The sequence below is a fragment of the Amblyomma americanum genome, chromosome 2, assembly GCF_052857255.1.
Source record: "Amblyomma americanum isolate KBUSLIRL-KWMA chromosome 2, ASM5285725v1, whole genome shotgun sequence".
NCBI lineage: Eukaryota > Metazoa > Arthropoda > Arachnida > Ixodida > Ixodidae > Amblyomma > Amblyomma americanum.
Genome location: NC_135498.1, coordinates 54,121,469 through 54,192,429, shown reverse-complemented (window position 1 = coordinate 54,192,429; position 70,961 = coordinate 54,121,469). Strand labels below are relative to the sequence as shown.

The following is a 70,961-nucleotide window of genomic DNA, read 5'->3' as shown; positions in this document are numbered from 1 at the left end:
AGTGAGTGAGTGAGTTAGTGAGTGAGTGAGCGAGCCAGCGAGCGAGCGAGCGAGCGCTCGTGCGCGTGAGTGCGTGTGTGTGCGCGTGTGTGAGGAGGCGGTGATAGGCGTCTAGCCTAGGGTGGGTGTTTTATGATGCATAAGTGCATGTTGCCTCTTAGCTTGACCTTTCGGTTCAGTGTGGCGGCTAGGAAGGCTCATATTACAGGGATCTAGGGGCTTGCGCGAACGACGTTGACACAACCTCACATAACGACACCTATACCTTGTCGCGGGAAAATGTAAGTTATAAGACACGAAAGTAAATGGAAGTCCGCTGCAGCGGGCTTACACCGCAGTAAAAAATATCATAATGAAATGAAGCAATAGATCAAAGGTAGTTTTTAGGAAAGCAAAACAAAAGTGAGAGATAATGTGTGAAAAAAACGCACTCAAGAACGGGAAAGTTGAGGCCTCGATCCTGGCGAGCCAGCTTCATGGGGGAGGCAGCCTCGAGGAGACGAAGGCACGGCAGCAGCCTGCAAAAAGAAACAGAAAAAAAACAACAAAACATGCAAGACCAACAAAACTGAACAGCAGAGTGAAAACTACCTACAATATGAAAAGCGAACAAGTGTTACAAAGAAGGTTTCAAACATTTTATACAACTTAGAATACATGAAAGATTCATGGCAAAACAGAACGGAGGATGAGTCCAATCAATAGCTAATCAGTTTGGCCTAACACAGAAAACCAAAGACCAAAAGCCGTTTGCTCACTTGAGGCATACACTCAAGTTTCCGACGCGCAGCCTGGCGTCGTTGATGGCCGGGAACAGCTGATGGTGGCAGCTCCATACGCCGCGTCGGCAGAAGCTCGGAGCTGGCACACTGGAGCCTTGGCAGCGGCGGCGACGGTCCGGGAGCAGCAGGTCTCCGGGTTGACGCACCAGACGCGCCGACTGGGGCCCTCGTGTTGATAGGAAGGAGCAGCATGGGAACCGTTGGTGTCCACGTCCAGGCGGTGGGTACCGGGAAAGAGACAACGAAGCTTGCTTGCAGCGTTGCGCTGCCGACGATTAGAACATTGCGCACTAATGCCAAGTCGTTGTGCAACGTCGGGTTGATTGGCCTCAAATAAAGATGCCATATACCCGCTACGGGTGATTGTCTGAAAACAGGAGAGTTTTAGAGGAGGAAAAGTAGTAGTAATATTGTACATGCTGACAGATTGGACGACGGAACGACAGCGGTCCTGGTAAATGGGAGATCAAAGACGGGACAGTGGTTTTCATGTGCATATTCGTATACAACGCATGTAATGTTTCAATTTCGCACTGACTGAGAGCGGGAAGGAAAACAAAAGTCAGAATGAGAGTCGCTGCGTTTCTAGAAGGAAATTTTGCACAGCAGAGCGCGCACTCCCTTTGCTTCGTCCAAGCCAAGAAGCGCCATTGGAAAGAACAACCGCAGAGGACGACTGGCAGACCCAACTGGAGAAATGAAACTTGTAATAGGCGCCTCCTCAAAGAAGAGAAGTGGCAGCAGAACAGCAGGAAGTGATCTATTGTCTCAGGTTCCGCACAAAAAGGGCACAATGGGGAAACCGCCAGACCAGTTCTGTGAAGGCAGAAATTTAGCAGAGGAACCCGGCAACACAAACGCGTGAAAGAGACGTCCAGTCTGTGCGACCGCCATTTTTTGCTACTACAAGGACGCAGAAGATGCTGATATTCGGGAGATGATTCAAAAGCCGTAACAGCAAATTCTTGAAATATTGTGTAGCTGCTAAGCCTCACCGCAGCTGTATATGCACAGGTTGGCAGGACAGCAAAAATTGGGCCGCAGAGAGTGGCCCTTGCTAAGGAATCTGCAGCCTCATTTAAGTGAAAGCCCATGTGACCTGGTACCCAAAGCAACCTTACCGGATTTAGATGGACCGAGATCAAGAACTTAAAGAGGAGTAATGCCTGAGACTCAGTGGGTGAGGATAATGAAGAGCAAATGGACAGAGAATCCGTCATAACCATGACTTGAGAAACGGTAATTTATAATTTACGTAAGGCTGAGATGACTGCTAATATTTCTGCCAATAAACTGAAGTAAAGTCAGGAAGACAGAGAAAAGGAACAACCCAATGAAGGTGAAAAAAATGCCCACAGCTGCCTCTTCGCGATCTTGCGAGGAATCAGTAGCAATAAGAATATGAGAGGGAAAGGGCCTTAAGTTGCTCTGCAACAAACCGTGAAGGAGAGGAAAGGGCTGCAGCTTTTCATTCGATGGGAAGATGTCATCATATGCAATCTGGACAGGAGAGATGTACATTAGGCGAACGTCTGTGAAATAATTGGTTGGTTGGTTTGGTTTGGTTGATAGGGGTTTAACGTCCCAAAGCAACTCAGGCTATGAGAGACGCCGTAGTGAAGGGCTCCGGAAGATTCGACCACCTGGGGTTCTTTAACGTGCACTGACATCGCATAGTACACGGGCCTCCAGAATTTCGCCTCCATCGAAACCCGGGAGGGACGTGTGAAATAATTGATTACCGGATCAAGGAAAGACTGCAAGAAACATATCTGCGTAGTATACAAATGAGACCTGGCGGCGTTAAAAAAGACTGCAGATTGACCAAGAAATACCACACTGGAGGAGTCGCAAACGTCGTGTTTTTGGTTGGTTGGCCTCAAATAAAGATGGCACATACCCACTACGGGGGAGTGGGCAAGACACAGGTGGTGTTTTTGCAATCATTGCGTCGTCTTTCTCCTTTGAGCTCATTCCAAGCATCCTTGGTTCCTTTTTCTAGTCCTTCCTATTTCATCCGACCTTCTGCACTAACTCATGACACTAAGAAGCACAACGACCATTTGTATACACTTCAATAGAAAAATGGAAGGGCTAAATTGTAAATGTACTGGTGAAATGTGAGTGGAAAGAAGAAAGGCAAGGAAAGAAGATGCGAAGTGTACAAACAGAGGATGATGTATTTTAAATAAGGAATAACCTTGCACACCGCAAAAGAGCCGGACTGGCGTCCACCTTGCCTGGTCGAGAGGCCCCTTTGAAAGTATGCAAAGGTAGCTAATTAGCAAACACAGGTTATCAGGAATGACTCCACCAATGCGGAGGCTCGTTTGTTTTTGAATTGCAGGAACCGGTAAAACAATTTGCAATGAATGACTGAGAATGAGCCATTTGGATAAAATTGATGATCAGTTTATAAAACAACGACAAGTATCTGGGCATTTGACCATACGTGTACAAATTAAGATGAAAGGCAAAATATACAAAATAAAGAGGGAACCGCCTTTAACCCGTGAAGGTGTTAACGACAGGTTTGCAGGGAGGAAAGTATTTACGGATATCAAGAATATTACGAACAAAAGAACAATGTTTGGTGTCTGAATTATGCGAACATAACTGACTGCAATGCAGGTGCAATACATGTAAGACGTGTACGAATTTAGTGAGGTGTAAAACTCTAGAGTGTGTTCCCATAAATAAATGCACTAGCTGCAGCTGGATTGGGCGAAATTAGTCAGTGAAACATAGGCAACTGGTAGCAACATGACTAAGCAAGACCAGTGTGAAACAACCAATATTTATTTGAATGAAGTGCGAGCGCTACAAGTATTATGTGGGCCGTCAAGTGTTGTAGACTCATAACACAGATTTGTATTGTTAGATAAAGCTCTTGTGGAGCCAGGCGGCATCACACGCGAGGCAAGTAGAGAATATCTGGCATGATGCACGGATGCCGGACTGTGCCGGAGATCCGAGCTCGTACTTAATGAGCGAGCTGCGAGAATCCAAGCCGTCGTATCTGCATAGACAAGTGGAAACAATGGAGGTCGTGCGCATGCTAAAGAGGCATCCGACGGACACGCTGTACACTTCGTGTACTGTCGGGAATGAAAGTGACGCACGCCATGCGAGCTTCGACTCACCACCACATTGCTGTGTCAAGACAGCTCAGGGGGGAAACGGTGACGACGGTCGACGCTTTCATCTGGAGCCATGTCACTTTGGACGCCGTAGTGGAGGGCTGGGGTTGCGATGACACTGCACAAAACATGGGAGGTTTTGTATTTCACCTCCATCTAAATACGGGCGCCATGATCAGGATCGAACCCGCAACCTTAGGATCAGCAGCTGAACACCGAAACCACTAAGCCACCCCGGCGGGTATGTCTCGTTTCGTACGCCACAGTTCTCCGTATAGAAAACACAAAAAACTTACAGTTGAAGTTCCCGGAAGCACAGAGCACTATATGCGAGGCAAGAAGCATATACGAAGCCTCTTGCGCGGTGCATGGATGCCGGACCAAAACCAGAGATCCGAGCTTGCACTTGCTGAGTCAGCTCCGTGCTTTCCGTGTGCAAGGGAGACCCTGAGCGGGCATGTCTGCAAAGACAAAAAACAAGCTTCACCAAAGGCGACCGTGGATGTCGTGAACATTCAGAGGCGTCCCAGGGTCGCGATGCACACTGGCTGCACTGTCGAGGGCAAATGTGGCGTATACCACGTTAACTTGGAAAGCTGCATCCTTCGCCCCCTTACATCGGCACTTGGTGCCGATACAGCCATGTGGGTTGCCGATTTCATCTGCAACCATGTTAGTTTTCTCGTTTCAATAAGTCGCGGTCCGGATTATCGAAAACGCAGAAAACCTTACGATGCGATGCAGTGTAGGGCAGTCGAAGCTTTCGACAGTACAGCATTTTTGGCAGGAGGCAGCAGCATGTGCAAGCCAAAGAGGCAGTATCTTGGTTCGGCATCCATGTACCGCTCAAATCCAGAGATCCGAGCTTGCACTTGCTGAGTCGGCTCGGTCGTGCTTTCCGTGTTCAAAGGAGACCCCGAGTGGGCATATCTGCAAAGATAACAAACAAGCTTCACCAAAGGCAACCGTGGATGTCGTGAACATTCAGAGCCGTCCGAGGGTCGCGATGCACACTGGCTGCACTGTCGAGGGCAAATGTGGCGTATACCACGTTAACTTCGAAAGCTGCATCCTTCGCCCCCTTACATCGGCACTTGGTGCCGATACAGCCTTGGGGGTTGCCGATTTCATCTGCAACCATGTTAGTTTTCTCGTTTCAATAAGTCGCGGTCCTGCTTATCGAAAACGCAGAAAACCTTACGATGCAATGCAGTGTAGGGCAGTCGAAGCTTTCGACAGTACAGCATTTTTGGCAGGAGGCAGCAGCATGTGCAAGCCAAGGAGGCAATATCTTGGTTCGGCATCCATGTACCGCTCAAATCCAGAGATCCGAGCTTGCACTTGCTGAGTCGGCTCCGTCGTGCTTTCCGTGTGCAAAGGAGACCCCGAGTGGGCATATCTGCAAAGATAACAAACAAGCTTCACCAAAGGCAACCGTGGATGTCGTGAACATTCAGAGCCGTCCGAGGGTCGCGATGCACACTGGCTGCACTGTCGAGGGCAAATGTGGCGTATACCACGTTAACTTCGAAAGCTGCATCCTTCGCCCCCTTACATCGGCACTTGGTGCCGATACAGCCTTGGGGGTTGCCGATTTCATCTGCAACCATGTTAGTTTTCTCGTTTCAATAAGTCGCGGTCCTGCTTATCGAAAACGCAGAAAACCTTACGATGCGATGCAGTGTAGGGCAGTCGAAGCTTTCGACAGTACAACATTTTTGGCAGGAGGCAGCAGCATGTGCAAGCCAAGGAGGCAATATCTTGGTTCGGCATCCATGTACCGCTCAAATCCAGAGATCCGAGCTTGCACTTGCTGAGTCGGCTCCGTCGTGCTTTCCGTGTGCAAAGGAGACCCCGAGTGGGCATATCTGCAAAGATAACAAACAAGCTTCACCAAAGGCAACCGTGGATGTCGTGAACATTCAGAGCCGTCCGAGGGTCTCGATGCACACTGGCTGCACTGTCGAGGGCAAATGTGGCGTATACCACGTTAACTTCGAAAGCTGCATCCTTCGCCCCCTTACATCGGCACTTGGTGCCGATACAGCCATGGGGGTTGCCGATTTCATCTGCAACCATGTTAGTTTTCTCGTTTCAATAAGTCGCGGTCCTGCTTATCGAAAACGCAGAAAACCTTACGATGCGATGCAGTGTAGGGCAGTCGAAGCTTTCGACAGTACAGCATTTTTGGCAGGAGGCAGCAGCATGTGCAAGGCAAGGAGGGAATATCTTGGTTCAGCATCCATGTAATTACCGCTCAAGACCAGAGATCCGAGCTTGCACTTGCTGAGTCGGCTCCGTGCTCTCTGTGTGCAACGGAGACCCTAAGTGGGTATATCTGCAAAGATAAAAAAAAGGTGGCAGACACGCTAGCAAGGCGCATGACAAGGATACTCACCGTTGACAGCAAAGTGAGCTCGACTGATGCCAGAAGCCGCGGCGTTGAAACACGTATATGGAAAGCGAACTACCTACCTTGGCTGCAGCGGAAACACGATGTGCCGCAGACCGCAGGCAGCGTCCGTTCTTCGGAGTTGCTGGACGAGGCTGGCGAGAATTTCCGAGCGCCGTGTACGGCCACAAACCACATGTTGCTCAAGGGCGCATAGTGGCTGTGTCGCAACGCCGTTCGGAACGGGTTTTTGTTCAGTGACGCAAACGGCAGTGGGCTCGCATATCTAAATCCTCTACAGCTGACCTGTCTAACGTGAGCTAAGCCTAAAGCTATACGCACCGCGAGTCCTAGCTCACCGCGCTTCCGTCACTGACAAAAAACCCGATGGCGACGGAACATAAAACCTCTCAAATACTGCGTGTTGCTTGTCATTAGCCAATGCTTGCGGAAACAGCGCAAGTGAACTTTAAACTTTCTCTAACAGCACAGAGCAGGTTTCACGGACACATGTCGCCCTCACCGCGAGGCTTTGCCTCGCACTCACCTTCGATGCCGGCGGCCTGGCTCGAAGGTATATTCCTTGGCAGTGGTTTGTCAGTCGAGAGTCCAACGGCTTCCAGACATCTCCGTGGGACGGTGAAGACAACGACACACCACTGGCAACGGGCACGAAGTCACGTCCAGAAGCACTGCTGCTAGTACGGCGAAAGTAACTTGTCGTGGCTTGTCGCCCAGCCACCCAAACTAGGAGCAGCGGGGTCTGACTGGACTGGCGACTTGGCTGTTGCGGTGAAGTGGTGTGGGGAAAGGACTGAGCTAAACAAAGCCGCGTGCAAGAGCGGCCAAGCGTGCAGAAGGGCGACGAAGCATGGCAAGGTAGTCCAACGGTAATCCAATGTGACGGATGCACCGAACAGCACAAATACCACGGCCAGCCATATGCGGCGGTGACCACACAGCACAAGCACAAGGAAGGGAGTTCGTCGGTGCCCGCGGTCACGGAGATCCACTGTTTAAGGAAACGAAGCTGGCCGCCCCCAACAGCCCGCCACGACAGAACAGACTGACGCGACAATCGCAGTCACAGGAGCCGCTGGAACAACGCAATCCAAAAGCAGACTCTCCAAAGCCAAAGCTGTCCAGGGAGGCCGTATAGAGTCCCGTTGCTGCTCTTGGTAGGGGGCACGACGACCGCGGCTACAGCAACTCCGATAGGAGGCGAATAACTCGCAGGGACGTGGTAGGAACAAATCCGAGTGGCAGGAAAGTCCATGGGAATGCGGGCAATGTTCCAGGAAGGCAATATCAGTGAGGTTAAACCCCGGCAGACGCCCTAGACAGCGGCGCGACCGGCGGCCCTGTAGCAGGGGCTAGCGCCGGAGAGCAGGAGCACGGACATGCTCACTTCACGGAGGCTCAGACGAGAACGACCGTCTTGCGAGGCGTGCGATTTGCGGAGCGCACGAAGAGCGCGGCCGCACTATCTGAAGACTGACTGGAGACTGACTGGAATCGTCACTTACGTGGTCACTTTTGGACGCTTGCGCATGCGCGTTATTGTCGCCGACAGAGCTTTTTTCTAAGGCGTTCTGCGGTGGCGGACTTATCAGCGATAGAAAACTTCCCTTGGCTGCGGACACGGGGTGACAGAGCACTTCACCGCGCCGCTGCTTCCATGGGCAGACGGTAGTCGTGGCGTTTCCTGCGGCCAGACTTTTTTTGTTTTCGTTGTCTGCCTCTCGCCCGTCTAGATGAAATGGTATCAAGATCTTGATTTGGACGCGCAGGTTTCGCCATGCGCGCGTGTGCTAGAGGTTTGGGCGACGTTTTTTGCTCCCCTTATTTCCTGCTCTTCTAACCAGCGGACTGAAGGCATGGGGATCATTTTCGCGTCCCTGCGTGTTATTTCAGAAACTTGATGGGTTCTAACTTCCGCGGCGTGAATGAAACGTCTTCAAGGACAAAGGAGACAGTTGTGTATAATGCATCCAAACAGCGAAGCACTTATAGGTCTCTACGCTCGATTATTTCCGATTTCTTCTTTAGCTGCTGTAGAGTGGGCGTGCCGGTAGACCTTCACGCGTTCCTCTTATTTCCTTGGCTGATTGCTTCTGATAACGTCTGTGCTACGGATTCACCGTCAAAAACAATGGCGGATTGCTCTTAGCCTCGGCGGTCTGCAGTGGTTAGTGTCTCACCTAGGAGCTCCCGGATGGTGGATACGATGGTGGATACAGCGAGGTCGTGAACCGACGCTCCAAAAATGAGATTTAGAGGGCGTGCGGTCCTGAAGTCGCCAAGCATTCCGCGAATATACCACTTGCTGTGGGCAAGCATTTTTATACACGATACACGATGTGCCTGTCGTGGCCACAGAAGACGAATTCATGCAACCGGCAAACTCTTACAGCCTCTCGTAAACAGTTGCTCTGTTGATGTGTTAAATCGGTCAACCTTGGGCACTCTGAAGGCCGTATCGAGATTCGGCAGTATGGGGAAGCCCATTTTTCGATGACGTAAGCACCACAGGTCTGGTTTCCGCATTCGATCTGGACATCATTAACGGTGACTTACTGAAGTTGCTGTAATTTAGTGTCCACATAACTGTCATTCACCGCTTTGGACTATCGGTGCGTTAGGGTTGTGTTTGAAGAGAGAACAAACGTGCGAACAAAACAAAGCAAGAAAAGCATTGCGTGCGATGATGTGCTGGAGAACAGTAACGTTGTTCAGTTACAAATAATTCTTTATAAGGCACGGGCTGAAAACATAATCACGCAAAATAATTAGTGCCGTTTCTTGACATTACATTACATATCCGCCGGATGAAGCAGTGCAGCTTCAGAAATAGACTTCTGGTAGCGGTCATTTATTCTCTTATTAAACACATGCACTGTTCTTAACAACATACCACCGTATCGCCTTGTAATATTGCGCCCGTCACTGAATAAACTTGAGACGTTTAGTTATTTGCTGCCATATTTTTTGTTGTTTGCAGCTTAATTATCAACGGTTGGCCAAAACTCCTCTCTACGTGCCCAACCTTCTTGTCGACGGCATTTGCAAGAACGGGGTGTACGACGTTTAGTGATTGGCTGCCATATTTTTTTGTTGTTTGCAGCTTAATTATCAACGGTTGGCCAAAACTCCTCTCTACGTGCCCAACCTTCTTGTCGACGGCATTTACAAGAACGGAGTGTGCGACGTTTAGTGATTGGCTGCCATATTTTTTGTTGTTTGCAGCTTAATTATCAACGGTCGGTCAAAACTCCTCTCTACGTGCCCCACCTTCTTGTCGACGGCATTTGCAAGAACGAAGTGTGCGACGTTTAGTGATTGGCTGCCATATTTTTGGTTATTTGCAGCTTAATTATCAACGGTCGGCCAAAACTCCTCTCTACGTGCCCAACCTTATTGTCGACGGCATTTGCAAGAACGTAGTGTGCATCATCACCCGTGAGTGATGGTAGCTTTATCTTTGCCCAGGGACCGTGCACACAAAACTACACCAGAATCCCGAACGAGCTCTCCCAGGCGGCAGGCCGACTTTTTTCCTTATTTTAGTGCTCATGAAACAGTCCCAAGATTCCAAGGGCGCGCGCTGTTTTTTGGAAAAGTTGCCTTAAAGGCAAGTTCAAAAGAACTGCTGCAGAGACAGGTGTGCGTGAACTTTCAAGCCGTTTTTTGCACCAAGTTTTTCTTCTATTTTTATACCCCTACCGCTCCCCCTACCCTTACCTATCCTGCCTTATGCCTACCCCTACCGCCAGCACTACAATGATCAAAGCAGGTACAAAAGAAACAAGAAATAAGCAGCAAACGGCATGCTAGAAGGTTAGCCCTAACCACAGCGATACTTCAAACGCTTCGTCCCATTTTCAGTGCATCCTTTCTGACTGCACTTCCACCATCGATGTCAGCACAGAGAAAGAGTACTAACGCACTCACCGACGTGCTTATCCGCAATCGCGGATGCTTCAAAGATTAATATTGCATTCTTAAAACTGTGCTTGGGATCGCGCTAGACGAACTAGCCGAGTTCTGAACAGCCGCAACACTCAAGACCCCAACTCCTTCCTTTTTCTTTCCGTTCTTGTCCAGTGGTCCAAAATGTTACATAAAAAAGCGCATGCCTAGACTGTGACAAGGACTTGTGAATGCGCTCGAAGTGTCCAGCGGTGACGCCAGGTGGCATCATATTAGCGGAAGCCCCTGCCGTGCCCGAGACAAATTAAGATACAACAGATGAAAAATATATATCTACTGCACGTACTTAGTGCAGCATAGCGTTCCTGCGTTTACTGTAGCTGCTCTGCGCTACTAAGTAAATATATCGAAATCTATTTATAAAGAGTAGGTAGGAAAATAGGTAGCAAGAATCGGCTCTCGCCGTAAATTTGTGCGCTAAGCATAGAAGCTTAGCACTGCCTGGTTCTCTGAAAAGAGAAGCTATGGGTGGGTTAGAGGCCATAGGAGATCTTCAAAGTGCCCAACGTTTTATGGTAATTTAAACCATTGTTCAAGCTGGCCAATTTGGCTTCGCCCTGCCATCTGTTGGGTGTTCTGGCCAGCTTGTTCGGTAGAAAGACTGCTCCGGCCTGGTGGTAGTCCCTGGCTTTTGAAGCCATGTGGCTAGTCTTACGCGGATGTTAAAAAGCAATCACTCTCTCAAAAACTGTTTTCTGTCTACAGTCAACGTTCTGCTTGAACCATTTTTGCTTTCTTCTAATCCTTGTGGACTGCTTCTCAATTTCGCTGAGAACTTTTCTGGAGCTGGCTCCCTGAATGGCTATCTCACTAGCTGACTGAATCAATTTTGCATTTAAATAACAGGATGCTGGCTTTTCTTATTAGACCAGCTTCCATCCCTTCAAAGTGGAAACAGACGCGAATGATTTGCTTACACATTGAAACATATGTTCTCGGTTTTCTGGCTCGAAATCACGAGTTCGCGATAGGGAACTCGCCCATTAAAGCTGGCAGTTTTGCAGGGGAACCCTTCTGGTGAAAAGGAAGGCTCTTTTATGTTTGTCTTTTTCTTTTTGCAGTTCCTACCTTTCCCGCAATGATGGCGAACGTTCCTGAGGAGGGATGCAGTCATTTCGTTTCGTCCGTCAGTTATTCGATGAGTATGCGTCTTGAACCGGAGTCCTTTCACTTCAAATGTTTTGGAAACATCACGCATATTTAATATATATGCCAGATACAGAGTACAGCTACATGCCTCTTATTACTACGGCGAGTCGAACATGACGAATGAATCTACGTAGCCCCTTGCATTCATGTCACATTCTAGTGCGAAAGTACCTTTCAAGTTTTTGTCACCTCGTCCGGCATACTGTGCATGCTTCATTGGCATTCTACTCTATACCTTGGCCAATCCCCCCCACGTGGGTATGTGCCATATTACTTGAGGAGAAGAAGAAGAAGAAGATATGGGGTACTCTGTTCCGTGTCCTGAAAACTATTTGCAGCTAACTGTACGGAGTCAATAAGCATGTAAAATTTCTATCGCTCTCTGAAGATACACAGGTACAAATATACTACGCTTGAGTTTCGTCACCGTCTCGTCTACATTCTGTGATTTTTTTTCGCCGTTTTCTCCAATATGGTCAGGCCGAAATATTTAATGCAGTTAGAAATGACCCATAAAAGAGAGATGAGGTATATCTGATGCTATGGAAATGCGCATCGCCAAGGCGAATATCAGAAACTTATTCCGCTGGAATTGGTTTTCTGAATAAAAAGTACAGGACCAGAGGGAAACAGCGAAATGTATGCTGAATTTAAACTATTAGAATTAATAAGAAAAGTGAGCACGAAAGAAATAAATGGACTAAATGAACACCACTTCTTTCCTGAATGAATTTAAAAATAAAGCAAGCCACATGCTTCGCTAGTGAGGTGATGTGAACACTTTCTTTTCGTTCACTTTTAACAAAATGAAAATGAACAGCAACATTTTTTTTTCTGAGCACGATAACGAAGTATTTCATTGCTTTATTAGCTTTAATCACTTCGTCCCTTTTTAAGACGTATTCCACTCGAAATCCTAAAGCAGGACGCTTTTCTATAATAATTCAAAGCATTGCATATTCCTTCCGCCTGGAATGAACAGCAGGCAATACAGATGCCAGCAAGCAGGCAGTCTCACACTCACAAAGAGATGGCGTCGCCAGAAACGCAATCGGAAGCTCCAACTTCGCATTCTCGACATCAACCAGCAGGCGGCGGACTACGCTGTCCAGCTCGCCGGCTCTAACTGGGTGGGTCGCTACCATTTGGCCGCTAGGCAAACGTCTAGTCGTAGCGCATAGAGACTCTACCTTAGTCTGATCGACCCCACCCAGACACGCACAGAAACCGAAATACATCTTCAAAGAGCAATTCACAAGTTCAAGGATAGTACGGACCAGCTGACGCAGACACTACGGGATCAGTATCTATGCCAAACAAAAGACCCCCGTGGGTCGGAACATCTCTATGCAGGCAGCGAGAATCCCGATCTCGATCGGCGACTTCAACTGCACGACCTACGAGTGGCTCTTGCCAAAATGAAGCGAGGCACAACGCTTAGCCGGGACAACGTAACGGCAAAAATATTGGCCGACCTACCGGATCCGGCGTATGAAGAGCTCTCAGAATACATAAATGGCGTCTGGGAAGGAGAACGTCCTCTCCCCATAGAGTGGAAAACTGCGCTAGTCAGCTTTATCCCGATGGCCGGCAAGCCAATCAATACAGACAACCTCCGACCTATTTTGTGGACGTGTTGTGTGGGCGAACTCATAGAAACTATGGTTCGAGATTGACTCTCAAAATACTTAGAAAATCGCAACACCTTCACAGGATACTGTGTTCGGCTTTAAGCCGAATCAGTCACCTCAAGACATACTCCTCCAACTAAAACATGAAGTGCTCACTCGGTGGTTCGAGCGGTTGGCGGCGATATGCAAAAGGCATCATCGTGCTGTGTGATAACGCATGCCTTAAAGAAACCCGGGCCGTTTAAATAATTACGGAGCCTTCCCCTTCAAAAAATTATATCCTATCCGACTCGCGAGGAGCTTGTCGAAATTACGAGCTGGGTTGGGTCTCCCTCACAGGCTATAGGATACTTTCCAACGCGGCATGGAACCGAGACCCTAGGCTCCGCTCATAGTCTGGACTCCGGGCCACCAAGGCCTACCGGCAAACGAGGCTGCAGACGCAGGCGCCCGCGCACTCACTACCCGGGCCACTGGCGACGACTTTACCGATTCGGATCTGGACAACGAACCCCTTCTAAAGTTTAAAGACATCGTCAATCACTACCAAGGCTCTCACCGCAAGTACCCGACCCCTCTCAATGGGCTGGGGAAAGCAGGTGAGCGTCTTCTGCTAAGACTCTTCACCACTACACTGCTGTGGTCGGGGAGTACTGAAACACTTCGAGCCCTCCTTTTCTGGCCTCTGCTCGTACTGTACGGAGGTGGCTGACACCTACCATATGGTGTGGGTATGGCAGAGCAATCCTTCCTTCACCCCTCCCCCAACCCAACCCGAGAGGACTGGGAGTGATGTAGTAGTAGTAAGTGCTTAATGTAAAATAAAAGCAAAAAGGAAGTTAAAAGATTTTTGCTAACCCCCGGCATCTGCCATCACTACGGCGGCGGCACCCGAGCTGGGGCAGCGGAAATAAATGATAGCAGACAGTTTGAAGAAGTGAAATGAAATAGGTGAGGGGACATTAAGAAAGGACAGTACTGGGAGGCGGCCCTACTCGGCTCCCACGACCTTCCGGCCCAAGAGGCCATGGTCCGGCGTTCCCGAGCTGCGGTAGAGTCAAATGGGATGCCGGAATAGGGGCCCCACTTAGAATTGTGAAGGGGGTGGTCCACTAGTGGTCACCTCCCAAACAAACCACATCTCTGTATCATCGCAGCCGCCGCTGTGAGTGAACGAAGAGGTGCTGAAAATGTCATTCTGAGGGGACGCCTGAAATGCGGTCGGTTGTGTTAGGCACTGAACTTAAAAGGTTCAGTAACTGGGAGGTGGACACCTGAGTCCAGGAGGGCGGCTCTGTACACAGACCTGTAGGGCGGTCAGAGAACCCCCCGTGGAGCTCCACTACCTGCCTCAAACGACTCTGCAAGGTGAGAGTTCCCCGAGGAACCACTGTTTTTAAAGCGTTTCGTTACCACGCCACTAGGCTTCGATCACCGGTAATCAAAAAATTCAAACTGCTACGACACCGCGACCGCGGCCTCTACGGACTTGCTGGGTCATCTGGTTTGTGGCTCACACTGAACTTTCATTTCCTGCGTAACATATTTTTTGCAGCAAGGCGGTAATTTTTGAAATGCGCTTGAAGTTGAGGGCGCGGCGTCGAACTCTTCGAGCAAGGCGAAATGAAAATGGTTTTGGGGGAAAGGATATGATGCAGTAACTGTCTCACATCTCGGCCGACACCTGAACCGAACCGTAAAAGAAAGGATAGAGGAGGGAGTGAAAGAAGAAAGAGGTGCCGTAGTGGAGGGCTCCGGAATAATTTCGACCAGCTGGGGATCTTTAATGTGCACTGACAGCGCACAGCGCACGGGCGCCTTAGCGTCTTGCCTCCATAAAAACGCAGCCGCCGCGGACGGGTTCGAACCTGGGAACTCCGGATCAGTAGCCGAGCGCCCTGCCACTGAGCCACCGCGGCGAGTGAGCAAGGCGAAATGAAAGTGGTTTTGGGGGAAAGGAAATGACGCAGCAACTGTCTCACATCTCAGCCGACGCCTGAACCGCGCCGTAAGGGAAGGGATAGAGGAGGGAGTGAAAGAAGAAAGAGGTGCCGTAGTGGAGGGCTCCGGAATGTTTTCGACCACCTGGGAACTTTAACGTGCACTGACATCGCACAGCACACGAGCGCCTTTGCGTTTCGCCTTGATCGAAACGCTGCCGCCACGGTCGGGTTCGAACCCGGGCACTCTGGACCAGTAGCCGAGCGCTCTAACCACTGAACCACCGCGGCTGGTAGGAGTCAACGGGAACGGCGCGCGGTCGAAGCAACCCCGTTGCATGCAATTCTGCTCCGTCTACAGCATTTATTATTGATGCATCGAGTAGCGGGGACTCCGACAACGATGTTGCATCGTCAGGTTTTGCTCCCGAAGCTCAAACTGCGCAACCAAAGCCCGGAAAGTTGGTCGGTTTGTTTTTCTTGTTCCCGGTCCGTTCGCGAACCGGAGCGCTCCTATGAAGCCGCTACGGTGATGCAGCGCCATCTAGTTCGCTCTTCACAAACTACAATTTCGTTTTCTGCGTAGCTTGCATTTTTTTTTTTGGCGCGAAGTTTTGAAACGCTTTTGAAGCGGAGGCTATGGCGTAGGGCGCTCCCAGCGCGGCGACGGTGCACGCTCGCAAAAACCCTGCTGCACGCGATTCTACTGCATCGCCACCATATGTTTCCGACACATCGAGTAGCAGGGTCTCTGACGACGAAATCGCATCGTCGGATTCTGGTTCAGACGCTCAAAACTGCGGAAACAAAGATCGTAACGTTGGCCTGCTGGTTTGGTTTCGGTTTCCGGCACGCTTGCGCGAGCGGGGCTCTGCTATGAAGCGTATGAAGCCTCTACGATGATGCGCTGCCATCTGGTTTGTTGTTCAGAAAGTAGTTTCATTTTTCTGCGTGGATTGCAATTTCTCCACGAGGCGCGAATTTTTGCAATGCCCTTGAAGCGGAGGTTACGGCGTAGGCCGCTCCAAGCATGGCGTCGAGCCCAAGGGCGGTGCGCGCTCGAAAAAACACCGCCGCACGCGATTCTACTGCATCGGCAGCATATTTTTTCGATGCCTCGAGTATCAGGGCCTCTGACGACTGGATTTTGGTTCGGACGCTCAAAAAGCGCGAACGTTGGCCTGTTGTATTTGTATAATACTTGTCTTCGTATAACTTTTCTCGGTTTTTCCTTAAATGATGTTGAACCGAGGAACCTTGAACCGAGTAAAAACCACGTGACATCTATGACGTCATTCAGCCGCCGCCGCCACCGAAACCGAGCTCTCGCCTCTGTTTTGTACACACACGACACATTAGTGGGAGGAGGTCCTGACCAGCGACAACCTGAACCAGCAAGCCCGGATAATCCAGCTAGTCCGCAAGTAAAAGTCAGCCGCCGCCAGCGGAACCCTGGACGAGGGGCCCCGACCACCCGGCTCCTGCGAACTGAGCGCCTAAATAAGAGTCATCTCTCTCTCTCTCTCTCTTTTCGATAGGCCGTCGGCGTTCAATGTGTTCATTGGCGTTGGCGTTGACAACGTTCTAGACTCCAGTGATTTTAAGGAAAGGAAGACGCATAACTGGCTCCCTGGGTCAGTGGACGCCTCAATCGCGCTTTGAGGTACGTGGCACCTACGATGAAATCACGCTACACTATAGAGAGCAAAGGCTCCCATATCCGCCACCACATCACACCATCACGAAGGAACAACGTACTATATGGAGACAACTCCAGTCCAGAAAGTTTCCTTCACCGGTATATCTGGCACTAATACACCCGGGCCAATACAAACCCGAATGCACTCTTTGTGGGGCTCCAAGAGCAAACTTCGAACACATACTATTCATATGGCGAGAACTTCAACCACCATCTCGCTGGAACCTCAAAGACCGAGAAGGTTGGGAGATCGCGGTCTCTAGCTCAAAGCCGACCGCACAGAAGAGGCTGGTGGAATGTGCGGAGAAGGTTGCCAGAAGTCATGGACTGATGGCCGCTACCCGGGATTAAGAATCAAGCCAATTAAACAAACCTTCCCTAACGCCTTCCCTTGCTTGGTTCATCAATAAAGCTTTTACCTACCTACCTTGAGGTATGTGGCGGTGGTGAGAGAGGTGGCGGTGGTGGTGGAGAACATTTACGGGGCAGATAAACTTACAGGAGGTTATTCATGAGCTGACCCAGAGGAGGCCAGCCCTTACGATTTCTAGGTGGAGGTCCCTAATTCAGGACCCCAGTAGCGTCGGCCGCCGCCCAGGCTCACCCGACCAAGGCCTGTTAGGCCTGCAGGTCAGAGCCGCCGAGCAGGGTCGCCTCCCTGTCCTCCCGGGTTGAGTTGGGGTGAGGGGGCATGTCAGGGTTGGAGGTGCAGGCCCACACCATATGGTAGATGTCCGAAGACTTCTCCGCACAGTGTGGACAGCTGCCCGAGAAAAAAGGGTCGAAGTGTTTGAGAGCTGGCGGGCACAACAAAGTACAACATTTGTCCATAAAGTTTTGAGACTCATATATTTTCTTCTCTGGAAATGATTCCCCAAAACAAATGTTGGTGCGCATGTGTAGCGCCATCTTTTCGGGCTAACCTGAGTCATTTATGTTAATTGCTGTAGCAGCTGCTAGATGGCACTACATGTAGAAAAATACGTTGTCACTAGTCGTCTGCGCATTCTACTGTGAGTGAATGTGGAGAGATGGACGTCCACCTCGAACAGCGTGTAAACATAAAATTCTCTGAGAAGCTTGGCAAGACAGCCACACAGACTTATGAGCTCCTTCGTGACGCTTACGGCCACGAGACATTATCGCGGGCGCGAGTTTTCCAGCGGCACTAGAGGTTCGTTTCGGAGAGAACGTCGGTGGAAGACGACACAAGGCAGGGGCGCCCTTCAACCTCACGGAATGAAAAAGAAAACGTGGATCAGAGCAGGGAAATCGTACAGCAGGACCGCCCCATTACAGTCAGTATGCTATCAGATGCTCTTTACATTAGTAAGACAACATGCCACCAAATTTTGCGTGAGAACTTGGGGAAACGAAAGCTGAATGCCAGACTTGTGCCGCACTCCCTCACACAGGACCAGAAGGACACGCGGGCATCAGTGAGCGCAGATTTGCTCTCCTAGGCAGACAAGGATGCTACATTCGTCGACAGCATCATTTCTGAAGACGAAACATGGTGTTTTCAATACGATCCTCAAACAAAGAGGCAGATGGCCGAATGGCGGTCCACAAGCTCTCCGGCGTCAAGAAAAGTGCGGAGACAGAAGACCAAAACAAAGACGACGTTGATAGTTTTTTTTTCGATGCTAGAGGTGTCATTCACCACGAGTTCGTCCCACAAGGGCAGATGGTGAATCAGGAGTTTTATATCCGCGTGCTTCAACACATACGTGGTGCACTACGACGCCGTCGCCCTAACTTATGGGCATCTGGACAATGGAGCCTTCTCCAGGACAACTTAAGGCCGCACACTGCTCTCAGTGTGACAAAATTTCTCGCCAAGCACAGCATTACTGTACTTCCTAATCCGCCATACCCGCCTGACCTCTCCACATGCGATTTCTTTCCGTTTCCTAGTGTGAAGAGAGCCCTAAAAGGTCGCTGGATGGAGACCGTGGAGGCCAATCAAGACGCCACGACAAAGAAGCTGACAGCCCTGACAAAAGAAGCGTTTTCCAACTGCTTCCGAGACCTCAAGAAGCGTTGGAAGCTGTGAATAGACTGCAAGGGAAACTATTTCGAAGGGGTGCTGCGCAAATTATTTCAATGTTAAACGCATTATTTAATTGACTCAATCTCGGAACTTTACAGACAAGGGTTGTATTAGTATACAGGAGAAGCAGAAGCCGCTCATCCGCCTTTGAGAGAGAGATGTGGGCTGCATGCATTAGCACTGACAACGTTATGGCAGACACGCGGCACTGCAGCAATAGGCCGCCGCGTCTTGGCCGCGTTCACGGGGACGGGAGCAGGGTGACGGGAGCGGTCGCATACCGCGTCGGCTCCGTGACAGATCGCAATCAGTTGCGATACACCAACTTTTCCCCCTGCAAGCCTGGTATCATCGTCTCCAGGAACCTCAGCGGCACCCGTCTACACCACGTTTGTTAAGGTGGGGCCAATTTTGACCACTTTTCGGTCATTTGAAGCTTTCGTCACACCGCGGTGGTGCTAAGCCTAACGGCGCCGGGGCCTGCAATGGCCCCGGTCGGGGATCTCTCGGCTCTGGCGGCTCCAAATCAAGTCACCGGATACGACCCGCAGTCCTTGCAGATCGTAACAATGGATACCCATCAATCCGAGGATACGACTCAAGGCGAGGATCCTCTACCAACCGAGGACGATTACCTCCAAGATATGGTCCGCGTCTGGCGCGGAAAGAAGAACGCGGCGGCGGCATCGAGGGACGCTGGTGCTGGTGCCACCCAGCAATAGGCGCCGGCTAGCTCTGCGCATACGCAGGGCGGGAGTGCGCTGAACGCAGCCTCGAAGAGCTCCAAGCAACTCCGGTGGCGGCCGCAGAACACGCCGCGCATTGAAAAAGATGAAATCGTCGTGGTGCTGAAACCAAGAAACACGGTCGACCTCATGGCAACTTTTGGTCCTGGACGAGCCGGCGCTGCAGTCCGCAGCATCCTCGGGGACGACGCAAATGCTGGACTTGAGGTGTGGCCCGTTTGGAACCAAAACGTCCTTGTATGTGCACTGAAATCTGTCGACGCCGCGAAGAAGCTACTCCGGGATATTGTGCTGCCGGTAGGGGAACGCGAGCTACCGTTCCGGGGACACCCTAAACTCTCCGGTGCGTTCTGCCGAGGCGTCGTGACTGTTTCGCCAGACGAAACGTCTGAAAGCGTTAAACGAAAACTCAGTGCGGAACAAAATGTGGTGTCCGTGCGCAAGCTAGGGGGAACCCCGGTTGCGGTGATCACCTTCGCGGGGACCAAGGTGCCACGGACGGTGTTGTACAGCTACGAACGGCTCCCTGTTCACCTGTACAAGAAAACAGTGCCAGCATGCCACCTCTGTGGCACAGTGGGCCATCGGGCCGATGCGTGCCCGCGACCGCAGCCGGGCCGCTGCAAACGCTGCGGAGTCCAGGTTCCCGATGCCACTCCTGACGGCCCGGCAGAACATGACTGTGTTCCGAGCTGCCTCATCTGCGGAGGCGGCCACCCTACCGGAGCTCCTGGCTGTGCCGGGCGGTTCCGGAAAGCCATCAAACCGAGCTCCCCATCCGGATCCAAACCGAAGACAAAGACGGGGCCCAAGCAGGCTCCTCCGCCCAAGGCCAAGAAAGCGCCAGCAGATCAGGAAACCAAGGCCAAACCCGGCTCATCGAAACCTGTCAAGTCCGCGACCCAGGCGGTGCCCCCGGTCCTCAACGCCAGGGACTTCCCGCCCTTGGCACCCGTCCAACCACAGGTGAGCAGTTGGAGTAGGGCAGTCTCCGGGCCCCCTACCCGTCCTTCCCCTACCGAAACCGCCCTACAGCAGTAGGTAGAAGAGCTCAGGCGCCAGAACCAAATTCTAGCGCGCAAAATTCAAGAATTAGAGGCCAAACAGGCCGGGTCATCCGAACCAATGCAAGAAGCTGAGCCAGATGACGAGGATGACGGATCATCCGTAACATCTTGCCTCACTAGCGTCTCGCTGCAGTGCGGGGACACGGTAGTTGGATCTGCTGGTCGCGTCGCCGGCCTAGAGGCACTGCAGCGCCAAACCGAGCAACTGGAGGAGCAAGTGGCGGCCCTCCCGAATCAAATCATGTCAGCAGTCCGCGAGTCCTTCCAGGACATGTTCAAGGCAGCTTTAACGCAAGCACTTCCCGACCTTATGGCCCAGGTCACTGACTCGGTCCTTAAAGCCGTGCAACCCTGGGTCAGCACCCAAATTAAGAACGCCACTAGCTGCGAATCCCCTCACCTCAAACGTAAGACAGCCTCCCGCCAGGCAGCGGAGGAACATGGTTCAGGCTCTGCAGCTGGTGGGTTGGTGCGGCCAATCGCTGGGGTTGCGCTGGCTCCCGGCCAGAGCTAGTCCGCTCGCCCGTAAATAAATAGAACAAAATGGCTAGCAGATCTAATAGGAATGATAAAAACCTTGAAAAATTCCAGATCATCCAATGGAACTGCAGGGGTTTCAGAGCTTGGAAAAAACGGTCACACCTCCAGCTCTACCTGCAGTCCCTAGGAGACATGCCGGCACTCATTGCCCTGCAGGAGCCCGGCATAGACGCTAAATTATCAGGCTACAGCACCTTTCAGGGGGGCGCCTCTACGTGCATCTTGGTGAATAAAGCATACACCGTGGTTCAGGTCGACTTAGACTTGAGTACCGAGCAAGAATATACAATGGTCCGGGTACTGCCTCTCAGACGCCGCGACCCGTCAATACATATCCTCAACATATACTGCCCTCCGCATAAGCCGCGCATAACTTTTAATGAAATCTTCCTTCGCGCGATAAAAATGGCAGCCAAAGAGCCTCTAGTGATCGTTGGAGACTTCAATGCTCCCAGCCTTCATTGGGGCTACCACTTCGAACAGGCAAGAGGACGTAAGCTGGCGGAGCTCATCTCCACCCTCAACCTCACGTTGATCACGGACCCGGCGTATCCCACCCGAGTGGGGAATTCGGTAACCCGCGACACGTGTCCCAACCTTTCTCTCGTTAAAAATGCTAGAGCGGCTGCTTGGGAGAACTTGGGAGATTCTCTAGGCAGCGATTACCTCCTTCTCCGGATTACACTCATGGCGAAGGCAGCGCGCAAAAAATGGGGTCAGGCCAAGCTGACCGATTGGCACAAATTCCGAAATCACACTACCCCTCCCGTACTATTTTCCGGCGGCTACGCGGAGTGGGCTAACCACCTATACAACATTCAGAAACAACACGTCATAACACTACAAACCACCGAAGAGATCCCCGCAGTGGACACGCACCTCCTGCATTTGTGGGAGGCGCGCCGGAGCTTAACTAAACGGTGGAAAAAGCAGAAAACTAATCACAAATTACGCGACCGCATAGCTAAACTCACAGAGCAGGCTGCAACGTATGCTGCCGAACTCTCAGATTCAAATTGGATAGCACGCTGCGACGCCGCAGCTCATCAGATGAGCTCGAAGGGGACGTGGCGTCTCTTTCGCAGTCTAATCGACCCCTCCCAAACGAGAGGGGAGACGCAAAAGCAGCTCCGGCGGGATCTGCAAGGGTATCAAGGTACGACGGCGCAACTTGCGGACACTCTGTGCGACAGATATCTCTGTCGTACGGAGGACCCGCCGGGGCCTGAGTACATGTACTCTGGCAGGCCTAATGAAACACTTGGTGCCCCTTTTGAGTTGCACGACCTTACGGCGGCCTTATCAAAAATGCGCCGGGGTACGGCTCCGGGACGGGATCACATAACAGTGAACCTGTTGGCGAACCTACCGGACCCAGCCTACCTCCATTTATTAGAATACATCAACCAGATCTGGGACCGGCGTCCACTCCCTCCCGAGTGGAAAACGTCACTTGGACGTTTATCCGTGAAACAGGTAAGGCCGTGAATACGGACAACCTGAGGCCCATATCACTGACCTCATGTGCGGGCAAGCTTATGGAGACGATGGTTCGGGATCGCCTCTCTCCATACCTGGAGAGTAAGGGCGTCTTTGCAATCACCCTGTTCGGGTTTCGCCCCCACATGTCCGCACACGATGTCCTTCTCCAGCTGCACAGGGATGTAATACGACCCACAACTATGCAACACAATGACAAAGCCATCCTCGCCCTTGACCTGAAAGGGGCTTTCGACAATGTTAAACACGGAAGCATCCTGACCAACTTGAGTTCTACCGATTGTGGGGCTAGGGCCTACGCGTATGTAAGAGATTTCTTGACTAATCGCCAGGCCTTCCTTCGGATTGAGGGCGAGGAATACGGCCCTTACATGATGGCAACACGGGGTACCCCTCAGGGAGCGGTGTTATCACCGCTCCTGTTCAACATAGCTATGATGCGCCTCCCAAGCCAACTGGCCCGGGTGGAAGGCATTCAACACGCGTTATATGCAGATGACATTACAATTTGGACCACTGAGGGGAGCCTTGGGGATATGGAGGCCCGCCTTCAGCAGGCCGCTTTCATAGTCGATGCGTATGCTATGGACTGTGGGCTCCAATGTGCTCCAGCGAAATCAGAGCTTCTGCATGTCAGAGCGAACCCAAAGGATAGGACAGCAATTCACATCTCTCTGTCAGGAGGTCCTATTAGAGAGGTGGAGGAGCTCCGTATTCTGGGCCTTTTCATTCACCACAGACTCAGACCGGACTCCACCATTGTGAAACTCAAGAGAGTAGGCGAGCAGGTAGGGCGTATGATCCGCCGCGTTTCCAACAAGCGGGGCGGTCTGCGGGGCAGGGACGCGCTTCGGCTCGTCTATGCCTCCGTGACTAGCCGGATCCTCTACGCCGTGCCATATCTCCGCACTACTAAGCAAAACGAGGCGCGAATAGACGCCATCATCCGCAGGGCAACTAAGCGAGCCCTGGATCTCCCGTTGGCTATACCTCTAATGCCAAACTGAAGGCATTGGGGGTGCTAAACTCCTACCAGAAGCTGCGGGAGGCCCACCTCGTGAACCAATACACGCGGCTCATGCACACGGCCCCTGGGCGCCGCCTGCTAAACCGCTTACACATCCAACACTACTGCACTCCAGAGGAGACGGAGCGTATCCCGGTACTGTGGCGCCATATGCTCTGGGTCTCCCCGCTCCCCCGTAACATGGACACCGACATGCACGAAAACAGACGACAAGCGCAGGCTCGGGCTCTTGAGAGACAACACGGCTCCCGACCCGGTGTATATTATGTAGACGTAGCAGGGCCGTCGCCCACGGGATTTTACACGGCCGCTGTTCTTCACCAGGAAATGCACGTCGATGGACTCTCTTTTCGAGCCCCGAATTCAATGCGAGCAGAGGAAGTAGCGATAGCGCTGCTGCCACCCACGCCAATTCGAGAATCATCATTACGGACTCCCGAAAAGCATGTGATCATTACTTGGCTGGAGAGATCTCCCCCTTAGCTGCTTGCATTCTAAGACGGACTGCCACTGATCCAACACCGAAAAGAATCATTTGGGCTCCTGGCCATCAGGGCGTACGAGGTAATGAGGCCACTGACGCGGCTGCCCGAGCGCTTATTTACCGGGCTCCTCATCCCAGCGCTTCTGGCTCGGAGACTAACCAGCCGCTGCTGCGATTCAGGGAAATAATAACGCGTTATATCGACAACCACCGCCTTTTCCCGGCCCCTGCCAAGGGGCTGAGTAAGACGGAGGAGCGAACTTTAAGGCGCCTGCAGACAGGTACTCTGCTCTGTCCTGCAATCTTAAAGCATTACGATCCTAACACGGATGGGCGATGCCCGCACTGTGGGGAGACCTGTGATATCTTCCACATGGTGTGGGCATGTACTCAAGATCCCACCTCCCCCCTTCCCCTACCCCTTCCAGAGAGGCATGGGAGACTGCCCTCCTCAACTGCTCCTCGCTTGAGTCCCAAAGGGCTCTGGTGAAACGGGCGAGAGACGGGGCATTGTCATGCGATGTCCCGGACTAGGGACGCCGACCATGTAGCGGGGCCACTCTGTGGCTCCCAAACTCTATTGCAGCAATTAAAAGTTTTCACCACCACCACCCGCGTTCACTGGGTGACCAACCTCTAGTGATCAGCCATTAATTTAACTGCCACCTGCTGGGGTGGTGGGATGTGCGCGCAGCCTATACCCAGTACGCATCTTCCTGGCTACGTTTGCAGTCGAGCGACTGGCGGTTTCCATAGGTAGCCATACTGACGCACACACAGTAGTAGGAACTTTTTATTTCTTCGAAACAACATTAAATGCGCTCACACAAGACACGAAATGATAATCAGTTTTTGGGGAAAGGAAATGGCGCAGTATCTGTCTCACATCTCGACGGCCGCCTGAACCGCGCCATGAAGAAAGGGATAAAGGAGGGAGTGAAAGAAGAAAAGGAAGAAAGAGGCGCCGTAGTGGAGGGCTCCGGAATAATTTCCACCACCTGTGAGGCAGGCGTCTTTTCCTTTCCTCAAAACCAAGTTTATTTCTCTATTCTTCCCTTACAGCGTGATTCGGTTGTGCACGGAAATATGTGATACAGGCTTAATTTCCTTTCCTTAAAACCAATTTTCATTTCACTTTCCTTTCCTTGCGGGCGCAGTTCGGGCGTCCACCGAGATATGTGAGACAGGGCTTTGAACCCGACCGCGGCGGCTGCGTTTTTATGGAGGCAAAACGCTAAGGCGCCCGTGTGCTGTGCGATGTCAGTGCACGTTAAAGATACCCAGGCCGTCGAAATTTTTCCGGAGCCCTCCACTACGGCACCTCTTTATTCCTTTCTCCTTTCAGTCCCTCCTTTATCTCTTCCCTTACGGCATGGTTCAGGTGTCCAACGATATATGAGACATATACTGCGCCATTTCCTTTCCCCAAAAACCAATTATTATTATTATTATTATTATTATTATTATTATTATTATTATTATTATTATTATTATTATTATTATTATTATTATTATTTCTCATGGTTTGACCTCTACCTACATTCAAGGTGAAACTTCGGGCCCCGCTGACGGCTCGAAAAGCTGGCATAGTGAAGCTTTTCGCTTCAAAAATGTCGTTGTCTGGCTACTTTTTACAAAAACAGTACGCCTCAGGGGAGAGACAGGCAGACAGATACTTTATTTCTGCAAGTGAGTTTTAGACCCGCCTCGGGGGAGTCTCGCTTCTCTCGTTCCTACAGCGTCGTTTTCGCATCACAACGTGCAGAGAGGGGTATAAGACAATACATGCGGTCGTAGTAGTAGTAGTAGAAAACATTTATTCCAAAAAGGTAGGATAGAGAGGCGAAAATACAGATTTTTGGTGGAGTCCTTATTTCAGGACCCCAATGTCCACCGCAGTTGCTCTTGCTTGGGATATCAGCTTTCGCTGCGTCGCCAAGTCAGAGCTGAGCAGGGCAGACTCTCACTTTTCCTCGGAGTGATGTTTGTCTAGTTCGAGGGGCTTGGGACCGGAGCAGCCCCATGTTACATGATATGTTGTTGGAATTCCGCTACACCAGGGGCAGTTGCTGTCATATCTGTCGGGGAAGATGATGTGGTACTTGTGTAGGTTAGGAAAGGTGTTCGTCTGTAGTTGTCGCCATTCCCTCGCCTCTGCCGCCGTTAGCTTACGGTGTTGTGGGGGATAGACTTGTCTTTGTGTTCGGAGAAGGAGGAGGCGCTCGCCGTACCTAGAGGGGAGAGGGGTGAGGTCGGGGAGGTTAGTCGCTCGATAAGCATATCCTCGAGCTAGACTGTCCGCGGCCTCGTTTCCCTCGAGCCCCTCGTGCCCAGGAGTCCAAGTGATTTGGTGCTTGCATGTGGAATTTTGAACTTGTGGGGTAGTCAGAATGGGAGCGACGGAGTGTGGAAGTCTGCCAGAAAGGAAGAGGCGACACGCGGACTGGGAGTCGGTAATATTTTTTAGCTCATTTCCCGTAGCATCGCCGTGCTGGATTGCGATGGCAATTGCAGTAGTTTCTGCTACTGTGGGAGAGCAGTTTCGTAGGGAGGCGCTGGCGATTTCCTTGAAATTGGTGTACAAGACGACCGCCACCGCGTTTGTTGAATCGGGGTACATTGCTGCGTCGACGTATACAGAATTTTGTGCCTGTCGATGTGTGCGGCGCAGATAGTCCACTCGCGCCTTTCGTCGTCTCTTTTGTGAGTCCGTGTGCGTGTTCTTCGGGAGTGGAGCTACATACGCGCGAGTTCGCAGAGTTGAGGGTAGGTCTCGGTTGTCCTGGACGGCGCGGGCGCGTATGTCAGCCGGGTAACCCACTCTTTCCAAGATTGCGCGTCCAGCTTTTTGCGATGCTAGGACGGCTTCTCGAATTTCTTCTATTGTGTTGGTCAGTCCCAGGTCCTCGAGGTGACAGCTGGCCGTGTACATCAGGAGGCCTAACGCATGTTTGTAGGCGGTACGGATGATGGCGTCTGCTTTGTCTCGCTCATTCCCCAGAAGTGGTAGGAATGGGAGACCGTATGACAGGCTGCTCATAATTAGAGCCTGTATCAGTCCAATTGTATCCTCCTCTCTCATGCCTTTTTCGGTTGCGGGTGATGCGCCGAATCATGCGGGAGATCTGGAGGGCAGTTGTCCGGAGACGCTGTAACGTGTGGTTGGCTTTCCTGTCGCTCTCAAGCCAAAGGCCCAGGATGCGGATAAGAAGGACTTCCTTTATTCTCGTGCCTTCGAGGTAAACCTCGATGTCGCCGGGAAATTTGTAGGCATAGCCCTGAATGCGGATAATTTCGGATTTGTCGGGTGCGCAGCGGAGGCCGCAATTTGCTGCTTGTCTTTCTACGCAATTGACTGCCTCTTGTAGGGTGTTTTCTTTGTCGGCAAGAGAACCCCAAGTGGACCATATGGTAATATCATCGGCGTAGGTAGTATAACCGATGCCTTCAATAGCCTCGAGTGTTTTTGCCATGCCGATCACAGCTATATTGAAGAGGAAAGAAGAGATGATAGAGCCTTGGGGAGTGCCTTTGTTGGGTGTCTGCTCTGTGCCATAGCGGACATCTCCCATGCCAATCGTGGCCGTGCGGTTGCTGAGAAAGGTTTTGATGTAGTTGAAGGTCTTGGGTCCGCAATCGGGGGCGTTGAGCTCTTTCAAGATGGCGTCGTGAGAGACGCTGTCAAAAGCGTATTTCAGATCAAGTGCCATAATTAGGTGCTCGCCGCCTCTCAGGATGTTACTGAGTACTTCTTCCTTGAGGAGACGGAAAGCGTCTTGCGTAGAAAGACCTTTCCTGAAGCCGATCATAGTGGGTGGAAAGAGGTTGTTGTCCTTTATGTAGTTTTGGAGGCGGGTCTGGATAACGCACTCGTATAGTTTGCCCAGGCAAGAGGTGAGGGAGATGGGTCGTTATGCTTCCAGGCTTGATGGTTTGCCTGGTTTTGTGATAGTAAAGATTTCGGAGTGTTTCCACTCTGCAGGGAGTTCTCCCGCCTCCCATAGGGTGTCATTTATGTAACTAGTGAGGACCTCGATGGCAGATGCCGCGGCTAGCAACATCTTTGCCTTTCATTGTTATTTTATTAATAGCCACTAACAACAACCTTAAGGCGTTCGTCGCGTGAAATGGTTTTACTAAAAGCGAAGGACAAAACAATGCAGAATCAGCGGCGCTCTCATTCCCGCTTTTGTACGGGGAAAAATGGAACGAATCAACTTAAAAGTTTCTTGCGGTTGGAGCGTCACGCTTATTTTTTCGCCGCAAAAATGTGCACACTGAGTGCAGAGAGTCACGTAAACAGATGCAAATACCTGCATAAAAAAGGCTTAGATGTCAATGCACTCGCTCAAAAACTGCACAAACCACCACCCTACCAACACATGAATAAAGGATTATGAAATACAGGCCACAACGAAAACGAGGACCTCCTTCAGGGCATTGCTGCATAATCTGTTGGGACAGCTCTGCAAGACACTGATCATCTCCGAACACATGCCGTTAGCAGAGCGCAAAAAAAATTCAAGCGTAACTGCAAAATATACAAAGTGAAAATGACACAGAAAACAGTTCCACCCCTTAGCCAAATTCTGGGCACCCAATGATTGATTACGCTACTGTTAAAAAGCAAGTCCTGATACAGATGTCAAAATCTGCACGTAAGTCACAAGGAAGGATGTCTTAAGCGTGGCACTAAAAGATAGCTGTTCAAGCAACACCTCGCTTATGCGTCCAGCATAAGGCAAGGAATCCCTGGGATCTTCGACCAGGAGTAATAAATTCTTAATGGTAATACGTAAAGGAATAGCACAGGCTTTGCGTACTACAGACGCAATGATGCATTGAGGTCAATGAACAAAAAGTGCTTTGGCCCGGTATGCTAGAGACACGACTCTGCAAGGACACGCCTATATACAAAGAAAGCAATTACGACTGACGACACGCACAAGGTTACCGTGCAATACGGTATACGCACAACAGAATACAAAAAGTTCCTGCATCCTGCATTACCAAACATGAAGAGTAACGTCAATCTATTGAACGATCCCACAAGCGCACACGCAAAGAGGTCACGAAACGGACGCAACAGAGACGACCTTCAGGGTCCAATGTATTTTTCACTTTGTATGAACGAATCAGGTAAGTTATTAAAATATGCATGATGATCTCGCTCTTGGTAGCATACACTGAACTTATTTCGCGGTTAGGTTGGCTGGGCTTTCGAGATGCGCGCTCAGGATTCGAAGAAGGTGCACTTCTTAAGCGGGTTCATGGGTGAACCGACGGAGCAGTGGAAGGCGTCAGCGAAGGAGCGCAAGTTCTTGAGAGGCAGGTTGCACAGCTTCACCGCTTCGGGGTCTTCTTTGTGGGTGCACACCGTGTGGCAGAAGGTGAGAAAGAACACCTGGTCGGCCGTGTAGTCCTCCAGGTTAGGAAGGTGCATGACGTCGACAGAGAAGCCCTCGTTAGAGGTGGTGGCGTGCTTGTAAGCACGGTACAAGGCCTCCAGCGCAGGCACGTGAGGGAACAACTCGACACGATGGGCGGTGTCACCTGCCGAGGAAGAACCGTTGCCCTCGACCATATCGGTGGAGTCGAGGTCGCACGACAGCTTGCTCTTGAAGTCGGCCGACTCGGTCGGCCCCCACCAGGTGCGAGCCCCTCCTTGCGAGTCGACGAGTGTTCCTACGGCGTCGAACGAACGACTCAACTCGCGCGCCACGTATGTCCCCAATCCTCCGAAGTTCATGGCGAACGTGCCGTCCGGCGAGTACAGTGGCGTTTCCAGAGCAACGAGGGAGATGCGCAGGGAGTTCGGGTAGTAGAAGTACTCGACCAGCGGGGCCGTCGTGTCGAAGAGCCGCCTGCGGTACACATCTTCGTAGTGGTCACTGCCCAGATACCTCCTGAGTGTCCCTGAGTGCAGAATGAAGTAGTCGATGAAGCTCATGGCCTTCACCCCCTTCTTCAGTTTGGAGAAGGCGCCGTACAGATTATCTACGCCGTTCGGGTCGAACAGGCGTTCGGACGGAAATATGTCGAGCTTCATGCCGGACAGCTTCCGCTTGGCTTCGTGTGCCGCGCTTTGGCCGATCCAGGACAGGCCCCCGAGGCTGTCCTGGAGCATGCGCGCGATCCTTTCGACGAACGCGTGCAGGCTGGCGCGGCTGGAGGCGTTGAAGCGCTCGCGCACGTGCGTGGCCGCACTGCGGATGCCGAGGCGAGAGTCCACTTGGAGGATGCACGCGGCCGCCTTCTCTTCCCGCGTGGAGACGCCGGTCGCGAAGCGCAGGTTGGGTGCCTCGCCGGCTGTCCACAGATAGCGCTCGACGAAGACCCACGCGACGCCCTCCAGAAGCCGCTCGCTCCTCGAAGCGTATGCCACGAAGAGCTTGTCTAGTCCCGTGAGGAGGACGCTGCTGTGCGCTAGGACCGTGTCATTAGCATCCAGCACGATCTTACTACCGTTCAGGTGCTTTACGAGTAGCAGGTGCCAGAGGTCAGCGCTGACTGATGACATGTAATCTTCGAAGGCGTACAGCGGGAACCAGACCTGAGTGCTGGTCGGGGCATGTTTCGCAGCACGGGCCACGTCGTAGATGGCGTCCTCGGCTTCTCTTAGCGCTGTCATGTTCAGAGTGCTCGTCTTGGCATTCAGCAAGCTGCAAGAACCAATTAGAAAATGCTGCTTATGGCCTGCTCTGGTTGCGCTGGAGAGGAAGGGCAATACCGTCATGTGTTTCGGCGAATCCATCGAGACGCATCAGAGAAGGTAACGAAGCCTAAGGCAGACAGTTGGGAGTTTTTTTTTTCCATGCTCATATGATTATCTTATCCACTGTAATTCTTCCTGTTTTGCGTGGTTTACTGTTACCCCTTTTGCCTCTTTTATCCTGTCAGCACCTATGCCATTTTGCTTGCCTACACTGAGAAATGAAATGTTTTGCATTTCTCGCAACTAAGTGCCCAGCCCCCAAACGTGATAAGTAACAAATGACAGAGCACTTCATAACAGGGCTTCAGAGCAACCATATTAAATGCATGTCATGGCACCAATCATCAGTGAGCAGTTTTGTTTCCATCAAGGAAATCGATGCAGGCACCTTTGCAGTCTTCGGATGGAGACCATGAGCAACATTGTAGTTTGGTGCGTTCGCTGGAGCGTTGTATTAGCGCCGCAGGGTTTGGTTAGAAGGCATGACTGAGAACCTATGCATCTATGAATGCCTCTACTCCCGCTTGAAGCGCCTGCGAATGACTACTCATGCGTGTCCATTACTTCTACTTTTATTCCTTATTTTACCGACCTCCGTAGGATCAGAGATGCTTACAAAACGAACTTTTTGCCCCTTCAGATATCTAGCGACATGTAAGAATGGTTAGGAGTGGTTCGTACCGCCACTGTTTGAAATTAAAGGGGCATGAAACCACTTTTCAGACTCAAGCTGTTTATTGTATTTTGTTCGCTATGCATCTCGGAACAACTGGGCAAAATATGAGCTCATTTGGTGCAGCGAGTAATTTCTAATAGAAATTTTAAACGTTCCCATGAACTGTGCGGCAGTCGGGCAACACTGGCGCGATCGCGATCCATTACGTCATGAACTGATGGTCACGTGCTTGCTCTCGAATGAACTGCGCACTGCGCGTAGTGAGCGTAGGGGAGTTAGTTGCTCGTTCGTGCTAGGGGTGTGGAGGTGTGAAGGGGAGTTTGGTTTATGGTTTTGGTTTATGGGGGTTTAACGTCCCAAAGTGACTCATGCTATGACGGATGTCGTAGTGAAGGGCTCCAGAAATTTCGACCACCTGGGATTCTTTAACGTGCACTGACATCGCACAGCACACGGGCCTCTAGAATTTCGCCTCCACAGAAATTCGACCACCACGGCCGGGATCGAACCCGCGTCCTTCGGGTCAGCAGCCGAGCGCCGTAACCACCGAGCCACTGGGGTGGCGAAGGGCGGAAGTCACGACAGAGGGACCAAGGCAACAATCAGGCCTGTCTTCCCTTTTCTGTCTATGTGCCACGGCCGGACTCGAGTAGGCGCCCGATCTGCTCTACACCGACCACGCGCGCGGCAGTTTTGCAGAAGACGGCGGCGCTGCCGGGTAATGACGTCACTCAGGCTACTTCAATATGGCCGTTGTTACCCGGAGGAGGAGCTTACAGCCGATAAATTCTGACGGCAATTTCCAGCTCAAATGAGCACGCAGAGCTCTATTTCTTTTTTAAGTACGCATAACGTCGTGGCTAGAACCTGCAACGTAGAACCACGACAGTTTAAATGTGTTTGCTTTGTTGGAGTGCATGATTCATGATAGTGACCCGATATAAATTTTGGAAACGTTTATAGTATAAATTTTCAACAATACTACCGAGGAGCTGCATGCTACCAGAGGCAAGAAAAGATAACTATTTCATGTCTACTGTGATAACGTCCCCACAGAACATTATTGCCTGAAGACCTGACCAAAAGGCTACGCGTCTACATACCTTGCAAACAGATATGTATCCACTCTGTAAACTGCATATGTCAATGAGTCTTGATACGTTGTTCGCAGAGTTTGGGATTAGCATTCAGGTTTTTATACTGGATTTTGGAAGTATTGCCGTTGTTCCAGTTCTTGGCAAGAGTATAGTCAACGCATACGTGTTCCAACCAGTCATGTCCGACGCAGCGACCAATCCAGTTCCCTACGCAAGTTATACATATAGCCTCCATTCCCGAGGTGATAGGAAACTGCCGTTTCTCTTAGGTAACCTCCAAAGTTCCATCGGCAAAAAAATGAGCGATTTTTCCGCGTGTTTTGAGAGGAAAATGACGGCAGTAGCTGAAGTGCGCCTCATCCCCCCCCCCCCTTCCTTTCAGCGCCGAGGGACCGCAAAGCTGTCCATCAAAGCCCACCTGAGTAATTTTATAATTGGCTAGAAGTTCACCGAAGATGTCTTTCGGTTACCTCATACTATAACAGTGACGCTGACTACTGACACCGTAGAAGGCTCGACATGCTCCTAATGCCATAAAACTAAATACCAGCGACGCTAAGTGTAAAGGCGGTTATACCTTTTTCAGTGAAAGTAGCGTCTTTGTGGTTAGAATGAGGTAATCTATTCACACAACATCTTTATTTCAACATCATTTATTTGTCAAACACATTTAGGAAGGAATCATCTGGTTTGGAAAGTACTATATTCAGCGTATGATATATGTTGCTAGAATGAAGACGGAACTAAATAAAGTATTTTTTATATACCACGAACATATACCACTCGAAAGCCATGTTCAATCAGAAACCGAAACGTAGAAATCTCAAGTAGAACAAATCGAATTAGATTAATTTCACTGTGAATTCAGACGAAGGCCGATTCTCATCAGAACGGCGGTTTGGCAGACAGACATTAATAACGAGTAAGTGATCACTTGGTAATTAGTCTTGGAGCGCTATGTTCGTATGTTATGTTTTACACCGCCTCGAACGAGGATTGCCTCTCTGGTCAGACTGTCCATTATCCGAAAGAAGCGTCAAGAACACCTGCAGTGGGCGGCCACGTAGCCCTCGTAAGTGCCCCAGAGCTTGAGCTCCTTGCGTCGGCGCCTGGTGCCATCCCACAGCGTGCCCCTGTCCAGGAAGAGGGTAGCGGTCCTCGGCTCCCGGCTGCGCCAGATGCGCACCGCAAACAGCAGGTTGATGTTCCAGCGGAGCGCCAGCTTGAGCAGCACGTCCAGGGGGTGCCGCGTGGCCTCCTGGCGCTGTTCGGGCCACAGAAGACCCAGCGACCGTTTCCAGGCCGCGAAGCGCTCGACGCCGGCGCCCGGGTTGTCCGACTTTGGGTTCATGCAGCTGGCGAAAAAGGCGGCCACAGACCCGACCGCTGTGCTGGCGTTGGATTCCTGCAGAGACGGGTAAGCAGTTGGCTGGGGTTGATGACGTTCAACGTCCCTCAGCCAAAGCTCGGAGAGACAGCAACGGTGATGCGTATCCACGTTGGTTTTATCTGGCTAGCCCAGCTGTTTGCGTTCTCGCGGGCTTGAGACGAGCGCTTTCAAGGTCACTATCAAATGGCCTCTTCCAGACGATGTCACCGGTGCACATTGCGACGAGCGCGGTTTGCATCCGCAAAGCATTCGGCTACTGACAGAATGCTTCAGCAGCTAGAGCACATGCAGGAGCTGCTGTGATGGCGTGGGAAAGAAATGTGGCTGAGAGCGCCAGGAGACCAGAATGGGCAATTTTTGGTTTGACATTGTTTGCAGCTTGATTGAGGCCCACTGTAATAGGCGTTCCTCAAGGAGAGCCATTGCTGATCATCCTTGAACACAGCAAAAGCTTTTCGCCATGAAGCGGAAGTACATTGTCGCACGGCTCACAACAGTGCTGATTCCATCTTGCCATTGCTTGACTAGATTAGTTGGCACCTGGATAGCTTATTACGGGCTACCCAGTCGTTTTGTTTATTTCATCCCGAGAGCTCAAACTTTTTCATCTGAAACTTGTTAAGCTGTTTTTTTTTTTCTTTATCGCAGACATTCTGCGGGGAGCATCTCGCCCTGAAAAAAGGCTTTGAGATAAAGAAAATGGTACTGCACAGGACGACAGCTTGCGCTGAGACCTAGTCCAGAATTAAACGGTATAGGGAAAGAGGTTGCAGATACGCACCTTCTTCAGCGCGTCCAAGGTTTTGAGCATCGCGCCCAGGAGCATCTCGTAGTGGAACGGCAGCCGAAAGAGACGCTGCCACTTGCCGCATGTGTGGCCGTAGAAATTCTCGCACGGCTCGACACTCGGGTCGATGGCCAGGGCCAGCTCGTAGGCGTGTTTGCGGCAGCCCTGCGGTGATGCACCCAGCGATGAATGTCCTAAAGTTGAATGGCGAAAAGGAACAAACACAGGAAGACACAGAGACAGAAAGAGCGCCTGTGTTTGTTCCTGTGTTTGTTCCTTTGCGCCATTCAACTTTATGATGAACCAACTAGCCCAACAGCAAGTGCTTCTGCGATGAATGTCCACCGGAGAACAAATTTTACTTTCGATCGAAGTGTTTAACACATAGTTCTTGATCCAATTCCATAATGATTCCAATAATAGATTCCAAAAGAATGTTGTGCTCTTCTTTAGTAAAGAGCCTGTTAGTTGAAACACCACGCGCCTGTTAGTTTCGTGAGAAGGTTTCCGTATAAGCGTTCAGCTGGTATAAGTTGTCCGCAAGAAACGTTAGGGTGGGGACTTTCGTCACGGAAGTGCGTTCGGTATGCCGGGTGTCAAAGGGTTGAGGAAGTTAGCCTGGCTTACTTATCGACTTTCGGTTCACGCATACCGACATGAAAGCGGTCACCTTCGGTGCCGTATGTCGCTCATGTGTGATGGCAGAATCGAGTCTAATCGAGTAGTGCACGCCGCAGACACTATTTTCAACGTCGAACCTAAGCGTCTCAATATAGCCACTTCGAATTGCCAAGAACGAAGGCTTATTAGAAATCTTAAACGGCACGTACCTAAATTTGCCTTCAGACTCTGTGCACATAGCTTCTATCATATCAGGCGCCGCCATTAGCTTCAAAACTTGCAGTCATTGCATGACTTTGGTCCCCAAACACCATTGACTGACTTAAAGGGCCCCACACAATGTAGAAGAGTGTGTAAGCAAGCATTCTGATGTGCATTTTACTCTAACACTTAAGAAACATCGATGAACCGACTTTAGGAAAACAAAGAAGGTATTCAAAATGACCTTGGGCTGGAACCTCATGCCAAAGCGTCCGAAAGCAGCCGTCAGTGCGCTGTATAAAAAAGCCGTTCAGGAGCCCGATCATAGGAGACTCAACAAGTGCGGTCGTATTAGCTGCTTCTTGCGGCGCTACCGGCACACGGTTTGCCTCACATTGTAGGCAGTAACCCCTCCAGTCGTTAGCACTGCCAACTCTGCAGAAACACACTTGGCCAGAACCCTACAAAAATTTCAAAAACATGGTAATATATGCAACAACCATTACGAGCTGTATTGTAGATCCTCAGAACGATCCTTAAGATGAGCCTGCATCCTCTTCTAGGAAGGATGTGCGGAGGCTGAGCGCAGGCTACACAGCAGCAGAAAGAAGGAAGGGGGCACTAGAAGTACGAGAACTGTTGGTGGGAAGGGGAGAGTAGCATTGCCCTCACTGCCATAGTTGCGTTGGCAACGGCACCTTCAAAGCCTTTTTTCATAAACGGAGCTCTATGGTCAGTCTCATCCGACCTAAACAAAGAAGATCGCTGTGACAATCACGTTTCACGAGCACGCTCACTGAAATGCTACCGCAAGCGTTTTGCTCTTGCCTGATCGCCCTCAGCTATGGAGTCCTGTTCATACTGGCGGGTCTCGCTGGCTGCGAGGTGGGCACCCCGCGGTTGCACCGAACGACGTGTGAGTCAGGTATCACACTCAAGCAACCCTACAGGCAGACGCCTTGTGTGCGCGCCCTCAAAAATTGGTGCCTTCTAACTCGTTGCGCGGGTATACAGCTAAACATATAAAATTCAAAGCTGGCGAGTAGTTCATGCAGGGAACAGTAACGTGCAGCCATAGTTAAGCCATGATGCGAATAGCAGCGAAAAGAAACCGGATGCAGTAATGAAAAGAACTCCTCTGTGCTATACTATATATATTCTGTTCACTGCGTCCTCTGCTTCGTTGGTTTGTTCTGCGTGTGATAAGACAGCACCAGACCGCAAACCCCAAGCTAGACGGCTGTGCCGGGAGGCTCCGACTCTTTCCCGAGAAGTCACGGTACCCGGTCGTCTGCACGACCAGCGATGGGCGGCGTACCGGCGTATCGCAGATGGCCAGCGTGGGCTGCGGGTCGTCCTTGCGGGTCCTCAGGATGATGAGCACGGCCACCGCCAACAGCGTGCCCGCAGACAACACCACGCCGCTCAGGACGAAGCGTTCGAACAGCTTGCCGCGCGACTTCTTTCGCCGAGCCTGCGCGCGCTAAATGCCCCGGATGTAAATTCGGAGGGCACTCGGGAGAGAGAGAGAGAGGTGGCGTCAAATCTCAAAGCGGACCGTAATCCTGTTTACTCCATTAGTTGTCATCATTCTCCTAGGCTTGTCTTGAGTACAACGGAAAATTGAACTAGTTGGGGCACGATTATTTACCATAAATAGCAGCCGGTTCAGTGTGGCCAAGAGCAGGCGATCTTGAGTAGCATTAGTTACAGTGGGCACCTGAGGTCCTTACGTGCTAAAAGCATTTGACCTGAAGGCCCTCACCCGAAAGTAATTTGCCATGAAGGACTTCACCCTAAATGCCTTTGACACAAAGGCCTAAAAAACTAAAATAGCGCACTAAAACAGCGCAAGGACAAATGACGGTGCAAGTATAGACAGCATCGGTGCTGAGCTGTTTCTGGTAAAGAAATTTCTCTACAACCATGGCTTGAACTAATATTCCATTCCATCATCAGAGGCAGGTGACCCGTGAGGTAATGGAAGCCTGCCCCTGGGTAGCAGCAAATTTTTGTGCAACCTTTAATGATACGTGGTTGAACCTGTTTTCCACGCGGTTGTAAAGTGCTCTGATGCAGGATGCTCAATGTTGCGAGTCAGCGCGTGGTGTGTTGTATTCTTCCTTCTTTGTGTCTCTTCCAGGTTTCACTGTTTTTCATCATTAAGCTCTAGCTACTCTGATCGATCTTTCCGACAGCTGTGCTCTCTCTCTTTCACGACGTCAGTTGCCTCAGTCACCCCTCCCCCAAGATCTCGTGGCTCTTGTCCGCATGAAGTAAAAAGGTCATCAGCTCCATTTGATTGCCAACAGGACCTGAATGACGGAAATGAGCGGACTGTTTTGATGGCCATGACAAACGCGTTTAGTACGCAAATGATGAGTGAGAAATGGTGATCTCGAAACTAAAATCCTTGGCGCTAATTGTTCATGGCTGGATTCTTTATAGGTCTTAAATTATTTCTGTTGCATGGCTTACTCGCTCAGGGCCAACAGCTTTTGCGAACGCTTGCGCCCAAAACACGGCAGTACGGATAAACATTGTTGTGCCTGTATCCTATTTCCTCGCATTTTTTTTTTCGTCACTCTTTGTGGGCATCGCGCCTCAAGGTTACGTCCTACCAGCTAGGCTCCGACATTCAACCTAACTCTCTGCGTTCACCGTTTTTAATAACAAGTTTAGCGTCCTTCAAGCCGGCTGCAGTAGAAGATCAACACCATTCCCAAAAGCATTCCGAGCATCTCAGACACGTCATCAGGCTGCTATTTATGCGCGGCACACAGTGGGGAGTGCAGGGGCCGGCACTCACACTGGTGCCTGGAGTTCCGCTCCTTTGGCCCTTGCGTGCCGAGGGCCGGGGGGAGCCGCCGCCGGAACGGGGCTTTGCGATGGGGGACACCAGCTTGGAGGTGATGCTCGACAAGGCAGCCCCCGTGGAGGTGCTGTGTCCACGGACGTCCTGCAGGCGTAGGTGGTTCGCGAGAGCGACCCTTCGTGTGTGGCCACCAGCTAAGTGGCTCCAGGGGCTCACTCATTGGCATGGTATGTAGAGGAGTTGGTCGGATGGTCCTTGATGATTACGAAGTGAACAAGGGAGAGGAAAGCCTCAGGATGCTTGCCAACGTTTCGACAAGTGGACTTGTCATCGTATGGGCAAAGCGTTCATCACTGGCGGGGTTTAAATAGGGTCACTCCTCCTCCGAGGAAGGCGAGGTGAAGGGGAGGAGGGTGTGAATTGGGAATTGTGTTAGGATTGTGTTAGTACCATGAGGCTTTCCCTCTCTTGTTCACTCCTTGGCAGCGAGTTAGCGCATTTTTGAGTATGTATTCTGTACATCATACTATTTTTTTTTAATTTTCTCACGCAAGCTATCTTGTTACTGCTTGCTGCCGGGGCGGTGAAGAAAGGCATCAAATATTTGCATATTGCAGATATCCCAGGGGAGAAACTGTCCGAAGTAGGCGTTAAAATCGGCAAGGTTATAAATAAATATGACAGCCTTCCACAATACATGGCGCGAAGTGGCTTTAAATCACACCATTACATTCGGCACAGCTTCTATCTGACAATTTCAACAGCTCTAAAAGGAAATCACATCATACTGATAGGGAAGGCATCTCACCCTCGGTTGATGTCCTTGGGCGGCAGAGTTGAGATTGGACAGCACGGCAGCGTCAGGAGGGTGCGATGCGGAGATTCCGGTCGTCGAGAGGTTCGCAGACGCTGCCATGTCCGTAGACTTTGAGGCACGCGCTGACCTGCATCGGCGTGCGGAAATGAACAGGTACAGGCCCACCTATCACAATTTATCGTCGAAGTAAACGCCTGAGACGGAAACTAAGAAAAATGTTAAAGAAGAAAGGCGGGATAGTCAGTGCTTTTGATTCACTGGCTGAAACATGGTCGCTAGCGTTAAAAAACAGAAGGGACAATGAAAAGGTACCGACAGGACACACGCTTTACATTCTGTGTAAAGCGTGCTGTCACATGGAATCCTATATGATGCAATGTATTTAGCGATAAAACAGCAAAATACGTGGCGCAAGGTGTCCTTTTGCCAATTGGCAAACATGGTGTGGTTTCCTGAACTGAACAATTATGTGTATATATGAGGGACATATAAAAACGATAAACCCGAACAGAACAGCCAAATGTATATATGAGGGCCATGTATAAAAGATAAACCATAGGACAATTATTTTATCGTTACGAGATTTTTTGCTGCAGTGCAAACACTGAGTTCCTCAATGACTGCATACCGGAAGCACCCCGACGAAGTTAGGCGTTTCATTGTGGCCGAGCAGACGCATTCATTAATGAGAAGCGCTACTAAGCTAGCACACAAGCAAGCGCAAAGCTGGCTCGCTCTCGGTCACAGGCGGCTCATACGAGGCCCAATTTCAAGCCCCTCACTTCATTAGGAAAAACAAAGGAAAGAATAAAAAGTGCGCAGATTCGCAGGAAAACGCTGGATACAACTATTGCAGTCATACACTCCAACCGGTCGCCCGTGAAAGCCCTTCTGTTTTATACGCTACCTTGCCTTGCCTTCGCACTACGTTCTCTGTTCGAGTTCATTTCTACTTGATTTCGACTTCGATATCGTTAACCCGAGTTTGTTCCCTGACCCACTCCCTGACCACTCTTCCCGTCTCCTCACGTTACAGCAATCACTTTTCTTTCCATGGCTCGCTGCGTTGTCGTCAATTTAGGTTGAACCCCTTTCGTTAACCTCCACGTTTCGGCCCCATATATAGGAGAGTACCAGTAAGATGCAAATCTTGTAGATTTTCTCTTGACGGATATAAATAAGCTACTGTTCATGATCAGAGAAAACCTGCCAAATGCGCTCCACCCCATTCTTTCTTCTGGTAGAGATTTGCGGTCATTACCCGCCCTAAGTACACGTATTCTCTTACCACTTCCGGCGCCTCGCTACTAATCGTGAAAGGGCCGCCGCGGTGGCTGAGTGGTTATGGCGCTCGGTTGCTGGCCCGAAAGACGCGGGTTCGATCCCGGCCGCGGCGGTCGAATTTCGATGGAGGCGAAATTCTAGAGGCCCGTGTACTGTGCGATGTCAGTGCACGTTAAAGAACCCCAGGTGGTCGAAATCTCCGGAGTCCTTCACTACGGCGTCCCTCATAGCCTGAGTCGCTTTGGGACGTTAAACCCCCCATAAACTAACTAACCAATCGTGAACTGCTGTCCCCTTCCATGTACCCATAGTACGCCTTTAAAGACATAAATGGTTTTCCTGGCATCGAGCGCAGCTTGGACTATTACCATCGGGCCTACGCAGCGTCGTAAGCAAAAATGTCACCGTGAAGTAAGCTCTCAAGAGTGGGAGAAAATCTGGTGTTCATCACTGCAAACACCATCTGCGATTGCCCTCGCGGAACCTAAAACGTAACTGTTGAGCACTTTCTGTGCACTCAGCAGGTATACCAGGCCCATGCCTCCGGCGAACAACAGAAAACGTGAAAAATTCGGCGCATTTCAGTATTCGCCCCTTAGAACACATCGAAAGGCGTTAACACTTCTCAGAATTAGTGTAATGAGGTATCTCGTTTGTTCAAAACTGAATAGGCGTCCCTTATGTCGCTTGAATAATTACTCATTGCATTACTACGAATAAGGCACGTCATCAAACAAGGAGACGGCCCCGATTCAAATCGGGATGCATTTTTGAAAAGGACGACTCGAAATTTGAGATTGTGGAGCTCAGGGTCCCTGCTGATAAGAAGCCCGGACCCTGAGCTCCAGCGCACCGCCATCTGTCTGGCGGAAGAGGTCGCTATCAGTCAAGGAGTGCCAGCCAGCTTCTAATCGCGGACGCTTAACTCCTCGTCTCTCAGACCTGCGTGCCGGGGAGCTGGACCATCCCGCCCCCCTCCAACACGCACACACGGAAAAAAAGACGTGACAGTATACCCATATCTTGCCATACTTCAGCAGCGCACTTAGTGAACACAAAAAGCCCCGGACACTGATGGAACAGGAGTCCCAGAAAAAGACACTTGATCCCTAAAAATAGTGCAGTCCCAATTTCCCGATATATATCGATCGCTCGGTTCACTGTGACTACGGTATTAAATATACCGGACATATCGCAGGCAGAAACGCAGCGCCGAGCATATGAATGCGGATTTTGACCGTTTGAAACTAGGTATAAAGGCCTTCGCCGATTTAGACAGCGCCTTGCCGAGCGATTCTTCATTCTACAGCCCAGCGGGGAACATTTATTAGAAACACGAAGATGATGATGATGAGGTAAAGCAGTCGTCGCGTAGGTCCGACAGTGACCTTGAACGAACTTCAGCCCAACCACGTTACCTGTGTATAACCATATGGGGTAGTTATGCTGTCGAATGCTTCACCCATGACCTTTAGTTGACCTCTGACTTCTGAGATTGCGTGACCTTTGGGTTGACCTTTGAATTTAAGAATATCCGATGGGGTGATGTGGAGCCACGTGATGTCATCCGATGGGGGGTCGTAAGACCATGTGACACCACGTCAAAGCCACGTGGTCGTGTGGGTATATATAGAACGGCTGTCACGAGCGTGCAGCCGAGCAGCCATCGACGATCCTCATACGCTCACCAAGCGTCCTTGTTTTTCGCTGAAATCCAGGGTTAGCCAAGTTAAGCGACTGCCATTTTTTTTTTATGGCGCAAGGGCATCTGCGGCCAAAGAGCGCCATGGCACAGGGTTTTTTTGTTCTGCTCAAAGTGGGGTCAAGGACCCATTTCCCAAGCATTTCACCCTGAATAAGCCGAGCACCAGACCAGGGGAAGCTTGCACCCATTGTATCGCCGGTGGGTAGCCGGCGGCACTTGGGATCGAGCCCCGCACCCCCCGCATGCGAGGCGGATGCTCAGTCGACTAGGCCACCGCTGCGGTAGAAACACGAAGAGCGCAAAGAGCTCTAATATTGCTGCTGCAGGGACAGGGTGGTTTAGCATGTCCCACCCTGCTCATCAACTCTAATAGAACCGTGGGGCCTGCTGTAGCTCAAAAATTGGCGGTGGTTTAGCTCTGGTTAAACCTGGAATGACGCGATAGCTACAGCCGGCCGGGTGGAACTTGCTCAGTTGAATTGCAAAGTCAGTCTTTCGCCGCTCCGTTTCGCTGGGCGTTCCTTCACCTTCGTCCCACTTGACACGGCGCATGCGCACAGCTGTGGCAGCTCGGTATCACCGGCTACTCCGCACCACGTGGCTGGTCACGTGACCAGCCACGTGACGAACCACGTTATCAGCCACGTGACGAGCCACTTGATCAGCAACGGCGCCGCGTCGCCGGCAGCTGCTCCGCACCACGTGACAGCGTGGCGGCGGCGCCGCCACGAAATGCTCCCGTAAAGGCTCCAAATGCTACTGTAATGTAGCTATCGCTGCAAAACTTCGCTCCAACTAGACCGAGCAAAAGACAGCCCAAACAAATGGCGGCCGCAACTTCGTCGCCTGTACCTGTGGGGTGGCACCGCCGAAGCAGCGTCGACCCCCTCCTTGTTGTTCGGCGACGTGTGGGAGGCGCTCTGGCACCGGGAGCCCTGCTTCTTGGGGACGGAGGGAGAGGAGCTCCGCAGTGCCATGTCGGCGGCGGTCCTAGCGTCCTCGTCACTGCCTGCCACCACCTGCGACAGTTGGGTGCTTAAGCACAGCGCTGAAGGAGGACACATGCCGAGCTGCACTCAAACATGGCGTTGGCCTATTTGGGTATGAATTCATAGCAATGATGTACGGAGTGCAAGCCAGGACGACGAGAAAGGTAACAACATATGCGGCACCGTGTACGTCCGTTTCTGGATCGATGTGAATCAGAAGAGCACTGTACGAAGCACGCAGCGGTAACGTACTGTAATGCAGAATGTAACGTACACTCCGACCGCTCCCGCAATTAAACTTGACCACTGAAGAATCGAAATTCACTAGCAGCTTCGACTCACATTGCCCCTTGAGGGCCCGTCGAGGTTTTGTGGCTCCGTGGTGGAGGCTTGTGCGGTACAGTCGGGTGGTGTCTAATGTCACAGGAGACGCTGAAAAGACGAATAAAAAACAGGTGTCAAGAAACACGTTTTTTTTTAAGAGCAACATTTGACCATATTCTGTCACTCTAAGTATTTTAACCCGTCTATCATTATTATTACGTCAGAAAAGTTGCAGGCCTAATTTCATTTTTTTAGTGCGCTATCACTTATAGTGGCCATTCCCCGCATTTAGCCGTTGCGTTTGCCTGTCTGTCTGTGCATCTGTCTTTGTCTGAAGCTGGTTTTGAGGCAGGCTGCTCACACTGGGTGGTGAGCAACATGCCCAGGTGTGTGTGCGTGCGTGTGCGTGTGTGTGTCGACAAAATATGGCTTCTTCGACTAGTTACGCGCACTTTAGGGATTGCTTTGCCTGCATGCTTTCGATAGCACATGTATTTTCGCACGATGAAGCCATATTTTGTCCAGCCACAGCGCCAAGCGTAATCGCGTTTTCGAAATTCTAAACACTGACATGGTTATTACTAACAACCCGATACAAATCTCTAATTGCAACTAGGCGCCTAACTCTACTAGTTAATAAGTTAATTATTAAAAATTAGTTCACCATCTTACTAAAGACGATTCACCAGTTTTCTGGTGTCGGCCAACACTAAAGTAATACTATGCCGCAAAAGCGACATCTTTACCCAAAAAGCCGATTTTTGAAAAAATTTGAAAGTGTTTCCTGAAACTCCCGGTATATACCAGGTGGCCCAGCTAAAAGTAACCAAGCTTTTTACATAACACGGAATGTGCTAGCCGCGTGAGACCAACTGAGGGTTGTTCAGAGTCGCGTGACCTAGTTTGCAGTATGTTTTCGTTCTTCAAAGTTAAAGAATTAGTTAAGTCTGATGAGCTAACTTTTTAAGTAATACCCTGGGGACCAAAGTGTCAATGGAAAAATTGCAGACCGCTTTGAAGAACAGTTGACTGCAACATTTGCACCAATATACCGTTAACGTGTAGTTTTTTTTTTTTCAGTCTTAAACCCTAGCTCGCACAATTAAAAAAAGCGTCGACGTGACAATGGTGCCATTTAAACATCCCAAGACGCGTCTTAAAGAACAAATCCATTTTTACTGAAGTGCTCTCCCTGCCGATTAGCCTTTGCGTGATCATTGGGACAGAGATGTGACCCAGCAGCTGGTCACGTGACAGCTTTCTTTTAAGGCCAATAAGTAAAGCTGCGTAAATCGTACATTGATGGAAACTGCGCTGCTAGCGATTTTTTTAGACGATCTACAACTCATACATTGACACTTTGTTACTCAAATCAGTGATTAAAAAGTTAGCTAATTAGACCAAACTACTTAATTTTTAAGAACGAAAAAAATATTGCAGACTAGGTCACGCGACACTAAATAACCCTCAGTTGGTCTCACGCGGCTAGGACATACCGTTTTTTTAAAAAGCTTGATTACTTTTAGCTGGGACACCAAGTATATATATATATATATATATCTAACAATCAGCCCACCATCTCAGACGGCAGCTCATTTAATCATGAAAGGCTGCTCGGGAAGTCCAACCCGGGTCGCAACACAACCCAAGCAACCCAAGTCCGATTGGTGGCATGATGGCAGCACCTGCATTACAAGGGCAATGGCGCATCACTTGACCGCTGCACCATCGTGCCAGGAGTGGTAAGAGTACTCCCGGTGACCTATGAATGGAGAGAATGACCAATTCGGCATATGTGGATATTAATCAATTATCGCTATCCGAACAGCTGCCATCCGTGAACACTGGATTTGAACACCGGAACCGAAGGAAAGAACAAACTGCTGTACCTAATTCGCTTTTGGACTAACGCAAATCGACGGTCTTTTTTGTTTCTTTTTGCTTCGGGGAAAAGGGGCATGCTGCCTTCTGTGCTGCGCTTCTAAGGGACCTCGGGATTTCTTGAAACAGTCGTTGCTGCAATATCAGGGTGTTCCCCCAAATTCCCCACCCGGATAGAATAAATGGCTTTTTTTTTACGGATAATGCGCTTCTTGTTAGGCTGTTCTTACCATTTAACTTGGTTAGCGTATACGTTCGTGATAGGTGAAGCAAAAGCTATATATCTGCTGTCCCCTCGATGTACAGTGGGGTCAAAAGGATTCGCAGGAAGGTTCCGTGCATCAAGGGCTTGGGTCCTCGTATTGCCAACTCCAAGCACGCGGAACAATCTTCAGCTGAAAGGAGTTCACTTCAGACGAGAACGCACCACAGCATAACAGATGCGTGCACTACTTTTCAAGCAGCCGCTGTAACGAGTCCTCTCAGAAGCGTTTCGATTAGTTCACTGCAGTCGCGCTTAGCACTAAAATGGCGGCCATCAGGCCTTGCCGAAGAGTATGTTACCAAATCACATACCTCACTCTGCTGTGACTGCAGGAGGCCACTAAACCGGTATCCACTGAACTTTTCTGGATCCGGAGACGTGCACCTCTAGCCGTGGACTTGTCGGGACGGGTCGAGGCGTAGCCCTGTCAGCGCTTCGAACATCCGCGTGAGCGCGTCGTTCGCTTCTTCTGCTTCACCTTATCGAGGCACGTGGCCGGGACGAGGGGCTCGGCCAGAATCTACCACATGCCGTTTGGGTGGATGCCGCTTGCGCAGGCGAGGACGCGGTTGTAGCCATCACGAACCCCTCCCTACAACCGATTGCTACCCTTCACATATCCCCCACTGCCACTTCGGAGGAGGCGGAAGAGGCCGCTATTGCCCTAGCCATCACGCGCACGGAGGCCCGGTATATACTATCGGACTCTAGAACTGCCATACTAAATTTCGCCCGCGGCAGAGTTCACGTCCCTGCATTTCGCATATTGAACTCCCTCGCCGCACACCCGCCCCGTCACATGGAGCTCATATGGGTGCCTGCCCACTCCGGGAATCCCGGAAACGAGGCTGTTAGCCCGAGGTTCTCTCAACCGGGCACCGGCGGCCTCCGATCTGGGGCTCTCACTGGAGTGCATGCATTCCTTCAGTGAACTGACGCAGGCCTGCAAAGCCGAGCGTCGGCTGTACCCCCCCCCCCCCCACCCCATCCCTCCCTCGACAATTGTCATCAGACAGTTTGAAGGCGACTCCAAATACGCACTTTACCCTCCCCTTATATACGCTCGCGCTATCACCAGGTCCACACAAGCCCCTCCTGTACCCTCTGCCACCACCCCAAAGCCACTCTCGATCATATCATTTTCCTCTGCCCGGCGGATACTCCCCCGCGGGGCCTGGAGTACCTTACCACTTGGGAGGCTGGGGAGACCCTACTGCGCTCCGAGGACCCGGCCAAGCAAGCCATCGCCACAGGCCGGGCTGCCAGCGTCATGAGCCTCCGGGACATCAACGTTTGAGTGCAGTGGGGCCGTGCGGGGGCCCAAGGACCTGTGCGTCCTAAACTCCCCTGTATGTAATAAAGTTTACACCACCACCACCACAACGAGGCATGTGAAAATTTTGGAGGGGCAGATTTGCGCTGGGCAATTAATAATAATTGTTTTTTAAAGAAAATGGCGCAGTATCTGTCTCATATCATTGGACACCTGAACCGCGCCGTAAGGGAAGAGATAAATGAGGGAGTTAAAGAAGAAAGGAAGGAAGAGGTGCCGTAGTGGAGGGCTCCGGAATAATTTCGTCCACCTGGGGATCTTTACCGTGCACTGACATCGCACAGCACACGGGCGCCTTAGCGTTTTGCCTCCATAAAAACGCAGCCGGCGCGGTCGGGTTCGAACCCGGGAACTACGGATCAGTAGCCGAGCGCCCTAACCACTGAGCCACCGCGGCGGGTGCTCTGGGCAAGCTGTAACCAGAGGTCCAGGCTGGTGAAGAAAAAATGAAGGCAGGCGCATAAGAACGACTACACACGCGAAGTGTCTAACGCGCCCCGAAACAAAATGCACTTTCTTTGTCTGTATCAGTTCCCTTGTAATTTCTCTCGTTTCAAGCGGAAAGTGCTTTTTAGCCCCTGCTCTCGGCAAATTCAAGCAAAGATCGTCCGGAAACTACGGCGGCGGCGCACCTGGGATCGATCATGACGCTGTGCATGAAACCGAATATTAGGCTAAAAATTTGTGAAAACTCGAGAGACAGCTGTTTTTCTTTTCGTCAGGTTGTAAAAATTATTATTATTATTGTTTGGGGAATGGAAACGGTGCAGTATCTGTTTCACATATCGGCCGACACCTGAACCGCGCTGTAGGGGAAGGTATAAAGGAGGGACTGAGAGAAGAAAGGAAGAAAGAGGAGCCATAGTGGGCGACTCCGGATATTCTCTCCCGATATTTGGTTTTTCCCTTTTATTTTTTATTACTCGTAAATTTCACCTAAGGAACAATCATTAACTTGGCACCAGTTTACCCTATTCTATGGGGTCTCCCCACTGAACCCTGGCCAATCCCCCATCATTGGTATGTGCCATGTCACGAAGGCAACAACAACAACAATTTCGACCACCTGGGGATCTTTAACGTGCACTGACATCGCACAGCACACTGGCGTCTTAGTGTTTCGCCTCCATCGAAACCCGGCCGACGCGGTCGAGTTCGAACCCGGGAACTCTGGATCAGTAGCCTAGGGCTCTAACCACTGAGCCACCGCGGAAGGTTGACACTTTTATCGAAATCGGGGGGAAAATGGCTGTGCTTTAGCTCTGGTTAAACCTGGAGTGACGCGATAGCTACAGCTGACCGAGTGGAACTCGCTCAGTCGAATTAATAATAATAATAATTGGTTTTTGGGGAAAGGAAATGGCCCAGTATCTGTCTCCCATATCGTTGGACACCTGAGCCGCGCCGTAAGGGAAGGGATAAGGGAGGGAGTGAAAGACGAAAGGAAGAAAGGGGTGCCGTAGTGGAGGGCTCCGGAATAATTTCGACCACCTGGGGATCTTTAACGTGCACTGACATCGCACAGCACACTGGCGTCTTAGTGTTTCGCCTCCATCGAAACCCGGCCGACGCGGTCGAGTTCGAACCCGGGAACTCTGGATCAGTAGCCTAGGGCTCTAACCACTGAGCCACCGCGGAAGGTTAACACTTTTATCGAAATCGGGGGGAAAATGGCTGTGGTTTAGCTCTGGTTAAACCTGGAGTGACGCGATAGCTACAGCTGACCGAGTGGAACTCGCTCAGTCGAATTAATAATAATAATAATTGGTTTTTGGGGAAAGGAAATGGCGCAGTATCTGTCTCATATATCGTTGGACACCTGAACCGCGCCGTAAGGGAAGGGATGTAGGAGAGAGTGAAAGCAGAAAGAGAAATAGGTGCCGTAGTCGAATTGCAAAGTCAGTCTTTCGCCGCCGCGTTTCGTAGGGCGTTCTTTCATCTTCCAACTCTGGACGTGGGTTCCCGGGTTCGAACCCGACAGCGGCGGCTGCGTTTTTATGGAGGAAAAACGCTAAGGCGCCCGTGTGCTGTGCGATGTCAGCGCGCGTTAAAGATCCCCAGGTGGTCGAAATTATTCCGGAGCCCTCCACTACGGCACCTCTTCTTCCTTTCTTCTTTCACTCCCTCCTTTATCCCTTCCCTTACGGCGCGGTTCAGGTGTCCAACGATATACGAGACAGATACTGCGCCATTTCATTTCCCCAAAAACCAATTATTATTATTATTATTATTATTATTATTATTATTATTATTATTATTATTATTATTATTATTATTATTATTATTATTCACTCTCTCCCCTTCTCCACTCCTCCCCCACTAGGTTTCGCCGGCGCGCCGCCGGCAGCTGCACGGCGCCGCCACGCTGAAGGCTCGAAATGCTAAAGTAATGTAGGCGCATGGCGCGCATGCGCACAACTGACGAGGCGGGCGGCGTCTGCTCTACCGTCGGCGCAGTGGCGAGGCGCGCATACCAGCTGCGGGCTATTACGTCACTCAGCGCATGCGCACAGCACAGCTCAGCGCGCAGCCACGCTGACCTCGCGAAGCGGCTGTGCGTAGTGTAGCTGTCGCTACAAAGATTGGTAGTGGCTTAGCTCAGCTAGGCTAGGACATGCGTAGCGAGAGCTAGGTATGCACGCTTAGCCTTTCGAACTTTGTTCTTACGCTGACGGGACTCTTCACGCCAAGCAACAATTTCAGGGTCGCCCGAAGCAGCTTCTCGTAGCCGACGAAGATGCCGCGCGCAGTACACGCGCTCATCGTCTGCTTCTTCATTCATGGAGCACCTCACTAGCAATGTTGTGGTTGTTTGTTGTTGCCACTGCAGGAAGAATGAAAAAGAAAGTGCACGCGCTTGCCCACTGGCTCAAGCTGAGCCACAATCGATGCCACGTGCAGACAGTAGGAGAGTTGAAAGAGATGTGAGAGGATACTGAAAGAAAGGACGCGCGTCGCAACAACCACGTCATCTCAAACGACGACGACGGTTTAGCAGAAGATGCAACCGGGTGACAAGGAGCCCTCGCCACATTGGTGAGAGCCCCAAGATCCAAGCCCGTTAAGGCCAGGAAGTCACCTCATCGCACTAGCAATACGCATACCCTCAGGGTTTTTATAACGTCAAGCTCCATAACCAAGCCCAACTGCAACACCGGCGGAACGGCGCAGCTAGTTGCCATGGTAACGGCGCATGCGCTGTAAATCTCAATGTGGTTGACCACATAGAGGTCAACCAGTGACGGTGTCGCTGGGATTTCATCGGCACTTGCGACATCTGTTGCTCAAAAGGGCGTCGTCGCTTCTGCGTACGCGGTTTTGCGCCGCCTGCCTATTTCCATCATTGTTAACACTGCTAATCAACTCATTTTTTCTTTGATGAAAGGAAATGTTTTTGACGAAAGGAAATGGTGCAGAAGCTCTCAGATCTCATATCGGTGGACACTTGAACCCCGCGAAAGCGTGTGTTTTGAGGAACGGAAACGTTTGTAACGAAAGAAAAGGGCGCGGCAGCTGTCACGCATAGGCGCAGCGGTGGAGACCAGAAAATTGGTTTATATGAGGAAAGGAAATGCCGCAGTACGTGTGTCAAATCTCGGTGGACACCTAAACCGCGCCGCAAGAGAAGGGATAAAGGAGGGAGTGAAAGAAGAAAGGGAGGAAGTGGTGCCATAGTGGAGGGCTCCGGAATAATTTCGACCACCTGGGGATCTTTAACGTGCACTGACAGCGCACAGCACACGGGCACCTTTGCGTTTCGCCTCCATCAAAAGGCGGCCGCCGCGGCCGTAATCGAACCCGGGAACTCCGGCTCAGTAGCTGAGCGCCCTAACCACTTCGAAACGTTCTTTTAGCATAACCCGGTGGACTAATTACAAAGTGAGGCCCATGAGTATGTAGCTGCACTTAAATAAGCCAAGGATAACTTTCGTAATACCTTGCCATTCATGCTTAAAAACATCAAAAAATTATTGCGAGTCATTAACCCCAAAGCGGATGACATCATAACCTTGAATGACATCTCTTCCAATGTTATTCTAACTAAAGAATGTGCTTCCGTACATAACGAAGTTTTCATTTGCAACTTTTCTTCAACCACAGATAATTGCTCTCCAATCCTCGCACTGCTACGATTACCTAGCAGTGTTTCCCATAATCACTGAACCAGCAGACGGTGAATCATTTTGTCTCTGAAACAATCTTCCGCCCTTGGGAACGCTTTAATCAACACGACATTTATAAAAAAAACATGAGCTGCTATTCCTCCATTTTTCTAACAGTGATTTTCCAGCAGTCGCTCGAAAAAGGTTCCTTGCCTGCTGAATGGAAGCCCGGGAATGTGACCCTGCTACATGAAACAGGTGACAAGCATTCTCCATATAACTACCATCCTATTTCGCTCACTTGCAATCCATGTAAAATTCTAGAACATGCACTTGCCTCAAATCTTGCTAGCTTTCTCAAAACTAATTCATTTTTTTCAGCATGGCAACATAGCTTCGGCAAGACATATTCATGTGAAACACAGCCAATATCATTTAAGCATAAGCTAAACGTCATTCCTGACCACTCTTAATTTGCAGACTATATATATTTAAAATTTTCGAAAGCGTACGATAAAGTATGACCAATCTTCAAATGTTTAACTTCCATCGACTTAACATTGATGCCAAACTCCTTGCTTGGCTCGAGTGCTTTTTTTTAAGCCATTCACAACTTAATTCTTCTAATGACTCAAACTCGCAGATAAGTAGAGTACAGTCCGGCGTACTTCAAGAGTTGGTACTTGGCCCTCACCTTTTCTTATTATCTACCCTCTTGTGTTTCCTCTAACATCCACTTATTCGTAGATGATAGCGTGATCTCCAGGGAGACAATATGTCACACTGACATATCTTCTCTTCACACACCTTAACGCTATCTCTATTCAGTGTCAGTCATGGTCAACGAAATTAAACATTAAAAAAGTGTAAATTTCTTAGTGGTTCTAGGAGTTCTAACTGGCTACCTCCTTACTACGATAATATTGTCCCTCTAGGTCCTCTTTCGTCTTACAAATGTCTTGATATCCATATTACTAGGAGCGATCGCTTGGTGCGTACGCTCTCCTTGGGTAATTATTAATGCTAATCGCAAGCTGAGATGTATAAGGCATCTTCTTCCCTAAAGCTGCTATTATATAAGTTACTGGTCCGCTCAAAGCTCGAATATGCTGCAGCAGTTTGGGATCCCTTTCACCACAACCTAATTCACTCATTATAAACGGTATAAAACAACTCTGCTCGCTTTACTCCTTCCAAGAGAATGTCAGCATTTCAGCAATGAAATTAAGTCTTAGCCTGTCATCTTTACTAGCACCTCGCCATAAAGCCCTTAGACCTTCACTTTTTCACAAGATATTTCATCATCCTTCCCTTCGCGACGAACTCCTCTTCCCTCCCCATTACATTTCATCGAAGTTAGATCATAACAAATTAGGAATTCCATTGCTCAAAACCAATGCCATGTTTCAGTCATTCCTTCCGGGCACCTATGTTGACTGCAATCACATTCCCGTATCAACTGCTACAATTGTGGACAACCAGCACTTCAAGACAACATTAAATAACATTGTATAAGTAGGAGCATCTATTTTTTGTACCACCTAGCTACTCCTATAATGCATTGCTGACTGTATTACATTTTATTAACCTGCAGCACTTCAGAAAACCATTAGGTAATATTGTATCACTAGGAGACATCTGTGTCTTTACTACTAATTACTTTGCTGCACTGTGCGTTGCCTTCATAAATCGTTATGTAACCACTCCCCTCTGTAATGCACCTGGTCCTTAGCGTACACGAAATAAATAAATAATAAATATGTAGACGACTACTGTTTGCATCAAAATGTCGAACAAACTACGAGAAACAACTGTGCAAGTTAAAAACCCGTGAGCTGTATCCGTCCATCACAACGATCCGGTCACACAGGGTCATGCGCAGGCTTGTTATCTATAAACGACGGAACGGAACACTGATAATAGGCAATCAAGAAACACCATGTTTCACCATCTTTTCGCCAAGGGCTACAGTCGTAAAGGAGATTAGCGCCACAGTAAAGCGAGAACGACGGAATTTCCATTACGTCATCACTGTTCTGCGCATATCGAATGGTGTTTAAACGCAGCGAATGAGTGGGAATTCAAGCTCAAAGAACTGTAAGCTCGATTTTCATTCCAACGGAGCGCATACGAGACGCTCGTTTCTTATCCAAATCGGTATCACCGACTATCGCTCCGCCAGCGGCGCTGCTCAAGTCGTTATAAGAAGCTACGTGCCGCAGCCATCGTGCATTGTGCAGCAAACAAGCAAAATGCTCGCCACGGAAGAGCTTGATAGCGTGGCCGCCCCAGCGTTTCCCAAACACGGCAGCCCCGAGTCTCCGCCGTTGCCGTCGAGACAAACGCCGCGCAGGCCCGGCGACCTTCTTCTCGATGAGAGCTGCGAGCCCCTGCTTAACACGTCGGGCTCTGAAAAGTCTTCGTCGTACAGCATAAGCCCCAGCAACGATCGCGAGATGGCCGTTTCGCCACTCACGCTCGACGACCAGGAGGGATTCGCTCCGCCGTGCGACCAGGTGCCGAGCGAGGACGTCGACCCACCGGGATGCAGCAGGGTCGGAGACGAGGCGCCGCAGCCGTCCACGAGCACCGGATTTAGAGGAGTCGGATTCATTGCCCCGCACAGTCTGCGCAGCCAGCAGAGCAGTTCGTTGGAGTCGTTGTGCGAAAAGAGTGTGCCGTCGCCCGACACCACGTCTTCAAACCAGTGCATGGTGCCTTCCTGGCCGGCCCATGTGCAGCATACCCCTCCAATGAATCCCGACTTCTTTTGCAACCCTAGACAGGGGCCCGGTGCGGCGCTATCCGCTGACCTTGGTGCAAGGGCCAGAACGCCAGTAGCATCTGAGTGTTCCTTGGCAAGTATTTCTCCGGCCGCCGACGATGACTTCTTGCACTGCCAAAGGGCAACGCCCAAGGAGCAAGGTGGCTCGCAAAAGAGTGTGACCACTTCAACACCAAGCGAAAAACCTTTGGTCTTTGATGTCCGCAGTTCCAGCTATCGAGACGAGGTGCCGGCCGAGGTGACAATCTCGTCATCGGCTATCGACTTGGCACCGGTCAACGCCGCAGCCAAACACATTCCGAATACGGGATCATCTAAAGCAGAAGGAATACCCCCCATAGAGTGCTCAAGTGTATCCTCCGACAAGGGTACGGCATACCTGGGGCAGGATTCGGCTGAAGAGGCAACGCCCGTCGTACTAGGAAGAGCAAGCCCTGCGGCCGCTGTCCTAAAGACGGCGTCGGCAGCCGAAGGAGAGTTATCGGAGGCAGTGTCCTACCCCTGCATGAAAGAAAGAAATGAGCGAGCCGCTCGCGAGGCCGAGGCTCTGGCAGAGTTGAAATTCAACGCTAGCATCGAGAAGTCCCAGATGATCAGTTCCTGGGAGGCCAAGATTAATGCCCGCAAGGAGAAGAATCTCGTTTCGGAGAGGGAAATGGCCGCAGCAGGAGAACGACCCGTCGCTAAGGGGGAAGAGTGGGCTCGCGTCGTCGAGATGTGCGACCTGAGGCCCACTGCACCGCATCACAAGAAAGACGTGAGCAGATTCCGAGCCGTGCTGCGCAGTCTGGCCGCCAGCGATCCGCCACACGTGCCCCGCAAACCGGAGTGCGCCACACAGACCAGAAGCTCGCAAGTTACCGTGGACGAAGCTGCCATCACATCGGCGCCCTCCGCGCCCCTTGAGCCACCCGCCGTCTCGTGATGGACTAGCTCGGTGCCCTGCGCTTCTCTTGGACAAAAACGTCGCTCTTGAGTATGTTTCTGTAATTTATTGCCGCATTCATAAACCTTTTCCAATTATTGCCCTCCCCTTTATACTGCTAAGCGCGCACACAAGCCACCAAATCTGCGACTGTGAAAGTGCTGAGACGCATTCTTTGCATGCCCCGTGAACCAAAAAAGAAAAACCATGCAAGTTATCATTCATCCTGAAACCAGCCGGAAGACACAACACAGGAGAGAGGAGCATAAGGCGAGGCTGAACTAACAGCTGAAATTGTAATTAAGGAAAGCGATAAGAGAAGACTAGCAAAGAGATACGCGCGCAAAAAACCCCCAAAGCAGTAAAAGGGCGAAAAAAGCACTCGAAAGTCGTTGGCGTACTAGCGAGTCATCTAAAGAAGGAAATTCTTTGCGGTGAAAGTTCACCGACGGCTCAGCCACACTCATGCCCTTATCTTTAACGATGTGGTAAGCCTCCACTAAGTCCCGCCAGATTTGTTCATCCCTCGTATTAGCCACTAATGTGTCGCCGATGTGTCTTCTGTCGCTTTCCTTCAATAAAATTTGGGTTGTTAGTCCAGCCTCGTCTTGTGCTTTTTCGTTTCTCCTGTGTTGTCTTCCGGCTGGTTTTAAGGTAATCAGTACCATCTCGTCCAGTCGTCAACCTTGTTGAAGTTAGCATTAGCGGTTTAGTAGTGCCTCAAAAACTGCATCCAGAGAATCACGTGACCCTGAACGAAAGTGCACGGCTCGTGGATTTAATGACCAGTTTTTTGGGCTGCTTTGTGTCCTCTGGTACACAAACAGTGCATCACCGTTTTGTTTTCATTTTAATGATGACTTTTATTTCATATAGATTATGAAAATGTGGACCTGCCGAAGCCACGGAAGGCTTGAGTAGCAGGGCCTGGCAGCAGCTAACTGTCGCAAAGACAAACTACGGTTTCCTAGGAAACATTGTCAGTTCAAAAAAGAAAAGAAAGAGGGGGAAAAGACAACATGGCACAGAAGGAGTTAGCAGTAATTAACAACACAATTTAACCAGGAAAGATTTCAGTGTACTACGAGCGTTAAGCGAAAAGATTCCTTTAGTTATTTGGTTAAGGACTTGCGTTTGCCATATCTGGTCCGTGCTTTTGGTAGTACAAAGCGATCCAGATTACGAAGATCGCGAACCGGAACATAATGTATAAAAAACTAATTCGTCCAGATAGAATTATACAAAACAGTTTCAATGAACAGGTGGTTAAAGTCAGGCATCAGTAAAAATTGAAAAACACTGCCATCTTGATCTCGTAGCCTACCATACATTACAGATTGAAGGGCGGATTTTAGTATACAGTTGACCCTCTTTCTCCAAAAGACTTATCAAAAATGGAAGAAACATATGCTGTAAGCCAAGGCGAACATAATTTGCTTGCGAATATAGACCGACCAATGAGTTTTAATAGAATACAACAAGCAAGCGCTTTTCCGGAGTTCAGAACACTCATAAGCCTAGTGGCTCTTCCAGGACATGTCCGAGTCAAAAAATACACCTAGGTAATTTGTACATGCCCAAAAGAATACTTATTCCCAGCTACTTAAAAACCTATGCCACTAATGCTATAGTTTCGGAAGCATAAAACTCTGTTTAGCTGTCTATAAATAAGTACAGACGCCTGAAACTGCAGCTAAAGACAGCCATCGGAAAGGTTTGATTTATGGGGGTTTAACGCCCCAGAGCGACTCAGGCTATAAGCAGTGTTGCCGCATTGGCCAGTTCGTTTTTCCCAATTGTCGGCTCAAAATTTCCCATTTTTTTCCCACAAATATTTTTTTTAATATAGTAATTTTAGAGTGAATACAGCAAAGTTATTAAATATAAGAATGAGTGAAATAAAAAAACAAAGCCCATAAATAATGAACTACAGGGCTGGATTGTTCCTGATCGCATCATCATCAATCACCATTTCGTTTTTATTAGTTTTTTCGTTTGGAGGTTTGAATTAAAACGCATATGCTTCCGCCTGCTGGAAAAATCTCTCGCGGGACGTTCTCGTGACGATTGTACTGCCTGGACCAAGCACTGGTGCGCTGAGGCTTCTCCTCTATGCGACAAAGTCATGCGGCGCAGCACCTTGGCTTGTAAGGGGCATCAGGCGCCCGTCGGCACCCGCTCGTCTCCAGTCGTCGTCCGCAGCACGAGCCGCGGGAACCGTGGCTAGAAGCCCGATCATAACAGGACACGTTCCAAAATTGTTTACTGTTGACCACAGGGGCAGTCAACGTGGGCATATGTAGCAGCACTATTAGGCGATCGAACGCAGCCATATTTATAAGGAACCATGGTGGAGAGGATGAGGAACTATCGAAGTAGAATGTAAGGGCACATTTATACACAAAACGCACGACCATACAAAGAATAAGGCTTGAATAAAGGGGCGGGAGGCCATGCTACGGGATGTGCGTTGCTCGTTGTTATTTGTAGAGGTGAAGGGAGAGGTGTATAATCGCAGCTCTCTGCTCGACCTCGAAGTAGGCCACTCCTTATAGGACGGGGACTAGCTCGGCTACTTCCATTTCCACTCTAACCTCTCCTGTATAGACCATAAATATTTTCGGGAATTCCTTTACAGCAACATGTGTACATAGAGGATTGTGTGACTTAAGAACTGGGAGTGGTTGGAAGTAATTAATGGAAGGGCACTGCCACTATAGATGGAAGAAATCCAAGGACGCAGCACTCGAAGCCTGAATGGGCCAGGGCTCTGTATCCAAGGCTAGGCAGCAAATTAAAGGGAAACATATCAAGCCAAATTTCTTCTCGCGACACTAGTCAGTCCGCCATGATAACAGCATTTTCCCTTTATCTTTGCACATTTTCCCGAGAAAGCACATTTATATCACCGGTCTTCAGCGAAACAAAAATTTCCCACGTTTTCAATGGGTTATTAAAAAACATACCCATTTTCCCTCAGTGGCTTGATTTTCCCACGATAAGGGAAATTGGGTATTTTTTTTTTCATGCCCGTGATTTTTCAATCATAACGCCAACGCCGAAAAAGGTTCTCTGCTTCAGTAAGCAGTCACCCAGGGGACTTTCCGCAGCCCCTTTCGTGCAAGTCCAAGAAGCAAGGACTCCGGCTTACGGGTTGCGCCATCTCGCGAAAGCGGATGCGTACAAAAGCAGCAGCTCGGAGATGTCTCGCACTTAAGAAGTCAACAGAGAGACCTAGCATGGCGCGAGATGTTGAAGGGGACACTTAAGCTTTGCCTTATGGCCATGACGCGATAGCGTGCGACACAGGTTGCTCTTCCTTCGCGGCCAACTATTAACTTAACCGCTACCTTCCACCGTGGCCAGTTCGCGCACAATTCCGGCGGGCAGGCTGTGACGACATCACAATGTCACGTGACCCAGGTGGCTTACGTGCTCCGGCCGTTCTATAGTCGGGCCGCTCCGGCTACGAGGCTTCAAACGACCGCGAACGCCAATGCCGGACAATTTTTTTCCCACAGGGGTGTGTCAACGCTCTCGGGTTTAAAAAAAAAAAAGGGGGGGGGGGGGAACGCAAATGTCTATCCGGCCCATGGCCCGCAAAGAGTTCCACGCGGCAGATAGGATGTTGGTTCCTTCGGTCATATTCTGCAGTGCAGATAGTCCTTGTGGCGGGCAAAAGTTCAAGACCCACCGAAAAGCACTAGATTTACGTCACGGACGCGACTGCATATATGGCAGTAATTTATTTATTCTAATACCATTACAGTAATTAAATTATATTACTCTGTAATTTGTAATGTAATTCAATACTTTTCTGGACTGGTAATTTAGTAATTTAACAAATCACTTTGGAGCAGTAATTTCATGGGAAGTAATTCATTACTAGCAAATTACAAATTTTGCTGAATAATGAGTCCGTGCTCCTTCTTGTATCGACCATGCTTTGGCCTTGCGTTTGCGGGGTTGAGCGTCTGCAAAGCAAGAAAAACGCGCGGCGAGCAACAGCCAGCACTCCAGGGAAGCGGCGCAGGGCCATCAGGAGATCTCCGTAACCATTGCACGCCATATTGCACCTATACGTGCAAACACCCTGCGAGTGCTTGAGCGAGTACTTCCCCACATAGACTGCCACGTCGCCACACTGACGAGAAGTCTTAAATGACATCTAACAAACTTGGGCGCGAGTTTTCTGGAACGCTTCTGAGGCCGGATTTGATGTCCTATTTTTAACTCAAGGGCAACATATGCCACATGTAATCTCTGTGCGCCAACGTGCCTCCAGAAAACAATAGAACTGGCAGCTCGTCTGCGCCCCTGAAAAAGCAGTGGATGCAAATTCTTAAGAGACTGGAATCAGGCATGCGACCTCATCTACGTCAGCAAAGCGGCTGTTTCATGGGCTAGCCCTACCTTTCTTCATCGCCATCAGCCAGACTACGCCCACTGCAGGACAAAGGCCTCTCCCAGGTCTATCCATTAACCCTGTCCAGCGCCATCCGTGGCCACCTTGTCCCCGCTAAATTCTTAATCTCATCCGCCCCACTTTTTTCAAAGAGGGGCGACATTTCCGGCGACCACTTTGAAACTCAGTGGAGATGCAAACAAAGAAATCCGAAGAAATTCGTAGGAATTTTTTTATCACCAATGCGCAACTTTTATTGCCCCGAAACTAAAAAGTAATGAAAAAGTAAATTACTTTGGAAAGTACTTGTAATGTAATGCCATTACTTTTTGCGGGAGGCCCATCTTTGTTTCTACATGTTGACTCACGATGAACATCACGTTGAGAGGCGTTGCGTATCGAAAGAAAGCTAATGTTTTGGCCCCTGCGCATGCAGCTCTCGTACGTGTGACACTCTTCCCTGGCGCCTTTTTTCTCGTGTTCAGAGCCGCCGCGGTATGCGTGTCGCAGCATGCTCCACCACTGTCAGCAGCCGAATGTTTTACCCACCACACCAGCCACACCTTGTCGAGTGACCCAGGACGGGAAAAATGTTTTGCTTACAATTGATTTCGGACATTATACTGCAGATTTTGACCTGGCCAAGATTTCCGGAGCATATGTTTACTTTCAGGATAATTTTCATTTGTCCGCCCAGATAGAGCGAAGGCACTTTGCTGCGCCGCGGTGACGGTCGCGTGGGAATCGTTTCTCTGCCCTCCCTCCTCTCTTTTTACAGCGATACCTGTTAAGCGCCCATTCCTGGGCTTCGCGTTGTCGTGGTAGTAGTAATAGTAGCATGACGTATAGTATGTCGCAGTCGTAACCAGTGGGTGCGTTTCCTTGGGAACCAATCGGAGGGTGGTTACCGTGTAAGGAAGAAGGTACGACGTCAGCGGAGGATTGCGTAACGGATGGGTAGTTACCGTGGAGGGAGGAATCCCCAAGCCGAGCGTGTTTACTGAGAAAAGAGGAGAATATAGCCAGAGCGCAAGAAGGCGATATCAGTCGGTGGTTGTCACGGAAACCACCCGGAGGGTAGTTACCCCGGAAGGACGACAAACATCTGTTAGAACCAACAAGATTATTGATCTCGTTCGAGTGGGTTTTTTAAGGGGCACAAGATTTCCCCGGCCTGGTGCTCGGCTTTTCTGGGGTGAACTTCTTGGGAAAATGGTGTTGGACCAAACCGCTGCGTTGACGGGGCAGCAATTTGTTCTATCGTCTAGCAACCCTAAATCCACCTCATGCGGTAAGCCCACTTGTGACTATAGTGAACTAGAATATTATAGCTCACTATACTTGTGACCCTTGCAGCAGTCCCTCGACTCCACTGGCCATGACTGCTCGGCGAACTTGCTGGGCAAACGCTGTTGTAGCGATAGCTACATTACGGTAGCATTTCCAGCCTTCAGCTATTGAGCAAAATGGGGGGAAGGCAGTGGGATAGGAAAGTTTTCAGACACCTGTACCTAAGGAATGTTGACATGAAATGGAGAAAGCGAACTAGAAAGTTGACAAGCAGATATCAGGACAGCAGTAGGGGGCAAATCAGCAATTATCGGTTAAGAAAAAGGTTAAACAAACAGAGCTCTGGTACCAGTTAGGCACCACGAGAAAGACACGTTGTGCCTTGCGTGCGGAGAGGAAGAAACGGCTGAACACTTGATACTTTTCAGTAAAGGGCTTCACCCCACAATGGAAATCAGTGGGGCTGTTTTATTCAAAGCATTGGGGTTTAAGGACAGTGAAGGAAAAGATTTTAAGCGGGTAGAAGTAACCAAGCGAAGGTTATCAGATTGGTGGCTAAAATCAAGACAAGAGTAAAATTTCACAAGTCATGGCTAGGTGGCTTCAACCAGCCCTCCTTCCATCTACCTACCCGTCCGTGCATCCATCCATACAGTGGACTGGAAAGAAGACCGAGACGAAAAACGACTGTGTGGAAAAATAAAGAGCGCCCTAGAACTATGCAGATGTGAGGTCGCTCAGATTCTCTATCACAACATACCTTGCGGGTTTTATTTGGGGGGATAAATGCTTTCCTTATTTAATCGCGGCTGACATTTTTCAAACCGCCCAGACCCCACCTCGTGATCGCGTACACGGCGGGCCTTGCTCTGAGGGAACAAATTGAACGACACACTGGCTGACACAAACCGACATTTATTGCTACAATAACGCCAGCTAGCAACAAGACACGCTAAGGAATCGACGTCGCCCAACTCACCAGCGAGGTTACGAGCGATTGTTCGCCCACGTTAGGGCAAGGGATACTCGAAGCCAGACAGGACGAGATACGGGAGCAAGCCTCCCCGTCAGTTCCTCGCCCCGCTGGCGAAGAGCGGAGCCGCGGGCGACACGTCCGCTCGCACCGACGATCCCAGACGAACAGCGTGATGTCTGCTGCGTCCCGCGCGCGCACAGCAAGCAGTCTTTATGTGGCGCCCGCCCTTGTTAGTTACGGTAACTAACCAGGGAATGCGCCCCTCCCTTGAGGCGATGCTGTTGCTGCATCGCGGGAAAGCAAAACTAAAGGGCACGCGGGGCGCGTCCCTACAACCGGTAAATATAAATACCTTCACAGTCGTCACTGAAACGCACGTTGAAGCGGTTCTGAAAAGGGCTCTAAATAAAGTTGCGTACGACTGGGATATTAAAGAATGCCGGATCAAGAATATCCTACAGCAAGAATTTTGTAGCAATAGCTACATTACGCTAGCATTTCTAGTCTTCAGCGTGGCACCCTTTGAGCTCCGTGGCTAGTCACGTGGTGCAGAGCAGGTTCCGGCGGCGCAGCGCGCCTAGCCACCAAAACTGAATCCACGTCCAGGGACGAAGATGAAGAAGGAACGCCCAGCGAAACAGAGCGACGAGACTTACTTTGCAATTCGGCTGAGCGAAATGCATTCGACCACCTGTAGCTATCCCGTCACTCCAGGTTTAACCAGAGCTAAATCACAGCCAATTTTTTGTAATGCACTTTGCAGAATCTGAGTTACCTGTAGTCAAAATTTGAATTTCAGCGTCTTGCACATGCTTCCCGGCACTATGGATGCACTCCGTAGAAAAATTTCAGCATCAACCATCATTGCGATTTTGGGACAATGATCCAAACAGACCCAGATCTAAAAGCATAATGTGCTAAAAAAGTGGTTGAGTTTTAATCAGCTCCGGTTGTGCGGGTCGCCCTCAAGGTCAAGCTTCACACAACTTTCTTGGCTGAGGTTGGACCCCATTGCAGGGTGCTTTCGCACTAAAATATTTCGCGAATAAGTCACTTGAGTGCTGCTGGTACGTTTGTGAACTAAAACAATACTGCAGCGAGCAGTCATGCAGTTGGCACAATTCAGTTCATGTACAAATAACATTTCCCAAGGTGAGCGCCTCCACCCATCAGATGATGCAAAAGAACTGAAAAAGCTCACCTCAATGCAGCCGCATAACATCCTCCGCTAATATGTTCACACACAAGTCAAGGGCCAATGCGTCCTGAAGAGCTATGCCACAGTCGCTTTATGCAAAATTTAATATTTCGTAAAGGTTAGTCTTTTTGACCAATTAAAACGTCCATATAAAAGCAATCTAGAAAGCTCAAGTACATTTATAGAAAACTATAGAGGTTTGAAAGATGCTCATAAATTTTAAGTAAAGATGTCACAGGGTGCACTTTTAAAATTCAATAGAAATGTTCAGTGTCAACTAAAATCAAAATAAATTTGCATTACACATGCAATATAAAAACTACAATGACAAGCTCCAAAGGAACTACCATGGTCAAATTAAAAAGCCAACCTAAGAGCGCTGTAAAAATACACTCTGAGATGCGTTTTGTATAATGAACCTTTATACAAAACCTGGCCATGCTGAAACGTCTGTGCTACTTTCTGCGCTGCACACTTCCGCACGCAGCACGCATTCCTGCACTTTAGATGAATGCAAATGTCACAGTTTCCAGTGAGAACTGGACACTTTTCGCAGCTCCCACAATGGGTCCTCACCACGGGCGATCTTTGCCTTAACAGTTTCCATGATAGCAGGAAGGGAGCGATACTGCTGGAGGTTCCGAAACTTGTCACTCAACTGGATGCTCGTCCTGCCGATGAATCCACCTTCAGCCAAAATTCGGGCCCAGCTGCCCTTTCCGTATTTAATGATGCCACTGACCAGTGCCTCCGTTTCCAGTGACGTAAAAGGCACCCGCTTCTGTTTTTCTTTGCGCGCTACATGCACAGGAACCTTCCCAGAGGTGTCGGTCTCAGAATCAGAGCTCCATTTTTCATCAGATCCTGGTAGTTCAGCAGACAAGCTCGGAACTGCCGCACGTGAGCTACTCGCCCCCCGAGCAAGTTCTTTTGAGCAGGCTTGCCTCTTCAGAGAGGCAACGTCATCGTCGTCAGACAACACAAGTGTGCTGACTGACTCGGAACGTGGTGGTCGGTTGGCGGCTTCCAGTGGCTTATCCGGTTTTTCTCTAGCGGCCTCAGTCGGAGCTGTGATGCCATCATCGTAAGAAGGGAAGACATCCCCTTCACTAGGTTCAGTACGCTGCTGCCTCTGCCTCAAAATGGCGCGCAGCTCCTTCAACGGGTTCATGTGGGCACCCATTTTTGCCTTCACTCGCTGCTTGACATGAGGGAGGTGGTTATACTTCTCCAGGTTCCTGTATTTGTCGCTGAGCTCTGTCGGCTGGCGTCCGTTGAAGAGGCCTTCGTCACGTATCTCTTTCCAGCTTCCGCGGCCATATTTCATCACGCCATAAACGATAGCCTCTTCTTCCAGTGCTGTGAACCGCACCCGAGGCTGCTTCACTGACGATGCAGCTGGTCGGGACGGCTTTATGCACATCCGAGCACTTTCCGATGTACCCTGAGAGACGATTCGCGATGTGATCACTTGCCCGGATGAGGAAGACCTCTGGAGGGCAGGCGACGGCTGCTGGTGAACGTCCTGCTGCATGGTGCCTGGGATGACGATCACTTGCGAGACAGGTACACTGGCAGGTTGTTTGGCTGCTGCATTTTTGTCAAAAAGGACGCCAGAGGTGTCGCACAGGCGTTTCTTATGGTGGAGACCTAGAAGTGACGGAGAAGCCTCAGCCTCCTTCTGATGCTCTTCATCTGTGCTTGTACGAGCCTGATCGTCCAACACGTGATCAATGTCTCTTGTGTTGCTATCTGAAGCTGTGGTTCCTTGTGGCCCACCTGGACCAAATAAAGGCGCCTTCTTGAGCTGTGCAGAGCCCATGGAATCAGCAGCGTGCAATGCTAAATCACAAGGTTCTCCGCTCAGCTGAGATGCAGCACTGCCCTCACTGGATCTATGTGGCGCTACCGCTGGAGCCCGATTCCGAGCGGACGATCGTCGCTGTCCAGAACACCAGACTGACAGCTCTTTAGGTGTTAGCTCATCCAGTTCGACAACTGGATTGGGCACTCTGAGCCCAGCTGCTTGCTGGTGAAGGCGTCGAGGTGAAGCAGCATCCTGGTGTTGCAATCCTCGAAGTTCGCAGGCTGCGACCAGGCAGGTTTTGTGGGCTTTGTCATCCTTTTCCGGCGAACTTCTACGCCGCCCTGTTGACTTAGACTGCAACTCCCTGCTATCAGGTGAGCCTCTGAGTGACTACTGCCGTATGCCTCGAACTCCCGGCTTTTGCATTGACAACTCAGTACTTTGCTGCTGTGCTGGCGAATTTAAAGTTGGATGCTGCGAACTCTTGCAAACTCCCAGCGCTTCGCCCAAGATATCGCGGATTTCTTCTTCAGGAATTTCTGGCAAAACTTATCCGAACGAGAGCTTCACTTACGGCGGTAATTGTATGACCACTAAGGCAGCTACGCTTGTTTTTTATCCTGGAGATTAACTAGCCTGTTGTCAGGTTCTTGCACAGTTGTTCCATGTGTGCCAGAAGTGGACACATGCCAGCGATGCTGTCCTGGCTTTTCCTGCAAAGCATGCAACAAGAGAAATGAGAGACAGGTAGGGTGTATGCCATTGCCAGAATGCTTAGATGATTTCCTGAACCTTTCTTTACGGAGAGCGACCATTTTAATTTCATTAATGCAGTCTGCTCCATACCCGACGTATGGGCCGCAACCAGTCAGAAATTGAAAGCTTAAATAAAACGAACACCAGGAGCAGATGGCAATATACAGAAAAAAATTCACCATTAAAGGTGGCTACACTGAACTGTAATTGCATTCTTTAAGCAATACCTTCAAGCACAAGCACATAAACACAAATGGAAGACAGACAAAAATTATTCCCAACCCGTCCGCGTCACGCATAAAATTCTAGCGGGAGTGACACACAAGAAGGAAGAGCCGCCAGACAAAGCTAGCCACCATGGAATAGCCAAAGCCTCAGAATGCTAGAGTTATGCACTGAAGGACACATGGTTGTGTGTACTCTCATAAAATCATGCAACTGCAAATTCCTTGCCCCTTTGTGCCACTCAAATAATATGCTGTCCAGCTGATGCCAACAGGTGAATACTAAAAAAATTGGAGGGGACATTTAAGCTAAGGGTATGAGGTGGTAGTGTAGTGCATTATTTCCCATATATGCAGAAGGTCATTCTCTACTTCACATTCATAGATCCCTGGGAGTCCACATACCTCTTCTGGCAGAGTGGTGCAGCAGATAAGCAATGCACCACTGCCACGTGATGGCAGGTGCTCCCAGCGGTGGGCTTTGTGCGGCCCAGGTTGCTCTTCCCAAGCAACCAATCATTAAATTAACTGCTACTTGACATGGAGCAGTTTGCTCACTATCGGGTGGGCATATTGTGATGACGCTACAAGGTCATGTGGCCTAGGTGGCCCACCTGCTTCCTCAGTTGCAATCTGGGGACCACCTGCCACAGCCATGCTCATGATTTTTCACTCACAATGCCTAGATCGGATTTCCTAGAGAATGGGGCCTTTAACGCTGCCACATTAAAATTGCCGGGCAATCATGCGAATTGATGCGGTAAAGCTGCAACAGCAGCCGTCTGGGTCGCTGTTGGTCAGCACACAGAGCGCGCCGGGCTGGAGAAGGGTTCATGACAGTCAACGCAGGAGCAGGACTGCACATTGTACGTCCGTCAACTACCAGTACCAGAGAACTGCGCTGCAGTAAAACCCGATTTTACCCAATTCTTGTACCTCAAACATATTTCTACAAAATCAGGTAAAACCTGACATCTTAAAAAAGAGCCTTCTAGTCAATGTTTATTTTCCATTTCACAAACCTGAAGATATTGCTAGCAAATTTGTGGACATTTAATGCGTATTCCAAAAAAGTGGCTTCGATTGACTAGAAGCCTTAAAGGGGCTCTGAAAGGCGCTCCAATAAAGTTGTAGTATGGCCGATATGTTAAAGCAGGCTGCTTCACGAATGTTGTCCTGTAAGAATTTTTTAATGCGCTTTGTAGGAACTGAGTTATTTGTAGTCAAAATTTGAATTTCGCGTCTGTACCTTTCTCTCTCCTCGTCACTTTATGCACCTTGGAAGTCCGGCGCTCCTGCGCCAGCCCCACCACCGGTGGCAGAGCTTCCTGACCCCGCGGAGCTACAAAGCTTATTAGCCGCAGCCATGGTAGCTGCCTGGCGTCTGAAAGAATCTAACCAACAGCAATCTCTCAACTTGTACACGCAGGTGCAAGCGATGGAGGAGGGTGCGAGCATGAAAAAGTCACCAAGAAGGGCTCGCCAACTTTCGCATACGATTGTAGGTTCTTTGCTACATGCAGAAGTGTATTACTTGGCTCAGGTGTCCATTGCAGCATAGTGGAGTGATTGAGCGAGCTGATGTGCTCTCCTTGGAAGGTGTTTCAGAGCCCCTTAATCCTCTTTTAATGCTCATTTTCTGCAGGTAGATGAGTTTGAGGATAAGCTCGTAAAGGGCGGTTTAGAAGTTAAGAGGCCAAAACACTCATAATACCAAGACATCTTATTGAGGTCACAGTACGAAATGCGACTTACACTTACGACACTAAGATCCAAGTACAGTGCGTAGTTAACATTGTTGGTGACGTGTTGAATGTTTTTGTACTGCACAAATAAATGCAAACCGGCCTTGTTCAGATGCAGGAATGCTCTGCAGGAGACTAGTAATGTATGCAACAGAATATTTGCAATAGATTACAATGAAAATCTTTACTGAACAATTTTTTAGTGGAACCTGTCATTTCTATGTTATTTATGAAATAATGAACAAAAAATGGGGCATTTTATGTCTAGCAGAAAGCTATAGTAAACTGTCTTGAGCTGCATAGCCCAATTTTCATCCGAAATTGAGGTAGAAAAATATTGCCCATTTTTACGCCTCGAACTGCAGAAAAATAAAACTCGAAAACAAAAGGCTCTAAATATACTATGCAATGTCACAGGTAACTTCATTGCCTTCTGACGACCTATTGGCCAATGAACGTTAAAAGCCTTATTTTCTAAGTCACACACCCACAGTCCCCACCTGCTGTGACAGGACACCCGCACTTTTCAAAATATATTCCATAGTCATCCCCATGGTTTGACACCATGTACCGGTGAAAGAAGCTGTGATCAGATGATCTTAGCGCACATAATGTGAAGGTGTTGTACGGAGAGCTACATCTATCATTAGCTCCTCCCACGGTGTTCTTTGGGGCGTTGAAAACTTCCCTCCACTCAATTTTGCCCCTCAACAATGAGCATTGCCCATGCATTGAATGAGCATATCACCTACAAATAAGTACATTTTTACCCCAATAACGTGCTCTGACCAAAGAGCAGTGAAGAATCATTCCTCATGTATGGCTCATGAGAAAGCTGCCTTGATATGAATGAACTGAAGCCTGTACCAGACGTGCCTGGGAAGGAAGAATTGAATTCCAATGCCAGCACGCTGGGATCAATGGCAGATGACAAACCTCATTTACATAGTGTATGCTTTGACAAGTGTGCAAATGAATTGCAAATGTAGGCCACATATTTCAGAATAAATTATATGCTTACTGCTCGCTGAAAAGAAACATGTCAAAATAGTGGCATTTAATTGCAAAAACAAAAACCACAGTGACCGACTCTGCGAGCTGTTGCTTAACCTCGGGTTTCACTAAACATTTTTGTTTTGTCATTATGAACTGCCTACACCCATAACAAAGCTTTCTAATTTCTGTAACTCTAAAAAATACACATTATATGGCTCCAACTACATGATTTTTCCGAGTAGTAGAAGTTCTAGGGTCTTCTTATGTTGCTCATGGCCCAAAAAGAGTGCAAGTCCATGCAGCTGGGACTTCTTCAGACTGCAACTAATGCAATAAACTATAAACCTGTCAGACATTGGTCTGTTGCGTTGAAAATGAGGATTTACGTAGCAGAACTGAATGTTACAGAACTTCACAAGACTGTGTTTTAGAGGTGGTGCACCAATATAATAAACTATTGGCTTTGTGACTGGCAGTGGCAAACCATTGCTGGCTTCTACCCAACAGTGAGCAGCAACTGACACTGCTCCCGAAAGTTTCACGGAAAACTGTCACCGCATATCACAGAACGAGGCCAGGGGGAACCCTGTCGTCAAGTCTGCTAGGCAAAGATTAACTAGCTTAAACCTCACAAGCAGCCACCAATTTGACCGAGCAGAGCCTACCACCCATTGATCAAAATGTCTTCCCAGTGAGCTTTTTTCCAACACCGCTCTGTGCGCACTCGGTTTGGACAAGATAAAGCCCCTTAATGCAGTGGGCATCATTCTGACCCCGCCTGCTGCCCTTACAGGGTGAGCGGACAAGTGACATCTCGCACGCTCTTCAGTGCACTGCACATGCATTATCAGCACCAGTGTGACTGCGCCCACTGCAGGACAAAGGCCTCCTTCATATACAATTAACCCTGTCCCGTCTAGCCAAGGCCACCTTATTCCCGCAAACTTCTTAATCTCATCCGCCCACCTAGCCTTCTGCCGCCTCCTGCTACGCTTGCCTTCTCTTGGAATCCAGGCCGTTACCCTTGGTTATCTTGCCTTCGCATTAAATTTCCTGCACAAGCCCATTTCGACGAGGGTGTCATTAACCCCCCGCTTGTTCCCTGACCCACTTTGCTCTCTTCCTGTCTCTTATCGTTACAGCAATCATTTTCCTTTCCATGACTCGCTGTGTTGTCCCGAGTTTAATTTGAACCCTTTAGGTTGGCCTCCATGATTGTGCTTATAGGAGAGTACAGGTAGGATATAGCTGTTATATATTTTTCTCTCTAGGGATATGGTAAAATGCCACTGAAACAAGAGTGCGCTGCACCCCTTTCTTGTTCTAATTATTTCAATCTCGTGATCCAGACTACCTGCCTTAAGCAGGAAACATGCTTTATAGCGCTGACCAAAGCCGCCCCGTTTGCAAGTTCGCTACGCAGCGCTTCAAGCTTTTTGATAAAGCAGTAACATTTAGCGAGTCCGTCAACGGCACAACAAGCTTCTTACCCCATGGCGACTGGCTTCGTGGTTGACATTTCGATGCTGAATTAGCAATGTCGAGCTGCTCACACCGCAGATATCGCAGGATGCATAAGGGCTGCATTAGCTACTTGCAAAATGACGATAGCTTAAACTAAGCATTATGACAAAGACAACTGCAGTTTCAGGTTTTAGTTTCCCGCTCTCTGGGGCGGTCGACGTTTTGCTACAGAGTTCTGCTACGCACAGGTTGCGCGCGTTTTTGTCCACTGTGGCTTGCCGCATTGTGTACGCACCACTCAGACTACACTGCCGCCTACACGTCTACTATTTCAGCCCTGTCAATTTCACAGCTAAGCTCATAACCAGTATTGTATTATTATTTTCAATTTATTTATTGAAATAAATGAATAAAACAAACACCCCTTCTGGTCACTTTTTTATATCGCTAGTCGTCAAGCAATCCAAGCCGAAGCGGGGCCAAATTCGCGCCCAGCTCGAAAGTAATCACAGCGCACGATCTGTTGCTGCTCGCTTCCTTTTCTTGCCAAACCTTCCACGAAGTCTCTAATATCGCAGCAGCTAAGCTATTCTTGTTCCTCGCTCGCTTGTTGTCCTTACGCTGGACGTCTTCGACCTTTCTCAGTTTTCTGTGGTTTGCTAGCGCTGACAACACCGATGGGCACCTGCTTCCGTGGGTGTACCCTATGGCACTTGTCCGACTGTCGCTATTGTAGCGTTTTCTTCTAGCACGTAGGCCATTCATAGTGTGCTGTCGCTGTAACGGACAGTGTTTGGTTGCCGCTTCCCATTTCTACCGATGTCCTGTCGTCAGGGCTGGGCAACTAGTGAGGTGAGCGAAGAATTTGACGTCATTGTATGATGCATTTGTCTCGGACAAGCAGCCGCAGTGATGTGACGGAGCGGTAATGTTAACTACTGCGTGTTGTTTCGCACTGCACAGAAAATGCGAGGGCAGCGCCGTAGGATTATGTGCTAATTTTGTGGGGCGTCTTTCGACGAAGCACTGTGTTGGCTGTCTTACATCACAATAAAACTTCACGATCAAAGTGTGACAAAAAAGACTCCTATCTATGGAGAAAATCTGTTTGATGGTAGGTAACTGAAATGAACTTCGTTATCGAGAGCCAGCTGACATCGTAGCATTTAGTCTTTGCCATTGCTTGTACCAGATGATATAGTACTGTGAACGTGAGCGACTGTTGAATACGCAGGTCGAGTGTGGTG

At 49.8% G+C, this 70,961-nt stretch overlaps 3 protein-coding genes, 1 long non-coding RNA gene and 1 pseudogene across 4 annotated transcripts in view; 2 read left to right on the top strand and 3 right to left on the bottom strand.

Annotated features, from left to right (window-relative positions):
* The window catches only part of LOC144118562 (uncharacterized), a 2,133-nt gene extending 1,242 nt beyond the window's left edge, over positions 1-891 (bottom strand). The window contains exons 1-2 of the long non-coding RNA XR_013312044.1: positions 759-891; positions 432-518 (exon numbers count right to left, since the gene is read on the bottom strand). This is a non-coding gene — a long non-coding RNA (uncharacterized LOC144118562). The remainder of the gene's footprint in view (positions 1-431; positions 519-758) is intronic.
* Positions 892-19,261: 18,370 nt separating this feature from the next.
* LOC144119690 (uncharacterized) lies at positions 19,262-21,103 on the top strand (annotated as a pseudogene).
* Positions 21,104-29,305: 8,202 nt separating this feature from the next.
* On the bottom strand, positions 29,306-43,672 carry LOC144119689 (neprilysin-2-like). The gene is made up of 7 exons (XM_077652255.1): positions 43,580-43,672; positions 43,101-43,267; positions 39,251-39,386; positions 36,946-37,110; positions 34,800-34,970; positions 33,675-34,033; positions 29,306-30,802 (listed from the first exon to the last, which is right to left on the bottom strand). The coding sequence occupies exons 2-7, from the start codon at positions 43,223-43,225 to the stop codon at positions 29,374-29,376; spliced, it is 2,385 nt and encodes a 794-aa protein (XP_077508381.1). The 5' UTR covers positions 43,226-43,267; positions 43,580-43,672; the 3' UTR covers positions 29,306-29,373.
* Positions 43,673-60,973: 17,301 nt separating this feature from the next.
* LOC144121278 (uncharacterized) lies at positions 60,974-70,001 on the bottom strand. The gene is made up of 2 exons (XM_077654399.1): positions 69,741-70,001; positions 60,974-65,242 (listed from the first exon to the last, which is right to left on the bottom strand). Exon 2 carries the CDS (start codon positions 64,542-64,544, stop codon positions 63,243-63,245), a length of 1,302 nt encoding a protein of 433 aa, XP_077510525.1. The 5' UTR covers positions 64,545-65,242; positions 69,741-70,001; the 3' UTR covers positions 60,974-63,242.
* Positions 70,002-70,201: 200 nt separating this feature from the next.
* LOC144121277 (sesquipedalian-1-like) overlaps positions 70,202-70,961 on the top strand; it is an 8,890-nt gene continuing 8,130 nt past the window's right edge. Inside the window, exon 1 of the mRNA XM_077654398.1 lies at positions 70,202-70,566. The gene's annotated coding sequence lies outside the window, so the exon portion shown is untranslated. The remainder of the gene's footprint in view (positions 70,567-70,961) is intronic.

Bases quoted from the DNA above. Each gene is read 5' to 3' on its own strand.
- LOC144119689 (XM_077652255.1), bottom strand. From the start codon at position 43,225: ATGGCACTGCGGAGCTCCTCTCCCTCCGTCCCCAAGAAGCAGGGCTCC. The intron at 37,111-39,250 runs GTGAGATGCCTT...CGGGGCATTTAG, and splicing joins CCCAAGGACATCAACCGAGG to CGCGCGCAGGCTCGGCGAAA. The intron at 34,034-34,799 runs GTGCGTATCTGC...CCGTCTCTGCAG, and splicing joins CCTTGGACGCGCTGAAGAAG to GAATCCAACGCCAGCACAGC.
- LOC144121278 (XM_077654399.1), bottom strand. From the start codon at position 64,544: ATGGGCTCTGCACAGCTCAAGAAGGCGCCTTTATTTGGTCCAGGTGGG.